The sequence below is a fragment of the Archocentrus centrarchus genome, unplaced genomic scaffold (assembly GCF_007364275.1).
Source record: "Archocentrus centrarchus isolate MPI-CPG fArcCen1 unplaced genomic scaffold, fArcCen1 scaffold_41_ctg1, whole genome shotgun sequence".
Classification (NCBI taxonomy): Eukaryota; Metazoa; Chordata; class Actinopteri; order Cichliformes; family Cichlidae; genus Archocentrus; species Archocentrus centrarchus.
Window position 1 is genome coordinate 1,592,946 of NW_022060267.1, and position 71,276 is coordinate 1,664,221.

At 43.0% G+C, this 71,276-nt stretch overlaps 3 protein-coding genes and 3 long non-coding RNA genes across 10 annotated transcripts; 2 read left to right on the forward strand and 4 right to left on the reverse strand.

Annotated features, from left to right (window-relative positions):
* Positions 1 to 7,976: 7,976 nt before the first annotated feature.
* LOC115776985 (uncharacterized) lies at positions 7,977 to 13,811 on the reverse strand. Its single transcript, XR_004019546.1, has 4 exons — positions 13,528 to 13,811; positions 12,086 to 12,211; positions 9,546 to 9,647; positions 7,977 to 7,996 (listed from the first exon to the last, which is right to left on the reverse strand). It is a non-coding gene; the product is annotated as an uncharacterized LOC115776985 (long non-coding RNA).
* A 6,170-nt stretch (positions 13,812 to 19,981) lies between these two features.
* On the forward strand, positions 19,982 to 21,476 carry LOC115776958 (uncharacterized). The gene is made up of 3 exons (XM_030724767.1): positions 19,982 to 20,751; positions 20,844 to 21,062; positions 21,139 to 21,476. The coding sequence occupies exons 1-3, from the start codon at positions 20,033 to 20,035 to the stop codon at positions 21,344 to 21,346; spliced, it is 1,146 nt and encodes a 381-aa protein (XP_030580627.1). The 5' UTR covers positions 19,982 to 20,032; the 3' UTR covers positions 21,347 to 21,476.
* LOC115776964 (G2/M phase-specific E3 ubiquitin-protein ligase-like) lies at positions 21,344 to 24,293 on the reverse strand. 5 transcript variants are annotated; one of them, XR_004019537.1, is made up of 8 exons: positions 23,951 to 24,293; positions 23,717 to 23,841; positions 23,548 to 23,584; positions 23,364 to 23,403; positions 22,825 to 23,003; positions 22,438 to 22,610; positions 22,059 to 22,273; positions 21,344 to 21,983 (listed from the first exon to the last, which is right to left on the reverse strand). XR_004019537.1 is itself a non-coding variant. In XM_030724774.1 (8 exons), the coding sequence occupies exons 4-8, from the start codon at positions 23,358 to 23,360 to the stop codon at positions 21,748 to 21,750; spliced, it is 1,005 nt and encodes a 334-aa protein (XP_030580634.1). In that variant the 5' UTR covers positions 23,361 to 23,403; positions 23,548 to 23,584; positions 23,717 to 23,838; positions 23,951 to 24,293; the 3' UTR covers positions 21,344 to 21,747. The 5 variants fall into 5 exon arrangements, 2 of the variants coding, with proteins under 2 accessions (XP_030580634.1, XP_030580633.1); XR_004019538.1 differs by having other exon boundaries at positions 22,059 to 22,289; positions 23,159 to 23,403; XM_030724774.1 differs by having other exon boundaries at positions 23,159 to 23,403; positions 23,717 to 23,838.
* A 20,408-nt stretch (positions 24,294 to 44,701) lies between these two features.
* LOC115776983 (uncharacterized) lies at positions 44,702 to 47,781 on the forward strand. The gene is made up of 5 exons (XR_004019544.1): positions 44,702 to 44,829; positions 46,145 to 46,241; positions 46,466 to 46,631; positions 46,770 to 46,933; positions 47,386 to 47,781. It is a non-coding gene; the product is annotated as an uncharacterized LOC115776983 (long non-coding RNA).
* Positions 47,782 to 49,526: 1,745 nt separating this feature from the next.
* On the reverse strand, positions 49,527 to 51,684 carry LOC115776954 (protein NLRC3-like; the record flags this gene model as incomplete). The annotated part of the gene is made up of 2 exons (XM_030724762.1): positions 49,527 to 51,316; positions 51,492 to 51,684. Coding segments are annotated over 2 exons (1,983 nt in total), but the record flags the coding sequence as incomplete, so codon positions are not given.
* A 186-nt stretch (positions 51,685 to 51,870) lies between these two features.
* Positions 51,871 to 61,608, reverse strand: LOC115776995 (uncharacterized). Its single transcript, XR_004019557.1, has 3 exons — positions 61,557 to 61,608; positions 61,353 to 61,472; positions 51,871 to 51,931 (listed from the first exon to the last, which is right to left on the reverse strand). It is a non-coding gene; the product is annotated as an uncharacterized LOC115776995 (long non-coding RNA).
* Positions 61,609 to 71,276: the final 9,668 nt, after the last annotated feature.

The following is a 71,276-nucleotide window of genomic DNA, read 5'->3' on the forward strand; positions in this document are numbered from 1 at the left end:
GGTCTGAGAGCTACTTTAGGAACTCAGGAAGCACAAGTCAGCCTGCAGGCTGAGAGAGAAGAGCTCTGTGAGGAGAAGAAGGTGCTCTGAGCTCTGGAAGGTAACACCACACCTGATCATTCAGGTAACAGCATTAAACGCCAAACTGCAAGCTCAGTGGGACTCACTGAGCTGTCTGCTTAAAGAGTGGAAGATGGTGGAGCAGCTACTAAACACCTTTCCAGCCTCACATCTGTAACACACCTGAACTGCTGCCACACAAACACTGGAATCTAAAGTCAGCAGTGAGCATATGAGGAACCATCGAGGTCCACAGAAACAGAACTGTGCCGGTCCCAGTTACACCATCACAGACTTGATGCTCACCACTTTCTTTCAGTGCCAAACCTCACATTTCCACACAGATCCCTGGTTGTGTTTAATATGAAGGGAAGCCCTCACTCAGCAGGATGTGGCACTTTATCCAAGGATGCAGCAACACCTTTAGGATGCTCAGAGACTTTCTCCTGCCTGTCTAATCTAATGCTAATCCTGAGGAAGGCTGGCTACAGCAGGGCAAAGGTCAGCCCTCTCTCCTTGAGCTGTTGTTTCTCTGCTTCCTGTCACTTCCTTCCAGCTGCTGAGGAACAATCTTGGAATATCCTGTAGAGCAGAAACCAGCTGCAGGATCCAGATGTTCTCCTGGAAACTGTGGAGCTTCATGGCCTGTTGATGGTCCTGCCACGTACCAACAGCCACAGCTGCTCACTGTTTCTACCAGCACTCGAAGCCTGCAGACTGGCAGCAGCTGCTCCTCCTCCTCCTCCTTTGAAGCTGATCTTCAGCAGCTCCATCAACCAAGTTTGGAAGAAAGAAGCAGGACCATCACCCTCACTGCCTTCAGGAAGCTCAGCTGCACTGCCGCCTCCTTCTCTCTAGATCCTCCATCTTACCCAGGCCTGCCTCCACCCTCCTATCAGCTTCAGAGAGCTTTGTAATGTGACCTGCTTCGGTGTCCTCTGAGTCACAGATCAGCTTCCAGCTTCTGGAGCTTGTGTGTTCAGAGGAGCAAACTTCAAGTGTTTTTAGGACCACCTTCATCTTTTTAATCAGAGGAAACTTCTCCACCTTTGAGCCTTCAGAGCTTCTTCTTTCCACCGAGCTGTTGGCGTCCACGTGACCCAGAGGTGGCAGCGTGCTGTCAGCCATTCTGCGGTGCAACAATTCCTCATGTAACTCAAATAATTTATTCAGTCAATTTAATCAATAAATTTAAACTGGAAGGCGACAGAAACACTGGAGCTGAGCTGTGATATCATCAAGTCTGCAGGTGTTCCAATGGAAAAATACTCGAGTACTCGAGAAGTTCAACCTTCCCAAGTACTCAAGTATTGAGAAACAGTCCTGATTAATGTGCTGGCAGAGCAGGGGGAGGGGCCAGGGGCAGAGACCAGCCAATGAGAAAGCAGAAGCAGAACATTGTTACATTTTTCTACAAGTTCTCACATTTTGCTGCATATTTACCTTCATAATAAGAACGAGGCTGTTACTGTAGCAACGCTGTTTTTGTGTGTGTCTCAGATTTGTAAATGTGTAAATAAAGATTTTAATGTTTGAAGCACTGAAAATACACACAAGTCATCAGTTACACTTAGACACACACACCACACACACACACACACACACACACACACACACACACACACACACAAAATGACTTTAATAAAATGATGTTTTCAGTGAGAAACTCAAACTAATGAGGGTCATTTATTCCTGTGAATCTGTGAAGAACTGAAGTACTAATCTACTCTGATTAATAGGGGTGCGGGAAATTTTCGATTCTTAGATGCATCTCGATGCTCAACGTGGACGATTCAGAATCGATTCACAAATGACAACAATCGATTGTCTAGACGTTAGCGCTAACTGAGAACGTAATGAGCGGAACTTAAAAAGCGGAACTCAGAAGAGCGGAGGTGTTGCACCCGGACAGTCTGTGCTGTGCACATAACAAAGACGCAAGATGGAAGAGCGGCAAATCCAGCCGGCACCTTCTGCACTAAAAGCTAGTGTGTGGAAGCACTTCGGCTTCTACGAAGTCGAAGGGAAAACATCCATTGACAAGAGCTTAGTGTTGTAGTATTCGAGACCGCTTTTTGATGGTCTCGGTCTTGTCATGGACTCGGACATTTGCGGACTTTATTTCAAGACCAGTCAAGACCACAGCTGTGGAAATATCACTAAATTGCCAGAATACTGTCCAATTTATTTGTTAACATCTTTGCTTTTATTGGATGCAAAACGTACTGATTCAAATCCAACAAAGATTGGGCTCCTCTGCCTCTCAAAGGCACCTCTCAGACTCCGCCCCGGCTAGGTCGCTGCTATTATCGCTGCTTACGCCTGTATCATTTCACCAGTTTGCAATCTACCACAGAGCACGGACAGTTTCATTCACAATGTGCACGTTTGATCTCACTATGGTCACGCGTGTGCTGCATAAATCGAAATAACAACCGGCATGAACACGAAGAGAAGTAAGAGGGAAAATGAAGATCAAAGGAAAATTTCAGGCTTCCGATTCAACAAAAAAATCCCAGCATGAAAGGTAAATACCAACCTTCATGTATTTGATACACAAACTGAAAATTTAATGCAAGTTTTAGGGCTGCAACGATTCTTGGAGTAACGCAATTCGATTATTAAAAATCCTCGACACAAATTTTTGCTTTGATGTTTTGTTTCAGCTCTGCAGCTCAGGTGTCTCCGTGTAAGCGGAGCATTTCCAAAAAAAACAAAAACGAGCCTTTAACACGAGTGGATCGCTGAGATGTTTTTTCACGCCCCCACTTCTCTGTGCTGTGAGTGCGCATGTTTGAATGTGCGCGTGTTTTGCAGAGGATGTCAGCTGTTATTTTTTTCTTTACGTCAGCTGTAGCCACCAGAACAGATCAATAACCACAGTGTACTGGGGAAAGGGGGGCTGCCATTAGCACTAGAAATCGTTCGGTGCCCCCTCCACCCCCTTCAGTACAGAGGGGCTCCGTCAAAATGTTTTTATCAACCACCTGATCAGCAACATGAAGAACAGAGAACTTTGTAGCTGCTCCATCCACCCTGTTTTTTCACCCAGGAAACATCTGCAGTACGGAAGTTAAAATATGCTGATGAATTGTTAAAATGAAAAATTATTTCTTATCCAATTACTTGATTAATTGATGGAGTAATCAACTGAATACTTGATTACTAAAATAATTGATAGTTGCAGCCCTACTTGTATTCAGAAAGCCATAGTCAAACATTAGTTTTCAGCACCAGTAGAGCTATGAGAGGCCTTCAAGAATAAAATAACTACAGTTCCCAGCAAGATGATGTCACTTCCTATTGTTGCATTAAAAACGTGATAGTTTATGCTCACAATATGGTGGCTGATATTCAAATGTAGGAAATGCTATTAGCAGCCGAGGAATCTGGATTATGTTTTTGTTGTGTATTTTTTTATGTGATTTCTGCAAACACAGTGGAAGGAAACGGCACTCTGGGACACATTAAATGCTTGATGTATAAATGTAACTTTTCTGGATTATATGCAAAAATGATCATTCTATCGATCTAATAAGGCCTGATTTAGAGTTCTGCATTGATCCTTTGTGTATAACTGAAAATCCTCTCTGAAGCAAACCTGACATGCACCTCGAGAAATGTAACTACACGTCCAAAAAACTGATTACTCCTTTCTGGTTATGTCTTAGGCCCCATCACTCAATTAACAAGTGGGAGCGGCATTTGGTGGTTAGTATTAGCTTACTAATTAGCATTAGCATTAGTGCTGGGGTGAGAAATATTTCTTGCTAGAACCCTGAAGTTACCATGGCCACCACCAATGGTAACAGCAGAGAAGTAAGTAAGTTGTTTCTCCGCCATTAGTATATTGAGCTAGTGGTGGGCAGATTGATCCTGATATCGATAATATGGATGCCAACGTTGGTATTGGTATTGATCAATATCAGTGTGATGAGATCGATACTTTGGCTTCAGTTTCTCTCCTGTATGCAGTGCTGCGGTTTCATCAAAGATGCGAGCTGACTGTCTAAGTGTGGCTCCTGTCACAGCACAGAGCACTTTGCTCCTCCCCTCCCCACAGTGTTTTGTTATACTGTCATGTGACGCATAACATATTTTATTTGGGAAAAAAAAGGATTTTGCTATGAAACATTTAAATCAAATTTAAATTAAAATTTGTAGAAAATTAGTGAATGAAGGGACATTTTTTATTAAATTTTTTATTATACTTTCTGAAAAATCTACCTGGAAAAAAGTTTGCTTTTGTTCTTGAGTGATGATTTTGTACACTTCATTTATAAAAAAAAAATCCAGACATCAATTTATGGGAAAATTGTTTTATTCTATTGTTTCAGAACAATAACTTTTATTTTGATAAAGTATTTTCTACTTACATATAAACTTTGCCCAATTCTATTCTGGGTTTTAACTAATTAATGATCCAAAGGAAAAAAATCTCAAACCAGTTAAACTTCATGGAAATTCTTCATAATTATTAAAAAGTATTGGTATCAGTATTGGTGATAATGGCCCTGTGTTTACTTGGCATAGGATCGATACCAAATCTTGAAGTGTCGCACACAACTACATTGAGCAGCATACACCAGGAGTGATTGACAGTGCTAAGACCCTCCTCCTGGCTCTGACTGGTTGTTTTTGACTGGGAGCGGTTCAGGGAGGAGGTGGAGGAGCTCCATTTTTTTCGCAGATTATCGGTCTCATACTGTCTGACATGGTGACAGTTTTAACAAATATGTAAAAACCAGATTTTTATAAAAGTTACATCCTGCAGCTTTAATCTGTATAAGATTAAAGGCTTTAGTTCTTACTGTTGATGAGTGTTTGCCATTTTTTCAGTTTTACACATTTAGCTATGTGGTTTTGAAAAAGCACCCATTTTTACAAAGGTTGTTGGTTTAAAAACAACACAACTTTATGCATAGTTTATGAAAGGCAGAGAAAAGTTAAGACTATTGTGATGAACTATGAATAATTGTTTTACATTCTGTGATAAATGATGGAAGTCACCCAGGAGTATTAAATAAAGATGGTTATATTTATTTGAGCTGTGAGTTTTAATATCAGGGTAATTTTATGGGAATGTGGATCTTTCAGATCAATTTGAGAAGTGATTTTGATCATTTTTCACATTTTATTGTGTCATGTAGTGTCAGGCACTGGTCTTGGTCTTGTCTCGGTCTCGCCCCCCTTCGGTCTTGGTCTCGACTGGTCTCGGACCCTAAAAGTCTTGGTCTTGTCTCGGTCTCGATACCCTCTGGTCTTGGTCTTGTCTCGGTCTCGGGTTAGGTGGTCTTGACTACAACACTACAAGAGCTACACCATATGCAAGTTGTGTCAAACAAAGCTCAAATATTTTGGAAACACGACAAACATGAGGAACCATGTTATTCAAAAAGCTGAAGTCAACAAGCATTTTTGTATGAGAGCTACTAGCACATAATTCTACTCTTGTGTGGAAGTTGTGGTTTTGATACCACATATTTGTTTGTTGTTTGCACATAATGTTGGTTAAGAGTTGGCATTTGCTGAAATCTGTTAATTTACTACAAACATGCTGCTACAGGTGCACTTTTTCAGTTTGTATTTCTTTGTTCAGTTCTCTGGAATGTGTGGCCTTGTACTTGCCATACTGCTTTCATTTGATTTAATATAAATATAAAATAAAATGGGAGTTTTAAAATGGAAATAAAATTGATTCATCATGGATTGCTACTACCAAGATGCATCGATAATCGTTTTATAATCGAATCGCAGTCCTCTGAATCGTAATCGAATCGAATCGTAGAGTGCTTGGAGATTCCCACCCCTACTGATTAATGATCTTAATGAGCACATCTTGACTCACCGAGCCTTTCTGCAGTTCCTCACAGCTGGAATCAGTCTCAGTTGTCCCTGATCTGATGTGTTGTACTTGTTCAGGTCCAGCTCATCCAGAACCTCCTCTGACATCTGCAGCATGAAGGCCAGAGCTGAGCACTGGATCTCAGAGAGTTCCTTCTTTGATCTGTTCTCTGACTTCAGGAACTCCTGGATATCCTGAAATAATGAGAGGTCGTTCATCTCCATCAGACAGTGGAAGATGTTGATGCCTCTGTCAGGAGAGATTTTATCACTGTTCATCTTCTTCAGGTTCTTGATGACTCTCTGGATGGTTTCTGGACTGTTCTCTGTCTGACCCAGCAGACCTCCTAAGAGTCTCTGGTTGGACTCCAGAGAGAGGCCATGAAGGAAGCGAACAAACAGGTCCAGGTGGCCATTTTCACTCTGGAGGGATTTCTGCATGACTCTCTTCAGGAAACCATCCAGACATGAGATGTTCCCATAATAATAAGAATAAAGGAACTTCTCCAGCTCCTCTGTCTTCCTGCTGGTGAAACAGTGGAACATGTAGACTGCAGCCAGAAACTCCTGAATGCTCAGATGAACAAAGCAGTAGACTGGTTTCTGGAAGATCACACACTCTCTCTTGAAGATCTCTGTACAAACTCCTGAGTACACCGAGGCCTCTGTCACATCCAGACCACACTGCTCCAGGTCTTCTTGGTAGAACATGATGTCTCCTTTCTCCAGATGTTCAAACGCCAGCCTCCCCAGCTTCAGAAGAACTTCCCTGTCAGCCTCCGTCAGCTCCTGTGGACTTGTCTCATGTCCCTCATGGTACTTGTTCTTCTTCCTCTTTGTCTGAAGCAGCAGGAAGTGTGAGTAATGTCAGTCAGGGTCTTGGGCAGCTCTCCTCTCTGCTCTGTGGTCAACATGTGCTCCAGAACTGTAGCAGTGATCCAGCAGAAGACTGGGATGCTGCACATGATGTGGAGGCTCCTGGATGTCTTCATGTGGGAGATGATTCTGCTGGACAGCTCTTCATCACTGAATCTCCTCCTGAAGTACTCCTCCTTCTGGGCGTCAGTGAAGCCTCGTACTTCTGTCAGCCTGTCCACACATCTAGGAGGGATCTGATTGGCTGCTGCAGGTCGGGACGTTATCCAGACGAGAGCCGAGGGAAGCAGCTTCCCCTTGATGAGGTTTGTCAGCAGCTCGCTGACTGATGACTTCTGTGTGACATCAGACACGAGCTTCCTGTTGGTGAAATCCAATGAAAGTCTGCTTTCATCCAGGCCGTCAAAGATGAACAGAAGCTTCCAGACAGCGAGCTTCTCTGCTGGGACCTTCTGTAATGTTGGATGGAAAACATGGAGCAGCTCCAGAAGACTGTACTGCTGATCTCTGATCAGGTTCAGCTCCCTGAATGAAAGCAGCATCACCACACTGACATGTTGGTTCTCCAAGCCCTCTGCCCAGGCCAGACTGAACTTCTGCACTGAGAAGGTTTTTCCAACGCCAGCGACGCCGTTGGTCAGAACCACTCTGATGGGTCTCTGTTGGTCAGGGAAGGCTTTAAAGATGTCGTGGCACCTGATTGGTCTGTCATAGAGGGTTCTTGGAAGCTGTCTCCAGCTGCCTCACCTCATGTTGGGTATGAACCTCTTCACTCTGTCCCTCTGTGATGTAGAGCTCAGTGTAGATCCTGTTCAGGAGGGTTCCACTTCCTGTTTCATCACTTCCTTCAGTCACACGTTCACATCTCCTCCTCAGACTGATCTTATGTTCCTCTAAAACCTCCTGCAGACCAGCATCTGCTGAAAGACAGAAAAACACTGAGACTAAAGAGAAGAAACTCTGAAATGTGTCAACAACACAACAAGAAGTCCAGTTTTCAAATGAGTCCATCAGCAGACAGATGTTCAGTCTTACTTTGTCCACACTGGGGACAGGAGGAGTCTCCTGATGAAGCAGACTGGTCCCAGTATGAGGAGATGCACTGTCTGCAGAACCAGTGTCCACAGCTGGTAGAGACCGGATCCTTCAGGACGTCCTGACAGGAAGCACAGCAGGACGGCCGCTCCTCACACAGACCCCGCTCCTCTTCTTCTCTCTGTGAACACATTTCTTTATGACTAAAATCATTTGGTGACTGTTGCTGACAAAGATCCAGATGTGAGGACACTGTGCAGAAGCTCTGATGGTCACAGAGAACAGGAAACGTGGAGCTACTTCCTGTTTGAATCCAGCATTCAGGCTGGAACCAAAGTGATGCTTCCTTTGATCTCAGCAGCACTAATGAACTGCTTTTCCTGTCTGATTGAACACTGAGTGATCTGCCTGCAGTTTGCTATCAATACAAACTCAGCACTTCCTGCAGAGACTTCACAGTAAAAGCCTTCCATCACAGAGAGCTGATTCTGTCCTTCACTGTGTTACAGTCACTGTCTGCAGCTCAGTTTGGGTTAGTTCACATTGAACTGAGCTTAGAAGGCCTCTAAAAACTGGGAGAGCAGCAGACTCACACACACAGCTTTCAGCTTTCATTGGAAGCTTCAGTCATCAGGAAGGTGACCTTTGACCTCTGAGTCTAATATTCTGCATTCATTCTTCTTAAAATGTTTTTAGTATTGAAAGTTGATGAAAAAGAACTTCCTTAAATATTCTCAGTATTTATATATACAGTATACAGTACAGTATTAAATCATCTTCTTCCAGCTGCTCCTTTAGGGGCGCCACAGCAGATCTTCTGCCTCCATCTCCCCCTATCCCAGCACCCTCCTCTGTCCCTCCAATTCTCTGCATGTCCTCCTTCACTACATCCATGAAGCTCCTCTGAGGTCTTCCTCTCCTCCTCCTGCCTGCAGCTCCATCTTCAGTATCTTCACCCTCCCTCCTCTGCACATGTCCAAACCATCTCAGCCTCTCTGACTCTGAGCTGTCCCTCTGATGGACTCATTTCTGATCCATCCTGCTCACTCCAAGTGAAGATCTGAGTATCTCCAGCTCTGCCTCCTGTCATTGTGTCAGAGCCTCCATCTCCAAACCATCACAGCAGGTCTCACCACCATCCTGGAAACCTTCCCTTTCACTCTGGCTGCTCTCCTTCTGTCACAGATCACCTCTGACACTCATCTCCACCCACTCCACAGAGGATACCTCCACCTCTCCAGGCTCTCCTCCACCTGCTCCCTGTTCTCACTACAGATCAGTGTCATCTGCAAACATCATCATCCACAGAGACTCCTGCTGACCTCATCCATCAGCCTGTCCATCACCACTGTGAACAAGAAGGAGCTCAGAGCAGATCCCACCCCCACCTTCAACCCATCTGTTGCTCCTACCACACACCTGATCCATGTCCTGCTCCACCCTCACATCCTTCTCTGCCTCTCCTGCCTTTCTCATGCAGGACCACAGCTCCTTGTTGACTGTTTGATCCAGACTGAGCGAATATGAACAAACTGCAGCTCAAATCATCCATAAATATTTCAGCAGAGTTTAGCTTCAAATCCCAAAATCCCACATGGAAATCCAGCCAGGCTTCACAGACAGACACCTGGTTACTAGAGATTATGACCTTTGACCTCTACAAACACAAACATATTTCTATATCTCAGAATGAGTTAGATTGTCTTAATAAATGACTTCAGATCTCTTACATTGTTGCTCTGGGTCCATGACTGAAGTTTGGTGGTATTCCTTTGGACCTGTCACTCCTCATAGACAGACAGCTGGAGGACCCAGACTCTGACCTTTGACCTCTGCAAACAGGAGAACATTTCTCTTTAATTTACAGAGATTACTGATACGTTCTGAGACTAAAGCTTAATGCTGGACAGTATAACACATGTTTCAGAGTAATGGTTATGATTTCATGTGTGATCCAAACCTGTGAACAAACTCAGTGTTTTTATGTTATTGGCCGCGCTATGCTGAGTGTACTGAGAGGGTAACTGTGCAAACTGCTGGAAGAGGCTCTGTGCTGCATTCAGGGACACAAAGAGAAATGAGAGCAGAGATGCTCCCAGAGAGGAGCTGTGATTTGATGGAGTGGCTGACATGGGATCTGTTCCAGGCACGTGATTGGTTTACACCGACTACAAAAAGCTGTGGAGATTAAAATAACCTTACCATAAATATGAGAAAAGTTTAATTCAATTTTATTATAAGCACAAATCACAACAAACAGTCACCTCAATGTGCTTCATACTGTAAGGTAAAGACCCTAAAATACAGAGAAAACCCAACAGTCAAAATGACCCCTTATGAGCAGCACTTGGTGACAGTGGGAAGGGAAGGGAAGGGAAGGGGGGGGGGCAGTCATCTGCTGAGAGGAGAGACAGGAAAAGACACACTGTGGAAGAGAGACAGAGATGAATAATAACTAATGATTAAATACAGATCAGATATTTATTGAAGCACTGTAGTCGGGGCAAAGCAGGAAACTCAGTCATATTAAAATCCCTGCATTAGTTGCTAGGTAAGCTCTACTAAATGTGAAGAGAGAGAAGGAAGCAGGAAGTGCTGCCTGGCCAGAACAACGTTCCTTCCTCAGGACAAAACAGATGAAGTAGAGACTCGGTCCACGGTGCCCTGGCTCCCCCATGGTTTTAACTCCAACACGGTAAAAAGGAGCAGAGGAGAAAGGATTGGTAAATCCAGTGTTTAGATCACAGCTGTTTGGCCATGGTTAATCCTCCAGGACTTCTCCTTTTAAAATCCAACCTTGTTCTCATCAGTCTGCTCACAGCAGCAGGTCTTTACCACAGAAACATCTTTTTATTCCTTTAACAGACTCTATCCCCCCTTTCTCCACTCCTGCTGAGGCCACACTGGATGGAGTCCAGCTGCACCTGCTTACTTCCTGTTTTCTAACCAGTAACTTCCTCGAGTACAGGTTTATTCAGAGTCATTACAGAACCATTACTCTCACTCATTTTATTACCTTTGCTCATTTCAGGTGTGTGTACATCTGTGAATGTTAGCAGCTATCATAAGGCTGATATGAAGTCCCTTATTTAGACAGTCCCAGGTGGATGAGGCCTTGGGGACGTCAAAGAATCAATGCAAATGCAGTTTGTTTGAAAGCTTCAGCTTGGCTGTGGAAACCATCGAGCCAAATGCAGAGTTTAAAAAACATTATAATAATATGTGGTGCTGTCCTACAGAGCACTGCAGTCACTGATGCACCTGTGTGACTTCTATTACCTGCAGACTTCTCTCTGGTCACATGATCCTCTGACCATGTTGGGACAAAATGAGCTCCTATGAAAGGATCCAAAACAGGGCTGAGAAATGAGAACATCACTTCCTAACTTTACATCTGATCTGAGATCTGATTACTCAGCTGTGAGCTGACCAGGAGCCATAAACTGCAAACAGAAGCAGCTCACACACTTTATGAGCACTTCATTTTTCAGTATTGTTTAGTGAAGCTTTAAGGTGCTGATAGGCTGGAACAACCTGCATCATTTCTACCATCACTGGATACAAATGCTTCCTGAGATTTACAGCTGGAATGTTTCTAATCTGATCTCAGATCAGCCTCAGTGATAGAGGACGGCTCTCTGAGCACAGGTGTTTCACTGAGTTAACAGTTCAGGTTAGAAATGCAGCTCTGACACATTCTGGATATTTGAGTACAGTTTGGGATGATGAGTCATTTTAAAGATCCCGTTCTAAATGGATCCAGAACTGGGAAATGGATCCGGGCCTGATCTGATCTTTCATGGCTCTGATAATCTGTGCACAGACTCAGGTTCTCTCCTTTCTGCTGCCCTTAACTCACTTAAAGGAACTGATGTTCAACATTTAGGAGCTCAGACTCCAACATGAGCCGCTCAGCTCCTTCTGCACTGCTGCAGCTTTACAACACATTCAACACAGGAGCACCAGCGCCACCTGGTGTTTGTGGCTGTAATTACAGAGTGACACACATGCTGGATAAACAGAGTTACTGCAGCTGCATCTGATTTGCACAAACAGCAGGAAGCTGAAGCTCTTTGTTTGAGTGAGAAGGATCAGAGGTCCTTCAGGGTTCGATTAGGAACACAAACCAAAGTTTCCATTAAACAGCCTTTATGCTCTTATATGTGTTTATTACAGAGAAAATCAGATCATGAACCACAGCATCAAGATGAGAACATCAATGACAGAAAGCATTTTATAAATGCACTAAAGAAATGAATGGTTCTCTCACAGTGTGGCTGCAGGTTCCTTGCTTAAGCCTGGAGGATCTGCTTTGGACCTGCTCTGACAAACTGATCCTGCAGGCTCTGCTCTGCCCTCCTCTTCCTCCATCATCATCTTCTGGACTTCAGTGGGTCTGAGAGGGAAACCACAAACAGTGATGTTGGAGTGGAAGCACAAACCTCAGGGTCCCACTATAACTCCTCTCAGTCCCATCAAGCTACAAAACACCTGTTCTATGAGAAATATGGTTCCTGTGTCAGACGTCTGCTATAAAGTTTTCATTTACTGGAATAAATGAGACAATAGCTGTGTCCAAATTCAGGGGCCGCATCCTTCGAAGGACCCGTCCTCCATAGACCAGGTCCTTCGCGGCCCACGAAGACTGCAAAGGCCGGAGGTGCGCGGCTGTGAAATTGGACGGTCTAACCTTCGTATCTGCGTCACCTGTCCTCACATCTGCGTAGCTCATGTCGCCTACCAAGTATGACAGTGGAAGCACAGCTGTGTAAAAGCAGCTGGTTAAACAGAGAACAAACCTTTGCTCCTTTTTGTGGTTTAATTTTAAATCCTTAATTCAAAATAATTGGTTAAAACAAGCATAACACATTTCAACATCAAGGAATACAGCTGAGTGAATGATTAATTTCCAACTATATTAAGTGAGACATTAATGTTGAATAAAACTATCCAGTTATGATGCTTAACTTAATTTCAGGCAAACTGATTTGCTGAGGAACAAATGAAACACTGAAACAAACCAAACATCAGCCGTTAGAGATCATCTGACTGAATTATAACTGTGCTTAACTTCCACTCAGCGGAGAAAGCCAGCGGGGGTTTGAAAAGGATGTGCTGGCAGCGAGCCTCGATGGCCCGGTCAGCTGACAGCTAGCGAGGCGAGCTGCTGGTAGAGCAGCAGCAACGGACAGCTCCGAAAACAGCGGAGCACTTTTTGTAATTAAGCGATATCTTGATAAAACGAGCTGATATTTGAGGTTTACACGTTTACATTCTCACCTGAAAACATTTTAAAAGTTCATTTTGTGTCACAGAAACAGTCATTTTTCAAACTTTTTGTCCGCTATTCTCCACCGTTTTTGTGTTTGCGTATTGATGCGCAATGAATCATGGGATATGGTAGGCCACGAAGGATACACCGGACCCATCCTTCAAATTCAAGAAAAGAAGGACGCATTTGGAGGATCCTTCGAATTTGGACACCTTTCGTCGCCTCGTTGTGACGTAATCGGCCTACAAATGCGGCCTTCGAAGGATGCGGCCCCTGAATTTGGACACAGCAAATAAAAGAGTGATGCTACACTGTTATAGAAGGAAGCAGCAGCAGCTGTAAAGTCAAAGAAGAGACTCACACTGCTGAGCTGGGACTCTTCTTCTTCCTCTACAGTCACACACTCAGAGACAACAACAACAATGTTGTGTTACACTCACCCCGCCTCAGCTCCTCTTTCCTCCTCCTGCTCTCTGAAGGAAAGTGGAGGCTCAGCTAACGGCCTGCTGCAACCTTTCTGTCACAGACTCGCTGTGGGCTCTCTGCGGTCTAAAGGGGGTCCCCCTCGGTGCCGGACCTGCGGAGAGCTGCGTGGACACACAACACGGGGACGGCTTTCCGGGAGAACTCCACAAAACTCCACAAACTCTACAAACTCTACGGAGAAAGGCGCTAAGTTTCCAACACCGACTAACAGACTCACTTTCACTTTCACTTCTCCTCCCTCCGTTTACAGGAAACCAGCTGACAGGAATGAGGAAGCTGGGATTGTAGTTTTTACCCTCAGTTTCCCCCTTCTTGCTTGTACAGCAGGGATCCTCAAATCCAGGCCTCGAGGTCTGGTGTCCTGCAGGTTTTAGATGTGTCTCTGCTTCAACACACCTGAGTCAATATAGAATCATCAGCAGGACTCTGAAGAACCTGACTGCATACTGAGGAGGTAATTCAGCCATTTGATTCAGGTGTGGTGGATCAGGGACACATCTAAAACCTGCAGGACACCAGACCTCGAGGCCTGGAATTGAAGATCCCTGGTAGAGGCTTGAATCCATCCAGGACGCGCAGTGCATGCTGGAACAGCAACAGCGTCTTTGTGAACATGGATCCACTCTGTGAGCTGGAAACAGCTTCTTTCTAACGGGAGGAGGCGCTAGCATGGCTGATAAAGCATCTGTAGCTGCTGATGCTGTGAAAAGCACCTGTACAGGTAACACTGTGCTCTGTGATGCTGATGTGGAAGGTGACTGATCTGTCAGTCAGTGAATAACGAGCTCACTGTGAGCATCTCTGATATCTGTGGCTGTAACACTGAATCAGAGCATGAAGACTTCCTGTTCTCAGACTTCAGCCCATCAGTCTGTGACTCTGATCATTGTTCAGGTCTTCATTGTTTCCAGGAGGAGAAGCACCTCTGAGCTTCTGCTGAGGAGGAGCTCCAGGAGAGCCTCGCTCTCTGAAAGACCTCCATGAACAGCTGGCAGCTCTGCACTTTTACAGCCACTTCTGTTCATCCCAAAGCTGTGAAGAGAGCACAGCTTCTTCCTCAGAGTCAGCTCAGCTTCATCACATTAATACTACAGACCAGGGACGCCCAAAGGGGGGCCCGTGGCCCCTGCTGGGCCTTGGAGGTGGTGCAGGTGGGCCACAAGAACTGGGTTTAAAGAGGACTCGTAACTTTATGAGATCAGAAACACTAAAATGTAACAATGATGCTCATTAACATGAGGAATGAGCACAGGTGAGTTGTGTCCAGGTAAACAGTCCCTCTGAGAGGAAACAGTGCTGATGGGAATCAAACAGGAAACAGGAACTGATCTGAGTTTGGAGAACTTTGATTGTTTCAGCTGCTCTAAACCAGAGGTGGCAAAAGTACTGAATTCTATAGTTAAGTAGAAGTACAATACTTGTGTTAAAAATACTTTGGTAAAAGTCAAAGTACTGGTTCAACTTCTTACTGCAGTAAAAGTAAAAAAAGTACAGGCTCTGAAATGTACTCAGAGTAAGAAAGTAAAAGTAGTTCTTTGGAGGCCGTTTTCTACCTGATATTGTTGTGTAAAGCTGACTGAAGCTCATTATATATTAAGATAAGATAAGATAAGATAAGATAGTGTTTATTTGTCACATGCACAGTTATACACAGTACAATGCACAGTGAAATGTATTTTGTACCTGCACCATATATACACACACATATAATAAGAAGAATAAAATAAAAAAAAAGTATTCACACTATACACTATACTCTAAATACTATCACTATACACAACTTTTTAAATTATAATATTTACATTGTGCAATAATGTCCAGTTAGGGCTCAGAGTTGAGGCAGACAGATGGCTTGTGGGTAAAAACTCTTCTTCAACCTTCAGTCTTAGCCCTCAGGCAGCGGTAACGCCGGCCTGATGGGAGCAGGGAGAAGAGAGAGTGTCCGGGGTGGCTGGGCTGTTTTAGGATCTTCATGGCCCTCAGCCTGCACTGCTTGGTGTAAATGTCCGCAGGTTGGGGAGGGTGGTTCTGATGGTCCGTTCAGCTGAACGAACCACCCTTTTAGGGCCATGAAGTCCTGCTTGGTGCAGTTTCCCATCCAGGTGGTGATGCTCCCACGCATGATGCTCTCGATGGTGCAGGTGTAAAAGTTCCTGAGCACCTTGAGTGGGAGCTTGAAGTCTCTCAGCCGCCTGAGGAGGTAGAGACGCTGTCTGGCCTTCTTCACAGTGATGTTTATGTGATGAGTCCAGGACAGGTCCTGTGAGATGGTCACTCCCAGGTATTTGAAAGTGTCCACTCTTTCCACCTCAGCACCACTGATGACAAGTGGATGGTAGTCCCTCTGCTGCTTCCTGCTGAAGTCCACGATCAGTTCCTTTGTTTTGCTGACGTTGAGCAGGAGGGTGGTTCTCCTGGCACCAGTTCTCCAGGCGGGAGACCTCTCTCCTGTAGGCTGTCTCCTCATTGTGAGAGATTAGTCCCACAACAGCAGTGTCGTCAGCAACTTGATGATGACGTTGGACTCTGACGTGGCCTCGCAGTCATGGTGTACAGTGAGTACAGCAGAGGGCTGAGCACACAGCCTGGGGGGGATCCAGTGTTGAGGGTGAGGGAGGATGAGGTGAGGTGACCCACTCGTACCACCTGTGGTCTGCTGGTCAGGAAGCTGTGAACCCACCTGCACAGGGATGGGCCCAGGCCCAGGTCCAGCAGCTTAGAGACCAGCCTGGAGGGAACTATGGTGTTGAATGCTGAGCTGTAATCTACAAACAGCACTCTCACATAGTTCCCCTTACCAGTGTCTATGTGTGAAAGGGTCTTGTGGAGGAGGAAGGATATGGCGTCATCTGTGGATCTGTCTGGCCGGTATGCAAACTGTAGTGGGTCGAGGGTGGTGGGCAGTGAGGAGGTGATGAATGTCTTGATGAGTCTCTCAAAACACTTCATCACCACAGAGGTGAGCGCTATGGGCCTGAAGTCATTGGGGCTGCTGGGGTGTGGTTTCTTTGGGACAGGGACTATGATGGACTTTTTAAAGCAGGTGGGAATCACACACAGTTTCAGTGAGAGGTTGAATATCAGTGTAAACACAGGTGCCAGCTGGTCAGCGCAGGTCTTAAGGACACGTCCACTAATACCGTCTGGTCCAGCCGCTTTCCTGGTGTTTACACGTCTAAACGCCCTCCTCACGTCGCGCTCCGTCACAGTGAGTGTCTCCGCCCCTCCGGCGGGAGCGCAGCGGGCTGTCGGCTTCCCGACTCAAAGCGCGCAAAGAAGTTGTTGAGTTCATCAGCCAGAGAAGCGTCGGCACTCACCGGGTGTGTGTGTGGTGCTTTGTAGTCCGTGATGGTGCGTAGTCCCTGCCACAGTCCCCTGGAGTCAGACTGTTGTAGTTGCTGTTCCAGTCTGCGGCCGTAGCGATGTTTAGCCTCTTTCACCGCTCTGCGGACGTTGTATGATGCAACCTTGTAGTCCTCCATGTTCCCAGAGGCGAGGCCGGAGTTGTAGGCAACGGTGCGGGACCTCAGGGCGTCGCGGACAGATTTATCCACCCACGGCTTCTGGTTGGGAAAAGTCCTGATGGTCCTCCTAAGTGAAGTGTCTTCAACAACTTTCCCAATAAATCCCACAACAGTTTCCGTAAACTCCTCGATGTCTCCGCCCGCGCTGCTGCGAAACATGTCCCAGTCGGTTGAATCCAACGCACCCTGCAGAGCGGCCTCTGTTTGATCAGACCACCGTGTCACTTCTCTCACAGCAGGGGGTTCCTGCCTGAGCCGTTGTTTGTATTTCGGCATGAGAAGGACAGAGGTGTGGTCAGACTTCCCAAAAGGCGGAAGAGGCTTGCTTATTGTAATAATATAAAGATGAGCATAGAACATTATTCAATCTAAATTTGAATCCTAATGAATGCACTCAGCTTGAATCTGTTCTGTAGGACACAAACTGTGAAAGGGAATTTAAACCCAGCTCTGTTCTCTGTGTCCTCCATAGTAGAGGGTGACTGTGCCTCCACCTAAACACCAACATGAGGATCCTCAGGGGTTCCAGTGGGATTCAGAAGGTGGAGGAACCCTAAGATCAGCTGTAGTGGCTCTGCATGGGGAGAAGAATCACAACTTTCTATTGTAGCTGCAATAAATGATGTGGTGTGCAGGCTGTGATCAGCTGACCTGCTGCTCTCTGCTTCCTCTTTCTTCCATCTTTCTCCATCTGAGTGAAGTTATCGCTCATTCTTTGCTCTCCCTGAAATACAGCAGCTCTTCTTTAGCTCGCAGACACACTGTGTGACAAACTGCACACACTTTGTGTGTTTGCTGATATTTGTTGAGCATTTAGAAATGTTGCATTTACCTGACACACGTTACTGTCTTTATTTTTGCTCCTCTGTAGCACAACTATGAACATCTGCCCTCAGTGCGGCCGCTATAACCCCTCATTATAGCTATAAATGATACATTAATTATACGGTTTGGCCTCTTAATGTCTTTGTATGTGATGAGCCCGGTGATGGAGGACACGCCTGTACGACTGTCTCTTATATGTTATTGTTCCTCCGTTTAGGCTCAGATCGTTGATGTTTGAGGCGCACTGACTGGAAATGCTAACGAGTTAAAGCTAAAGTAACGAGCTCCTTTTAACCATGGAAGAAGTAGAAAGTACAGATACTTGTGTAAAAATGTAGCAGTAAAAGTAAACTGTGGTCAGAAAATCAATAAGTACAGATACCTGAAAAATCTCCTTAAGTACAGTAATGAAGTATTTGTACTTTGTTACTTCTGCTCTAAACACATATCAGGATCTTTGCTGCCCCGTCTAGGAGGAAGTTCCCGCTCAGCTCCTCCTGAAGTGGCCTGACTCCACGCAGCCCTCCGTCCTCCCGCTCTGTGATCAGTGATTATTGAAAGGACGCTGAGACCAGACTGAACTCCATCCTCACTTTTACATTTGGACATTTCTCAGAGCAGTTTCAGTTAAATCTATCATACAGCAGATGAACTCAGTGATATTTGAGAAGTGAAATGAAGTTTATAGGATTTACAGAAAGTGTGCAATAATTATTTAAACTAAATTAGGCAGGTGCATAATTTTGGGCACCCTTTGTTGTTTTATTGATTTGAATACCTTTAGCACTAATTATTGGAACACTAAATTTGTTCTGTAAGCTCATTGACCTTTGACCTACATACACAGGTGAGTCCAATTATGAGAAAGGGTTAAGGTGGCCAACTGCAAGTGTTTCTCCTCTTTGCATCTTCTCTGAAGAGCAGCAACATGGAGCCTCAAATAACTCTCAGATGAGCTGAAGACAAAGATTGTTCAACATCCTGGTTTAGAGGAAGGATCCAAAAAGCTCTCAGAGATTTCAGCTGTCAGTTTCCACTGTGAGGAACATAGTGAGGAAATGGAAGACCACAGGCACAGTTCTAGTTAAGGCCCGAAGTGGCAGGCCAAGAAAAACCTCAGATAGGCAGAGGCAAGACAACGACCCCAAACACTGCTCAGAATCTACTGAGACCTTCATGCAGAGGAACAAGAACAACGTTCTGGAACGGCCATCTCAGTCCCAGACCTGAATATTACTGAACATCTGTGGTGGGATTTAAAGCGGGCTGACCATGAAACCATCAAACCTGACTGAACTGGAGATGTTCTGGAGAGAAGAAGAATGGTCCAAAATACCTTCATCCAGAATCCAGACTCTCACTGAAGCTACAGGAAGCGTTTAGAGCAGAGCAAATAACATTTAAAGAGGTCCAGTCAGACAAAATTTTATGAGGCCTAGGTCCAGAAGTCCAACTATTTAATGTGATTGAGACTTTATATATATTGGGGTGGGAGTTTAACACGTTAATTACGATTAATTAATTACAGGGAAAATAACGAATTAAAAAATTCAACACATTTTAATCTCACTTTGCACCGTGGAACATTTCTCACTGCAGGAGTTCCAGGCATACAGATTATATCGACACACAATGTGATGAGCGTGATGAGCTGCGTCCAAATTCATGTCGCTTATTTGCAAAAAGTACGGTGGCCGGGAGGTGCAAATCAAAATTACAAAATCTGAAACACTTTTACAAGTGGCAAAACAAATTTACATTTTAGAAACAAAATCACATTTTAGAAAACAAATTAACAATACGAGAAACACTTTTACAAGTTCAGAAGAAATTAACATTTCAGAAAACAAATTAACATTTCAGAAAACAAATTAACATCACTCGAAACACTTTTACAAGTGGCAAAATCAACCGGAAAGGGTAGGTACTAACTCCAAGGCTGACCCGGAAGTGATAACGGAAGCGGGCATTTCAACCCAAGATGGACAGCAGTCGAGTGGCGTTTTGCCCGTTTTGCGGGGCACATATGAGTAGATTACCGCGGTTTTGTTTTTCTTGTGGACGGTCCTTAGAGTTTTTAAACGGCACAGAACAGACAGAACGACCAGATATGCTGCAGCAGTGCATACGATATTTTAATGAGGGTCACTCATACGCTGTAATCGTAGACATGATGGCATGTTTACACGGTGTACACATCAGCTTAAGGTCGCTGAAAAGCAAACTGAATGATGCCGGGTTATATCGCAGAAAGGATTTGTCCTCTACCGACGTCATAACTAGGGCAATACGAGTGGAACTTCGTGGACCTGGACAGCTGTTTGGCTACCGCATGATGTGGCAGGTACTCAGACAAAAGTACAATCTGCAAGTGAGGAGGGATCATGTAATGAATTTGCTCCGGGAGCTTAATCCTCAAGGGTGCGAGAGGAGAGCACGCAGAAGGTTTATAAGAAGAACCTACCACTCCATGGGACCGAACTATATGTGGCACGTGGATGGTTATGATAAACTCAAGCCATTCGGTCTGGCACTTTCAGGGTGCATCGATGGATTTTCCCGTAAAGTACTGTGGCTTATATGTGGCGCAACAAATAATGACCCATCTGTGATCGCTCACTATTTCCTGTCATGTGTGCGAAACCTCGGTGTCATCCCCATGAGACTGAGAACCGATTGCGGCACGGAGAACGGGACCATGGCCGCAATTCAGTGCACGCTACGCCACCACCACAATGACTACTACTCTGGAGCGTCCAGCCACATGTATGGCTCATCCACAACCAACCAGAGGATTGAGTTCTGGTGGTCCATATTCAGAAAGGGAAGGTAAGTGGTATTCATACTTTAAATTCATTTTGAGTGACCATCGTTTAAACATGGATATGAAAATTATAACACTATATTACTGATTTTTATAGGTGTCAGTTCTGGATGGAGCTATTTGCAGACCTTAGAGAAGCTGGATACTTAAATGGGAGTCACGAGCATCAGTGTCTGCTGAGATATTGCTTTGGTGATGTTATTCAGAGGGACTTGGATGAGTGTATGAGACTGTGGAACAGTCACAGGATCCGCCCCTCCAGAACAGCATCATGTCCAGGAGGAGTGCCAAATGAGCTCTACTACTTACCACACAGGTAATACTTTGGTGATAGATGGTATTTTCCATTTTATCATAAATTTAAATGTAATCATATCTTCTCTGTAATATAGGTTTGGCTCCAGAGACTGTGGATTTAAAATCCAAATGACTGAACTGGATGCCTTTCCTGACGTTCATCTGACAAGAGCTCCATGTGGGGACCCAAACATGCAAGAATACTTGGACTTTGCAGTGGAGCACAATCATTTACAGAAGCCAGAACAGTGGCAGTCTTCAACTGAACTATATCTGAAACTAAAAGAAATTGCTCAGCTATGAATTGAAGGGAAGTTTATTGTAATGATGGTGGAACATGTACACAACTTGTCACCCACAGTTTCAGTATTTAAAATTTGGAAATAAATGAATGAAAAACAATTGTCCAAATGCTGTCTGAGGGGAAAAAAAGACATGCTTGCTTACCGCAATTTTAAAGTATTTTAACAAAAGTAACTGCACCTTTAAATGCACATAATACCAACAAAGAACAAAAAACATTTTGAGTCCAAGTTTTCCTGCTTTAACATACCTGATTCAGATGATTGCAGTTTAAAAAAAAAAAAAAAAGCCTGTTAATCAGTTATTCAGGATTAGGATCTCTGATCTAAAACGTGCAGGGCATTGTGCCTGGATGACCAGGTTTGAAAAACACTACTCTAATGGTTATCTAGCTATATAGTTTATAGACAACCAAATCCTGGACTATTTTGAATTCCAAAGTCCATTTGTGACTTAAACACACTATATGAATCCAGAAATGGTAATTTCAACAAGTTTGAACATGTATTTGCCATTGGGAGTGGAACGTCATCCAGGAACTCTATTTGTGGCAGTGGTTCCAAGCCAGATGGGGGAAGTGATGTCAGCCCAGTTGCAAACATCAAAATGTCTTCCACAGACACAGCAGCCTCGCCTTCTGCAAAGAAATAAATGTTCAAATATACCAGGCTAACGTGGTTTTCCAAGTAGGTACAAATAAAACCTTACAAACCTTCACAATCAAGGAGATAGTCTGCCCAGCAGGCCAAGGTTTGGCTTTCTTTCAGTCTCCTATTACTCCCTGAAGGGCTGAGTTGAGGTTTGAAGAGTCTCTCAAGCTCAAAGGCAGTCAGTCGCTTTTCACAGTGGCACAGGACAGGGGTCAGCAAAGTAGGGTGTTGCTGTAGTGCAGTCAGGAACTGAAGAGCTGAAAGACCATCTTTGAATCTACAAAGTGAACACACTGTTACACAGATATGTAGATGTTGCACACTAAGGCAAAATTGTTTGTCACAGTGACTGATAACAGATACACGTGCCATGGAGCATTACAAACTAAACATTCCTACATTAAAAAAAAAAAGAAAATTACATCATTAAAAATATCTTACCTGTCAATTACAGATGAGTTGCGGTCAAAAATATACCACTGGAGGTAGTTGGCCACAATTTCTGTCTTTTCGTCCACAGCAGCCACATGTCTAAGACAGCCTGCTGTCTGCAACATTGTGCTGTGTCTCATGATACATTCTTGTAGAGCATCCAATGTAGCAGCATTCTCAATCTGAAAGACAAAGAGACATACCCAACACATTAAATAACTATGTGTTAATCTTGACCATTTTTATTTAGTGACATATATAGCATGCTGTAACCCTACAATATCATAAATTCATAATTCTGCAAATGTATATGTGTGGGAACTAAACATCATCATTGAACAGTGCAGGAACTATGTTAAACTCTGTCCTACCACACTGGATTTATGTTATCCCCACCTCTCGCAAAGCTTTCCCTATTTCTTCATCAGTTATTAAATTAACTGTTGGTTTGAATGAAGGCTGGCCAGCAAGATACTGTACAAGATCTTCTGACAGGAAATGGGGTCCCGGACCTCCATGTACAACTGAAACTGCAATCATCTGTCCTGCCAGGAAGTATTCATCCTCCCTAACAGCTGTGAATGAATTCATATTGTAAAATGAAAACATACATTATTTACTTTAAGATATTGGGGGGAAAAAAAACAAAAAAAAAAAACATATTCTGTGTCACATATCTGTTTACTAATAACCATCCATTAGTATAGCACATATCTAACCCTATGCATACCATTTGCATTATAGACCAAGAACCGATGTCCCTCTGGTCCATCAAAAATTGGCCGGTCTTTCAGGTGCTTCATTAGCAGAGTTAAAAAATTCTCATCTTGGACCACCTGTGTCAATCCCTTCCTCATAAACACCTGCATCATCGGTAAATCTGACCAGCATGTCACAGTTTTCAGAATATGATGAACGTCTGAAAATGACATTACCTGTCCTGGCTGAATTGTAGCTTGATGTCCCAGTGCATCTCTTAAACACAATGAAAATAATAAAATGATTACCACAATAGTCATATAAGAATGTAAACAAGTACATGACAGATTCCTCTTGGTTGATAAATCATTAGAAAGGTTCTCTCTCTGTGAAAAAGGCTAGATGCAAAAATCTACTTACCTTTCATTTTCAGACTTATCTTTGGGAGTTCAAAAACCTGTGAGGAAAGTGCATAAATTTATCAGCAGTTTCTAATAGCTTCAATAGCTAATTTGTGCCACCACAGTTTCACAGTGAGCCGAATCAGACAGTCCAGTACTGATTACACGATCAGTACTATACAACTTACCTGGACGTGTTTTTGTTCTTTAGCCCGGTGTCTTCCTCTAGGCCCGTAGTTAAAAGACTGACGCTCTTTGGACTTCGAGCTTCGGTATTCCAGGAACTGTTTATATGACGGGCAAGGTTTTTCTGCTGAAATTAACAAAGCTCTGTCTCAAAAAACAAAATGAGCTAACCAATGACACTAATAGCTTTCATTCGTATTGGCTACTTCAGATAGCGAGCGCTATGCTGCACTTACTTTGTTTAGCATTATCCGGCTGTTGACATATCCCCTGTGCCTCTGGACCTTCCGTCTGTTCTGTCCCATTTAAAAACTCTAAGGACCGTCCACAAGAAAAACAAAACCGCGTTAATCTACTCATATGTGCCCCGCAAAACGGGCAAAACGCCACTGAACTGCTGTCCATCTTGGGTTGAAATGCCCGCTTCCGTTATCACTTCCGGGTCAGCCTTGGAATTAGTACCTACCCTTTCCGGTTGATTTTGCCACTTGTAAAAGTGTTTCGAGTGATGTTAATTTGTTTTCTGAAATGTTAATTTGTTTTCTGAAATGTTAATTTCTTCTGAACTTGTAAAAGTGTTTCTCGTATTGTTAATTTGTTTTCTAAAATGTGATTTTGTTTCTAAAATGTAAATTTGTTTTGCCACTTGTAAAAGTGTTTCAGATTTTGTAATTTTGGTTTGCACCTCCCGGCCACCGTAAAAAAGTGCTCCACTGTTTTCGGAGGTGTCCGTTGCCGCTGTTCTACCAGCAGCTCGCCTCGCTAGCTGTCAGCTGACCGGGCTATCGAGGTTCGCTTTACCCGGACAGAACGTCCGACTGCGGTCACATCATTTTCAGCCTCCCGCTGGTTTTCGCCGCTGAGTGGAAGTTAAACACAGATATAACTCATTCAGACAGGGGCGTGGTGGCCATCGGGAGGTTTCCCGAACGGCCAGTGATCAGATTTTTTTTTTTTTTACCCAATTAAGCACAGCAGCTGCAGCTCTCGTGGCCAACAGGTGCAGTCCACACCTGCAAATAAAGTTCTCTTGTCTTAAAATTATGGTTTGTCGGTTTGCCTCTCCAAACCAAGCTCCCGGGCTGAACTTTAACCCCAGCCAGCCCCTGGTTGCTTATGTATATTAATTCATTCATCAACCAAACTTAAATCAGTATTTCTCATGTTAAATACTGAAATGCGATTAAAATGCGATTAATTTCGATTAATTAATTACAAAGCCCCTAATTAATTAGATTTATTTTTTAATCAAGTCCCAGCCCTAATATATATATATATATATATATATATATATATATATTAGGGCTGGGACTTTAACGCGTTAATTTCGATTAATTAATTACGGGGAAATTAACGCGTTAAAAATTTTAACGCATTTTAATCGCACTTTGCACCGTGGAACGTTTCTCAGTGCACGAGTTCCCGACATACAGATTATATCGATGCACAATGTCCAAATTAGGGGCTGCATCCTGCGAAGGACCCGGCCCACGTCTTTCGCAGCCCACGAACACCACAAAGGCCGGAAGTGAGCGGCTAGCCTTCATATCAGCTGCCGTCACCTCTGCGTAGCTCATGTCGCCTAGCAACGTGAGTGTGAAGCACAGCTGTGTAAAAGCAGCTGTTAAACGGAGAACAAACTTTTTCTCCTTTTTGTGGTTTAATTTTAAGTCTTTAATTCAAAATAAGCTGTTAAAACAAGCATAACACATTTCAACATCAAGGAATACAGCTGAGAGAATGATTCATTTCCAACTATAACAAGTGAGACATTAATGTTGAATAAAACTATCCAGTTATGATGCTTAACTTTAACTTCAGGAGTTTATCACAGGAGCACTTCCACCCTTCGTTGGTCTGTGTAGTAGACTGGTGGGAAAATAATCAACATTTTGAAGTTTAAGCTTATGTATATTGATTCATTCATCAACCAAACTTAAATCAATATTTATCATGTTAAATATTGAAATGCAATTAAAATGTGATTAATTTCGATTAATTAATTACAAAGCTTGTAATTAATTCGATTAATTTTTTTAATCAAGTCCCACCCCTAATATAAATATATATATATATATATATATATATATATATATATATATATATATATATATATATATATATATATATATATATATATATATATATATATATATATATATATATCTCCTTTAGAGAGGCACTACTTTTTCAAGTATTATGATCACCTATCAAAAAGATTTTGGAATGGACATTTTATCCCTATATTGATGCAAATTCTCCATTTGGAAGGTTTCACCCCGGACACACACAGGCTTATGGGGGCAACGGAGGCTTATCTCCACGAGTTAAGAGAGGTCAAAGATATTGAACGTGCGCTTTTTGAATTTGAGGACAGCGTTATCGGAGTCAAACGATCATCTGTTGACCAGGTGATAAACCAGAAGCATCATCTGTGGATTTAACTTCATTGTGTGCATTTAAATCAAAACTGCAGACTTTCTGGCTGATTCCATTGTTTGTACTTGATTTACTTAATTTATGTTATAAAATTGTAATTATTTTATGTCTATAAACATGTAACTATGTGACGTTTGTATTTCTGTTTTACATGATTATATTCTGCTGCTGATTATCTTAGTCTGAACACCCATGAAAATAAGAGATTTTTAATCTCCTTAGTTTGATATCACTATAGTGGACTTAAGTATTTTTCATAGTATCATATCACTGTTTGTTGATGCACAAAGTCTGCAACAAGATGTTTGAAATAAAAGTTTGTAATGCAGTACTGATGAGACACAGCAGCGTTTTTATACACAAATCTGCACACTGTCTCCTGTCTGAGTATTGATCAGACACTCGATGGATCGTATAGTTATGATCCATGCTACAAAGACCAAAACATAATGTATTTATATGTTTTTGTGTTTCAAGCGTGTGTTACAGTCGGGTCATTGAGCTTCAAAGGAAAAAAAAAAGTCCACACAACTCTGCTCATAAACCCTAAAGGTGTTAAAGCATCTTTGTACTTCAGCACAGCTGTTATCAACATTATTCTTAAGATAATTACCCACCTATTCAACTGCTGATTGATCCATAAAGACTTTATATGTTCATATATCACACCAAGCATTTCACAAACTCCATGTTGGACACGCAGGACTAGTGAACGTGTAGACACACAAAGTATTTTGTTTATCTCCACAGTTTGTATATCACTCCTATTGTGGTTTCAGTTTAAAGCAGCTGTATAAGAGAGAGAAAAGCAGCAACTATATTCTAGCAGCACACTTTAAAGAAAAGCTCAAAGTTTACTCACCGTGCACAGCTACTATGAAACGGGTGAATATCAGTTAGGATTAACTACCAGGCTTTGTTTTATGAGTAAAATCATTTGTACTGAATTATATTACTTAAAACTATGAGGTGAAAGTAATACCATCACACAAGGTTGTGATGTTTATGTATCCAATAAAACATTCAGCGCTCTGAAAACATTATTGGTTCAGTGTCCTTTATACACACTTTACAAGCTTTGTACCAATAAAGTTTACAGATTAAGCAAAAATGGATTCTAAGCAGTGCAAAATCCCACAGACTGAAGGAGATAACTCAGAAAACCTCATCCACACAGATCAGCAGCTACCCCACATCCACAAGTCCCCCATCACACCCCCCCCCCCCCATGCCTGCAGTCTTGCGTGTGATTTAAAGTTACAGTCTGATGTTTAATTTTGTAGGGGCTAAACTAAGTTTTTAACTCATGTAATGAAAATTGTAACATTAATTATGTAATTTCCTCTAGTCAGAAGAGGCGTAGCAGCAATTTTATCACAGCTATTAAAGATCTTACAGGTAAAATATTTTATGAAGAAAATGATAAAAGTATCAGGGAGAGCTGTGTGTCCATGTTTTCAGAACTACCCTCGGATAAAAAAACCTTTGAATCCTTGCTTGAAGTGGTCACCCCCTTTGATGATACAATCTTTTCTCCATTGATAGGAGAAATTAAGAAGGATGAAGTTATAGCGGCCATTAATCAATTAAATATCAATAAATCTCCAGGCCCTGATGGCCTCCCTGCTGAATTTTATAAACTACATCTGGAAGACGTAATTAACCTTTTAACCTCAGCACTAAACGATGGTTTGCAAAAGAAAAATTAAGTGATTCCTTTTATCAAGGAATTATGTGTTTATTATATAAGAAAGGGGATAAATGTGATTTAAATAATTATAGACAACTAACTTTAATGAAGGTCGATTATAAAATATTGGCAAAAATTATAATGAATAGATTCAATGATATATTAGATAAAATAATTGATAAAGAGCAAACTTGTGGCATTAGAGGTCGTCAAATGTGGGATAACTTGTGCACCTTGAGAGAGGTTGTATACGCCAGTAAAGACACAGACTTTTACATCCTCGGTCTGGACCAAAGGAAAGCCTTTGACTTTGTCTCACACACATATCTGTGGGCAGTGATGAGGAAATATGGGATCCCTGAAGGTTTTGTTAAAATGCTCCAACTGTTATATAAAAGGTCTATAGTGCAAATAAAGGTTAACGGGACCTTGAGTGAACCTTTGAGATTTCCCGTGGAGTGAAGCAAGGGTGTCCTTTAGTGCAGCATTATATGTATTAGCCATCAGTCCTTTACTAAAAATAATTCATAAAGATCCTCATTTTAAAGGTTGTATGCTTGATGAGACACATAAAGTGATTGCCATGGCTTATGCAGATGATGTCACTGTAATTATAAAAAATCAAGAAGAACTAGAGAGATTAAATGGATTCCTCAAACTGTACGAATCAGCATCTGGAGCCATGCTGAACAAGGACAAAACTGCAGGTGTGTGGATAGGACGAAGCTTAAACAGGCCCACCATAGACATCCAGGTTAGGAATGAAATCAAAGGTTTAGGAATATGGATTACCGGTAATGATAGTTGCCACACAAATTGGTCAAAGAAGGAGTGCGAGGTTAAAGAAGAAGTCTTAAAATGGGAAAATAAAAACACTAATTATAAAGCACGCATTAAAATTGTTAAAACCCACATCATTTCTAAACTTCTTTTTCTTCCCACTGTGTTTCCTCCCCCACAGAAAGTCATCATGACACTCAATAAATTGTGTTTAAAACTGATATGGGGAACAAACCGTGAGGTAACACAAAGAATGACGATATATAAAAATAAAAGAAATGGTGGTTTGGGAGCAACAGATCTGAGTATTGTACTTAAAATCCCTTTTATTAAAAACATCTGTAATGCAATGAACAGAAGAGCATTTTGGATTAAAGGAACTGAAAATCAGTGGAATAAATTGAGAGGAAGAGCAAAGATCTGGTGTTCCCTTCTATAAACTCATGTTTGGAGATTTTATGGCAAACTGTTTAAATATAAACTGGAATACTTCAAGTACAAAGCAAATCTATAATATAATTAATGAAAAGAACAATGGGGGACCAATAAAATATAAATATGCAAATAATGATGAAATCTCTCAAATGATTAAAAATGTAAATGAAAAAGTAATTTCAGAAGATCCTGTGTGGCTCATTTCTGCTGGCAGACTTCCTGTTAGAGCGATTGTACAGTGGAGCTGTTATGTGACCACAAAGAAATGTCCTAATAATTGTGATGAAGATGAAACCCTGCAGCATTTCCTCCTGGATGTTAGCGAACAACAGAAATAAGAAGCAGAATGGTTGATGTCGGGTTTGATGTAGATATTAATGAGAGATCTGTAATTTATGGATTATTTAAGGAAAAAATGCTCGACAGCAAAAGAAAGTTGTTCTGGTTAATTATGTGCATTATCAACACCCACATTTGGAAAACAAGGGCCAAGTCAGTCATTGAACAAAAAATGATTAACAGTGATGTTGTTTTTAGAAATATTATCGTGGATCTGAGGAGGAGGAAAGCTATTGGACAGATGAATAACACCCCCCTTCCCTGGAATATTTTAAAGATATAAAAAACAAATGTACAACAAATGTAACGATGATTATGTAATATGAATTTATGCTGTTTGTGTTTTGTAGTGATGTGGCTGTTTGTTTGCCAAATAATTTTGAATAAAGGCTTTAATAAAAAAAAAAAAGAGACAATGAGCTCCATTGTTTTGATCGGACACGTGTACGTCATTATCACACGTCAGCGCAAACACACACGGACACACACGCACCTCACATGCACGCGCAATGCTTTTTTCACACCTAGGTGTGAACTGCCGGCGTCTTATACTACTTACTGATGAAACCTGATGGTGTGACGGTAATGAATGAATGAATACCTTTATTGATCCCACAATGGGGAAATTACAGTTAACAGAACACATCCAAGAAGACAAACACACAAACATGGGGAGATAGCTGAACTGTGGCCATACTGCCCCCCCCCCCCCCCCCCCCCCCCCCTTCTGGAGGCGCTGCCATTAAAAAGACAGAAACAATAGTGAACACATAAAAAATCATCTCATACTTTGTATACATGCTGGAGGAAGTTAAATAAGTGTGTGTGTCTCTGCTGTTTAAGCCTTTAGGTTTCTGCGTGTTCGTTTATCAAACAGCAATGACACAAACAGGAATAAGGATCCAATTATTAAATTTAATAAAACCATTTCAAACAGTTTACAGATTAATCTGGTTCAGAATTGTTGGAGCTGCCTGATGCAGTCAGTGCAGCTTCACACAAGTCTGACCCTGCTCTCTACCTTAGTTCAACTTTGATACACAGACTTAGACACAGTTACTGAAATATGCAAGCATGTAGCAGCTTATCAGTTCCTTCTTCTGTGCCCTTCACTGTCGCCTGTTAACGGACTCATCTGGATCCTGTAGACACAAAACATCAGACCAAAACACACATTCTTTTCCAGGAAATCATCAGCATGTGATTTTGTTGTTTCTCTGCTATGCAGTCTGATTTCTGTCTGCTGTGCAGTTATTCCAACACCTTCACCTTGTTGTGAAGATTAATGCTGTGATTTGCTACTTGATGCTGTATTTCTATTTAGATTGTTATATTAATGGTGTGTCTACGTTGCAGCATATTTACACCCCTTCCTTCACACGGCTGCAAGTCTTTTGTTATGGAGGAAAAAAGCATGAATTTATTTGAGGAGCATTATTTAAATATGCCAGTGGTTTATTTTTGAGCAGTTTCTCCTGTACATCTACAGCTGAATGTTAATAAAAGTGTGTGTGAGACATCTGGGACATGTAGCTTTGACTCAGAAGAAGCCACAGGTAACAGGAAGCTTTCACGTCTCTGAGTTCTTCCAAATGATTTGTGCAGCTCAAATATCCTGTGTTCCTAACATCCATCCAGCTGAAGTGACAAACAGGAAAACGAAGCTCATTTTATCCACAGTTTGACTTGAACTTAGTTTGTAAACCAACTATAGAGTTTTAGTTAGTTCCACTTTTTTCCTTTGCTCATTTTGATTGATTTCAGTGAAGCAAAATGTTTTGGACTCTTTGTTATTTGCTTGGTTTTGGTTCACTAGAATAACCTGCAGAGAGCTCCAACAGTCAGAGTGGCCTCATCTCTGTTCACTCCAATGGAGCTTTGTTTGTGAAATATCAGCTAAATCTAATCTAGAAATAATTGTGTGTGTGAGCTCAGGAGGATTGAGCCTGAAGACTCTGCAGTGAGACAGCACCCTGACCCTGAGACTCCCCCTGACAGCTTCAAGCTTCTGATTTGGAAGAAAGCCAACATGACGCTTCCCAGTGCTCTGACCTTTGGAAGGAAAAGAAAAGGTCAAAGGTGGAGCCTGAATAGGATTCATTTGCATATTTGCTGCTGTTTGAATCCATAGCTGAGATTGTTGTTTGTAAATGAAGCCAAACATTTGTCTCCTCCTGGTGTCGCTGGGATAACTGTACATGTACTCTGATCTGTGAGTGAGTGCAGCACAGCACACAGCAGCAGAGACTGGATACAAGGAGAAGAGCACAAAGGACACACAAACACTGGGAGACATGCTGTTCATTTGATGAGTTTATTAGAGATTTCCATCATGGAGTCATTGTGGGAACGAACTGCAGGGAAAAGAGCAAAGATCCAGAAATCCAATCCAGAGTTTCTCTGTGACAAACACAAACATGTTAAAGACACAAATAGACATTAATAGTCTTTAGTGACTGTTCATCCACATCAGTGTTTGTGTTGAAGACATCGGTGTTGGTCTCAGTGTGGTTAACAGCAGTCAGCAGTCCAATTAGAAAAAGCTCATTTCAAACACTTCATGCAGTTCATCTTCTCACCAGCAGAGGGCCACAAATCACCATCAATGAAGACTTCAAGGAGATGTTAGTGACATCAGAGCTGCACATCAACATCTGATCAATATGGAAGTTCATGTTTCTGTCATTGGATCAGTTCAAAAGCACAAAGCATGCAAATGTGCTCTTATTGTGAAAAGGTGCTCCTGCTGACAGCTTCCTTCCTGTCCTGCTTCCATCACAGCTTCCAAAAATGAGTCCAACAGTAAGAGCATGTGGAGAGGTTGGAAAAATGGCATTAAGAAAGAGAAATCAAAGATTTGGATGGATTTGAATGAGCTCAGACTTGTTGAAAATGCAGAGGAGCTGGTTGTGAAGTGAGCTTCAGAGAAACACAACATCCTGATATTCACTGTGAAGCTTTGAGTGGAAAAAGACAGAAAAACAACATGTGGATCCTGGAATAATGGCAGCTTCCATCTTTGAAGGACTGAAGAGGAAGAAGTTCACAAGGAATCATTGAGAACAGTTTCAAACATCAACTGATTGAATCCATGAATGTGAAAACGTGTTTGTGAGTGAAAGAGACAGACATGTACAGACTGAACTATCTGTTCAACAGTCAGAGTGTTTCTCTAACAGGAGGACGCTCTTTACACTCAGCTCAGCACACACACACTGAGGAACCAGGAGACCAGAACATAAACCCAGGATAAAGAGGTTCAGTGAATGTGGTGTTGAAGGTGTGGAGGTGGATCAGAGTGTCAGAGGAGACTCTGTAGAAGGACAGAGTGCCAGCAGGACAGTCCACATACACTGCTACTCTGTTAGAGACAGAGGAGGAGGAGGAGGAGGAGGAGGAGGAGGAGGAGGAGATGGATGTGTGTCTCTTATTGTGAATGACATACTGAGGACGACCATCATAGCACCTCAGACTCCAGGACTGATCATTCCCTCCAAACAAACAGTCATTACTGCCTCCTTTCCTTCTGATTCTTCTGTAACTCACTGATATAAAAACGTTTCCTCTCCACTCGACCTCCCAGTAACAGCGACCAGTCAGACCATTTCTACACAGCAGCTGAGGATAAACATCAAACCTGTCTGGATGATCAGGATATGACTGAACCTCCTCCACATGTGTCACCTTCCTGTTGTTGTCAGACAGTTGTAGCTCTGTGTTCACTGTGTTTGTGTCGATTGTGAGTTGACAGGAATCTGATGGAGAGAACAAACACAATCCAGCTGCAGTTATTGATCCATCATCTGTTCATTGATTGACACTTTGATGATGACTCCTGACATCAGAGATGTGAATGAGTGATGTGACAGTTTGAAGATGGTTGAATGTGTGCTGCTTTGTTTTCATCAATCACATTAAAAACACACTTACACTTCCTCAGACCTGGGCTCAGCCATCGCACTCCAGCAGGCTCCGCCCTGAAAGGAGGAGGGGGGTCAGAGGTTATTTCCTGTCTTCCTCTGAGCGTCTGCGTCTCTGTTTTCTACATGTTTTTGTTCTGGCTCGGCCGCACGGCTAATTTCCCTTTAGGGCCGATGAAAGTGAAGCTGCGAGCACCACGAGGGATGACCGCATCATTGAACTGTTCTCAGATCAGCATCAAAACCCTGCAGCTGCAGGTCTGACCCGGCTACAGGCAGAGGCAGTGATGGCCAGTGGGAGCCTGTTTGAACACTTTGGAGTTCATTCTTTGAAGCTTTCAGTCTGGATGTTGTTGATGAGAAAGAAAGCATTCAAATGCAGCACTGGTCTCATCAAACTTCTTCTCCATCATTAAGTAGAGGAAAAGAAGTGACAGAGTCACAGCTGTGCTTCAGAGGCACACACACACTTGAAGATGTCTGACCTTTGAATATGACAAGTATAGGAAAATGATTTACGGATCAAGGAGATCAGATCCTGTGGATTAGTCTGCAGCACCATCAGATTGTTTTCCTGTTTTTGTCTCAAAGTGTCCTTTATACAGTCAGAAAGGCACAAAAGTCAAGAGGATTTAACCCAACAGCTGAAATGATGTTAGAACAGAGGATGTCCACGTGTTGGGCTCTTTGTCTTTCAGCAGTGCTTCACAGGATCTTCCAGTTACACATTGTTTTCACACTGGAACAACATTTGAATCTTCATTTGAACATCAATTCAAAATGACTCATTGAAGGGAATTTGCAGCTTTTGTCTTCCAGCTGAGAACTTAGAAGATCTGCAAACTGCACAAGGTTGTTAAAAGACTTGAAGCTGGAAATGAGCTCAAAATGGAAAACTGGCTCTGAAATCTGAGACTACATCACGCAGAATAATCACAGCAAGAAGAACAACTTCCTCTGTGGAGCTCAGGGGCGGAGCTCAGGGGCGGATAGCAAAAGCTTTTAGGCTCCGCCCCCAATGTTTCAGAGCCTAGCAGCGGCCCTGGTCAGAAGCTTCCAGAAACAGGTAAGGGTACCAGAGCGGGCCTATCCAGGCTGTGGGTCAGGACCCCTCCCACTGTTCCTTCACAGTCCCAAGTGTGTAATCCTTAATCCAAGAACAAGCAACAGCAGCAACAGCATCCAGGAAGAATTCCAAAAGCCCACCAATCCTGACACGGACACACCGTCCAATCAGCTCGTCTCTCAGCGTCTGCACCTGTGCTTTGCTCCCACCTGTCTCTGGTTTGCAGGTAGCTCTCAGTGGATATCCTGTCCTCTTTTCCTGCCTGCTTTGGATTTCTCTTTGATGGACTTTGTGTTTCCTCATTTTGGACTTTTGCATTTGGCCCAATAAACGCTCCTTTTTCTCACTTCCTTCCTGCCTCTGGATCTGCACCTGGCTCCTCTCTAAATGCACTGATTTATTGCATTGTTGTCACTTCCATTATTTTAAAGTGTGTTGGCTTTTCAAAGCACACTGTGACCTTTGTCTCTGAAAGAAATGCAGAAATGCATTTGTGCAGGGCTGCTGCCTTTAAATGAAAACATCTCCCTGTAGCTGTCAGCTTCTACCACAGCTCTGATTAGAAAACTGTGATCAGTTTGTTCTTCTTTGGATCAAGCTAGGCTAACAGTTTCCTGCTTCCAGTGTTTGTAGGAAGCTAGGATCAATATGTCCTCGGCCTCTCTGTGCACACATTCATCTGATCTGAATCAGGCTCAGAGGGAAAAATGAGTTTTCCCAAAATCCTGCACTGTTAAATATCCTGAGATATCTACAACTTGTTCCTGGAGACGTTCTCCTTGGAGACCCCCTACATTAATATCCCTTATTGTTCACTTCCAAGAGTGTTTTTGTTGTGAGCAAAGGAAAAATGTTCCTGCATGTGTGATTGTTGATGTCACATGTGCATGAAACAAACAGGAAGTGAGTGAAGGACACAGGAAATGCTTCCAGCTCTTCCTCCTCTATCAGGCATCCTCTCCATACCTGAGAGTGTCCAGTCTCCAGCGTGGATCCTTCAGTGCGGCCGACAGCAGCTTCATTCCTGAGTCTCCTGGATGATTGTAGCTCAGGTCCAGCTCTCTCAGATGGGAGGGGTTGGAGCTCAGAGCTGAGGCCAGAGAAGTACAGCCTTCCTCTGTGATCAGACAGCCTGACAGACTGCAGACACACAAAACAACAATCCATCTGTGAGCAATCATTTCCTGTTTGTCACATACAATAACATCTATCCATTTCCATCCATTCAATTTAATTGAGCTTTATTTATAAGTGACAATTGCCAACAGACAACAGCATCATCTCAGGTTGTGTAACAGTGTAAGGTAACAGCCTCCAATCTTAGAGAGAAAGCCCCAACCATCAGACAATCCACTGTGAGCAGCACTTGGTGATGGTGGGAAGGAAGAACTCCCTCTGACAGAAAGATGCTTCCAATGAAAACAGGCTCCAGGAGGAGCTCGGACCATGACTGGTTTCAGTGTGAGGGCAAAGAGAAGAGAGCACAGATGAGCTCAGAGAGACAAGAACCAAACACAAACTAAGGAGAGAGAAGAGCAAAGTTAAGGAGCTGCAGTAGTGGCAGATCAAAGCATCAGGAGGGAAAAGAGGGGAGTGCAGAAGAAATGCATCATGGGAAGTCCAGCAGCAGCCTGAGCCTATAGCAGCAGAACTAAGGGAGGGTTCAGGGTCACCTGATCCAGCTCCAACTAGAAGCTTGATCCAAAAGGAAAGTTTGAAGCTGATCTTAAAGCAGAGAGGGTCTGTCTCCTGGACTCAAACTGGGAGCTGCTTCCACAGCAAGTTCAACATTTGGAAAAAGCTTTGAAAAAGTGTTTGTGCTGCACAAGAACATCTGGCCTTGGTATCCTGTCATGTCCTGGAGTGTTGAGGAGGAGAGGAGCCAAATCCAGATGCAGAAGCAGACTGACTGAACCTTTGATTAGTTTGATGGAAACAAAGTGCAGAAGAAAAAGCCATGAAAAACTAGAAGGAGGATCCAGAGAGGCAGGCAGCACCTGAGGAGGACAAACTGAGCCTGAGACAAAGTGGACATCCTAAAAGTATCTCCTATCTCCTTTTCCTAAGCTGGGAGGTGGCAGGAGAATTAATAAGGACTCAGGAAAAGAGAAGAGCGCTGAGAATCTGAACCGCTTCACACTCGTCTCTCCTTAACAACGTGATGCTGGATGTGTTGGAACTACAATGTGCAGAAGATGGACTACAAAACCCACATCTTCCTTCAGCACAGTGTGTTCTTCCCCTGCTGTTTGATGCAGCTCATTTAAAGGAGAGCAGCCTGTGAAAAGCTTCATTCCAAAGGTGGAATCTGAAAGAAAAAGGAACATTTGGGCTCAGATTTCCTGACGTCTGCAGCTCAAAGACTTCTTTGGAAGTTCAAAAGCTGCTGGATTCACTAAAGAGGCTCAGAGTCAGTTTGGGACTCAAAGTTGTGGACACCAGGATTTTTGCTGCTGTCCTGATGGCATCTGGATTTGGAGGAGTTTGACTTTGAGGAGGAGAAGATTTCAATGAATCCCACAAACATCAGTGAGAGAAACAAAGGCCATCTTCTACCTGCTGTGGTTGTGATGGATGCTCAGAGGAGTGTTTTTAGGAGGGGACATGTTATCAGAATGAGCACTCTGCATGGACGGCTCAAAGCTGTGAGCGCAGCTCCAAAACTCTGTCCTCAAACTCTTCACTCAGTCCTCACGCTGAGTGTTTAGAGCTGAGCTCCACTTCCTGCTCCTCAGTAATGCTGATCTGACTGAAACAGAGCACAAATGAACTGAGCTGCTTTTTCTCAGCAGTGCGCACACAGAGAGCCACTTCTCTCTGCTCAATCTGTGACCAATCAAAGCTGTGACAATGCAGCTCTCCATCAATCTGTGTGAGTGTGTTAGATTCATGCCTGAATGCTGCAATGTGCTATTGAAAAATCCCATGTTCTCTGTTCCTGCTGATCCACTCAAACTCCTTTCCTGCTCCTTCTTTAGGATTTCTAGGACTGACATTAAATTCCCTCCATCCATCTCTGATCCCAGCTGAGCTGAAGTCCAAACCAATGAGAATCCTGCAACACAACAACAAAGCTCACTAAGTCAATGATACCTGCAGCCCACCTGTGCTCACTGTGGCAGGTAAGGGCCCTGGGTTCTTTAAAGCAAACAGCCTTCATGAAACACGAGGACTTCCAAGAAGATTTAGTGTCCTGAGTCTTGTTCTTCCCTTCAGATGAACTAGAAGAACACTAGAATAGCTGCACTGCAAACTGTGCAGTGTGGGCAGCAAAGTTAGCCCACTCACAAATGCTCAGTGTAACACGGAGTCACCAAATCCTCTGAACTTATTAGCAGGAAATAAGAGGAAGAAGCAAACAGCACTCAAAGCAGCTGCAGAACACAATGAACTGAAATGATTTGGAAATGTTTAACAATGAAATGAAAGATTAGAATTTCTCTGAAATGTCCCTTTAAGTTTGCTCAATGACAAAAGTCTCAATGAGGCTCCATGAAGCAAAGGTGGGCCCACACTCTCTCTGCACACACACTCCAGCCAGCAGATATTCTTCCAATAAACCAACTGGAACACCAATGAAAGCTGCTGCAGGCCTGAAGTGATGCTCGGGAGCTCTGTGGCACAAACTGGTCGGCCGTTTCACTCCAGGAGCAAAAAGAAAATCTGCTCCTTATAATGCTGAAGCTGCACATTTACAGTCTGGGAGGAGCAGGAGGAGGAGGAGAGCAGGCTGATGAAGATCTCTGCTGATGCACAAGTCTCTGCACCTCCAGCTCATCTCTGCTGGAGTCTCTCAGTCAGCCGAGGAATGATCCCGAGATGGTGCCGTCTCCGTGGTAACTCTGTAGCTCCAGCTGATGGAGCTTCACAGTCTTCCTCATCAGTAACATCAACTACAGCCTATAATGTCAGCTGAGGGAGCTAAACAGTGGCTATGAGTCCATTCACTCTGCTAATGAATGCTAACATGGACTCAGCAAGCTAATGAGCTCACACACACACACACACACACACACACACACCCACACACACACACACACACACACACACACACACACACACACACACACTTCCTTCTTCTCCAACCAATAGCAGAGCAGCATCACTCTGATCATGAAAACTACTTCCTGTTACAATCATGAGCCCTTCACAATAAAACAGGAAGCTTGTAAACATGAACCATATATAATGTAAAGACTCTTTTAAACTGATTTAACACACTGAACCATTTCAAAGGGATTCCATTTAAATCTTTACAAATAATTTAAGCATAATTATTTTCTCCTCTCCTTTCATAAAGCACTGGTTCTCAAGCTTTTCCCATCATGCCCCACTTCACCGGGTCAAATGTTTTCATGCCCCAAGCGAAGTGACGTCGGAGGGTGGGGGTGTCCCCATCGTGGTGAAGTGGGGGTACAGCTGCTCTATGTACCCAGCAGACGGTGATGGTGGAGAGTTTGGCTAGTCGCTGTGTGCTCACGTATGTGCAAACATTTCCTTGTTCCACCGTCAGAATTACAGTGGTGTGCGGATCGATCTAAATATCGATCATATCAGATCAATGCTAGCGCGATAAGATCGATGCTTCAGTTTGTTTGTCTCCTGGAAGTTCAGAGCGTTTCTCCCCTTCATCAGAAAGCAGGCATGTCTGTGCAAACACTGGCCTTCTTTGCTCCGCCCCCTCCTCCCTGCTCTGCTCTGATTAGCTGTCTGCAGTCACATGACTCAGCGGCACTGACCCCAGACCCCAGCACAGAGGTCAGAGGTCACAGTCAGTGCTGCCCTTTAAAGTTTCACAGCTCTGATGTTCAGCAGCACTCAGAGTGCACTCACTAATACAATCATTAAGAGCAATAAAAATGTTGATGTTAGCCTCTGTGCACTGAATCAGCACATTAATGATTTGCTCTGCATTAATCTGGGTCCTTTTTCACAGCAGTGTTCCACTTTACTGGGATATTTTTATCTCATTTATGTGATAATGTCTCAGGAGCAGGCGGCACTCATAGGGATCATTGTCTGTGGAAGAAGAGTCATGTGACCTGTGAAACGCCTCTGTTAGATTGGTTAGATGCTGCCAGCCCCGCCCCTTTCATGTGACCCTGCAGCAGAAACCCTGGGTTAACTTAACCTGATAACCATGGTTTATCCTGATCACCAGTGTTAGGCTCAGTGAACCCAGATCCCCCAAAGAGACCCTGGGTATGCTGAGCTGGCTTCGTAGTGCAGGGCCCTGGTCTCCAAAAAAGTCCAGTTTCAGAGTCCATAAAAAGCTCAAAGATGTGTTTTATTGTGTTAACTAATTATTGTGGAGAGGAAACATTACAGTGAGCCAGTGCTCATTAAAATGTGTTTGTCAAAGTGTTTCATCTCATAAATCCTGACACACGGCTCTCCCCAACATAAGCTGCCTGTATCAGTATCACCAATACTGGCCCTGGATTTACTTGGTATCAGACCAAAACCAACATCTGCAATAACAGAGAATCAATCTGAGGTTCAACATTTGTTCTTCATCACTTTTCTCCCAGGTCCTTCATCCCCCACCTGTCATGACCCCGCCCCCCAGTTTGAGAAACACTGTTATAAAGGATGGTCCCAGTGTCTCCTATGCTAAAGGAGGCAATAAAGGAAGCATGGAAGCTCCTTTCCTTACTATCAGGAGAATTCAAACTGCTCTTATTATGGCCTCCATGCAGAGATTTCTGGGCCACTTCTCTCAGTGAGGAACCTTCCTCAGCAAAATGGATCATTGGGAAGCACTCACAGACTGAGAGGAAGGACAGGGATATTTATACACCTGAGGTCATCAGGAAACTGAACACAGCAGGTAACGAGACACAGCTGAAAATAAGTAGACAACTACAGGAGAGGAAGTCAAACTAAACCTAAGACACCAGAGAGGATACCTACCAAAATAAAAGAGGAAGCATGACTAAAACACAGAAACCTGAGTGACCTTAGCAAAGAGAGGAAGAGGAGCAGTGAGGAAACTAAATAAACATCACAAACACAAACAGGAAGTAAAACCTATCATCAGTGCTAACCAGTCTAACCAGTTCACCACTGTGCTGCCAGTTTTTACGGATGGTTAAAATGTTATTTTTGAAGGTGTTCATGAAGTTATTACTACTTAAAGCTAAAGGAATACAGGGCTCAACAGAGCTGTGACTCTTTGCGAGCCCGGCTACAGAGCTGACAGAAACCTGGGGTGATCCTGTGTTCCTCTATCAGTGCCCAGCAGTGAACAGCTTTAGCTTTTTTCAAACAATAGTAAATACACAGTAAAAATATGCTTCATAAAGGTCTTCTAAATGATGATGCCACAATATTGATGCAGCAACACTTTAACAAGATGATCGACCTCTGAGGGTCAATTTTAGGTTGTTTTTGGTGTTCTGGCAGCTGGAACAGTGATTTCCCAACTTTGGGATAAATGAAAGTTCTTCAGTTATTTTTGTATTATTAATATGATGCTGTTAAACATTCACATTATTATCCTTCTCTGCATTTTTCAGTCTAACTCCTTCCTCATGCTTTGAGCAATAGAAACCTTTTTGGTATCAAAACGTTCAGCTTTTTCTGGAGAATTATGCCATTACTTTTATTTTTGTAACTTTGATCATTTTTAAATTTTTAGCTTTTTATGATCTTTTTTGTTGCCATTTGAAATAAATGCAGAAAGTTGGAAATCCTCTTCAAACCCACCCCAGCCTGAGAGTGTCAGGAGGAGCCTCCACATTCACTTCAATGGTAACTTTTCTCCTCTCTTTGGGGCCACAGCCACATACAGAGGCACTTTTTAAACTGCCATTTCTCCCTCAGTTTTAGTGGTACAGAGATAAAAACACACGTCCTGCCTCAGGAACGTCTCCTGGTGCTCACAGTGGGAAAACCTTCTGAGTGGGATCCACAGTGTTTGTGTGGCAGGCTGTTGTTTATGGGCAGGTCAGGAGGATTTTCTGCTAATTCACCCATTCACCCAGTTGTGAATGTACATGGCACAGCCTACCAGCAGTGTTGGTTCTATTACTAACACTTCAGTCTGCTAATGTGTGGTCGCAGGTTCAATTCCCAGCCTTCCTCAAATATCTGATTATTTTAATTTGCCACACAAGACACACACTTTCACCCAGTCTGTGTGTATGTGTGTGGGTGTGTGGGTGGGGGAGGGGGTTGATGGTAAAAACAGCGACCAATCAGAAATGAGCTGCTTTTCATTTGTGGATTCAAACTGACTTTTTCAGGTCTGTTTCTCTCGTACTGCATTTATTTCAACACCGCTAATACGACTCTGACCAGGGCTCAGAGACACACAACAACACACTCACACGTCATTTTATTAGGTACACCTGTGTGCCCAAACTGTAGTTGGCCCCTTCACTGAGTCATGTGTCTACACCTGCTTCAGGCTCTGCAGCCTCTCCAGCTGTTTACTGTGAGCTCAGTTTTTCAATGTAGGTTTAAAATTAGTTTGGAAATACCTTCAAAATTTCTTTAAAACTTTTCACCTTTTTCTACATTTTATACTTTTAGTGAAGCATCTTTGAATTTAGTTTGTTCATCTATTTAGACTATTATATATTTTATCCTACCAGTATGAAAGGAAGCTATATGTTATGGATGCAAACTGTAAGTAATTCAGATTCTAATAATCCATCAAAAGGAAAATTAAAAATATCCCCTTGATAATTCCTTAAAGGTTAGCCATTTGTACAATAATATGAATCAGTGGAAAAGTCTGAATGCTGACCTGAGAGTTTCCAGTTTCCAGTGTGGATTCTTCACTGCAGCAGACAGAAGCTTCACTCCTGAATCCTGCAGGTCATTGTTACTCAGGTCCAGCTCTCTCAGACTAGAGGACTGGGAGCTGAGAACTGAGGACAGAGCTTCACAGTTTCTCTCTGAGAGGTTACAGTGACTCAGTCTGAAAATAAAAGATGAACACCAAAACAAACACTGCTGTTTAAGTCCAATTAGGGTGCAGTGAGGTGAGGAGTTAGTTGATTTATCAATATTTAATCATGTCTGTTTAAAGGACTAATTAATTCCTCAGAAGATTACAACAACATTAAACTTTAATGGCTAAAATCTGGTTAACTGGTTAATTTTGAGAGAAAAGAAAAAACAAATATCACTTGATCTGACCTCAGAGTATTCAGTTTATAAGTGAGACTCTGCAGTCCTGCAGACAGAAGCTTCAGTGCTGAATCCTGCAGGTTGTTGATACTCAGGTCCAGCTCTCTCAGGCTAGAGGACTGGGAGCTGAGGACTGAGGACAGAGCTTCACAGCCTCTCTCTGAGAGTTCATCGACATTCAATCTGAAAATTAAAACAACAACAAAACAAACAATGTTGTTAAAGTGTAAAGTTTATGTATCACTTTCTTTTGATTGGCTACTTTCATGAAGCCTGCTGAAGAGCAGCAGTCATTGTGAGCTCCACCTCCTCCACCTTCTGGTTTAGGAATTCTGAAAACAAACTGTAAACCTACCAAAAACCTGATTTCTGTCTCATGATTGGGAATCAAATCCTCTCAGATCCATCTGTACATTTTAGAGCCTGATTCTGGAATATGACAGTGGAAACAGGAACATCCACAGCAACAAAGATTACAGCAGGACGTCTCTGTTTGGGAAGTATTCCCCTCATTACCTGTTCCAACAGGGAAACAAGCAGCCTGTTCCAAAACAACATCTGCATTATCAGGAATTCGGCTCCCTAGCCGGCCTTGGGCTGGCAATCATATCTCTCCAGGCCTATGTGTGACGGTCGCTCTCCCCCCTCAGCCCTCTCTGTGATTTGTGAAGCTGGATCTGGTGTACCACAGCCGCTGATGAACTTCCACCACTATCAGTGAACTGTTTTGGCTAGGAGCTGGCATCTGGGCTCCACAATGCCCCCACCCTCTCGTCTCTGTCTGCATCCCCTCCTGACCCTGACCTTACCCACCATATTGCTATCCTGGCTTTAAATGTGCAAATATGCTTTTGCTGAGGTGTTTTTTGGAACCTCGTACGGTGTTTATAATGAATACAGTACGAGATGATTTTTTTGAACCTACCTATCCCAGTGTATCTCTTTCTGTTCTGCTAAAGGTAGCGCTGCAAGTCGGCTGCATGACCTCGGACACCTGTCCCCCCGTGTTTGTGTTTGTTGTATTTGTCACGGCCCCTCCTCTGATCTGCAGGGGCGGTGCTTCCTGCAGGCAGAGGTGGGCCTTGAGTAATTGGAGCCACCTGGGCTCACTAATATAAGCAGGGCTCCACTAATTATTCTGCCCTCTCTGCTCCTCCAAGTAATATTGGTTTGTCTTTTGTTCTGGTTTTTCAGTTGCAATATTCACTCAGGTTTCCACATACATGTCCACGCACTCATACATTGCATACACTGGACATAATGACATACTCACATCTCATATTTATCTTTCTTTTTGTTTTGCTTAAGTTTCAATAAAACTAATTTATTGGCCTACACCTTTGCCTCCCCTCATTCTTTGTTACGGGCCGTGAGCCAGCCTGTGACATATTCTTGGATGGGTGCTCTGTTAACTGCAATTTCCAATGTGTGAACCTGTTCACCCACATGGCAATAGAACCTTCATTCATTCATTAATGTGAGGTGGGGTGGCTGTAGCTCAGTAGGTAGAGCAGGTCACCTACAGGTAAATGTGTTGTGTAAGTGCTTTGAGTGCTCAGACTGAGTGGAAAAGTGCTTGATAAATTATTACTTGAATCAAATAATGTATAATCAGTAGTTTAATTAAAATGATCAAAATAGTGTTTGAATAAAAAATAACTAAATAGTGGCTGAAGCAAATAATAGAAATTAAATAAATAGATTAGACAGAGAGCAGACAGACAGATAGAGCCAGACTAACTTTAGGAGATATGTTTATCTTATTCATGGCTTTCCCAATCTCAGAGGAAAATATGTTTATCTTATCTTTGAAGGTTTTGCCATATGTACATTAGGTGCACAGGAGTAAATGTCACTGTGTCCTGTTAGTAAGCTGGATCAAACTGCTCTGTCATGATTAGGGACATATCAGGGCAGGGAGATGTGTTTCTTTTACAGGGCCTTTATCACTGATGGAAGAAATCTGAGCAGTGAGAGCCAGCCACTGACGAACCAATCTGAGAAGGCCAAGTCTAAACCACGGCTCTCTCCATCTGTTTTTGAATTGATAGTGCTTGTAGTACACTGTAACGAAAGGCTGTAAAAACTGCAGCATGATCATACAGTAAGGCGGCTGTAGTTTGGAAATACAGCTCTTTGCTGTGAACTGAAATGCCTCTGAAAAGAATATCGAATTTAATTGGACCGCTGGATCACGTGCATAGCTGTGCTGTAAAGTTTAAATGTACAGTTGCATTGTGGGATATTTACCGGCTGGAGGCGAATGTTCGCGGGCTAGAGAGCGGGACCAAGGAGGATTTTCACCGGGTAAGTACTTTTTTAACATTTTTATTGCAGTTTTGTGTCTGTTAGTGGGCAAACAAATATTGGATGTGGTGAGCTACTCTCGCTTCTGTCACAGTCTTCTAGCTAGCAGTTGGTCGCCGGGCGCTGCGCCTTGCTGAGGCTGCTATTATTTCACCACAGTTTACAATCTAGCACAGAGCAGTTTGATTAACAATGTGCACATTTGTTCTCACTGTGGTCCTGCTGCTCTTGATTTCACGGCTACAGAAATGGAAATGACAGCCGGCATGAACGGAGGAGAAGTAAGAGGAAAAATGAAGATCAAATGGAAATTTCAGGCTTCTAATTTAACAAAAAGAGTCCCAACATGAAAGGTAGATAACAACCTTCATGTATTTTGAGACACAAATTGAAAATTGAATACAAATTTTAGGGCTGCAACGAATAACTCAAATAGTTCTTCTATTAAAAATCCTCGACACAAATTTGTTGCTTCGATGTTTTTAACTCTGCAGCTCAGGTGTCTCCATGCGAGCATTTCATCCACGTTAGCGACATTAAAGGACTGTCGCTGTGGCGGATTTCCATCATTTGGAAAAAACCACGCTTTACACGAGTGGATCATCCTGACAAGTTTTTCCACGCCCCCACTGCTCTGTGCTGTGTGTGTGTGTGTGTGTGTGTGTGTGTGTGTGTGTGTGTGTGTGTGTGTGTGTGTGTGCGTGTGTGTGTGTGTGTGTGTGTGCGTGCGTGTGTGTGTGTGTGTGTGTGCGTGTGTGTGTGTGAGTGTGAGTGTGTGTGTGTGTGTGTGTGTGTGTGTGTGTGTGTGTGTGTGTGTGTGTGTGCAGAGAATGTCAGTCTTTACTTCAGCTGCAGCCACCAGGACGGCTGCTATAACCACAGTTAGCTATTAGCATTAGCATCGTTTGGTGCTGAACACCCCCCCCTTCAGTACGAGGGGCTCGTCTAAAGGTTTTTATACTTTAAACCCTGATTAGCGACTAAAAATAGAGCTGCAGTAGAAACGTAATTTGGAGGATGCTTGTGAATAAAAAGCATTACAGCATTAAACTCATGCAGCCCCCAGTTTTTCAACTAAAACACAGCAGCAGCTGTTTTACTGCAGTCTGTCTGCACATGCGCAGCAAGCAGAAAAAGGCGGAGCCGCTACTGAGACCTGAGCTCAGGTGGAGAGAAAGGAGACGTTATTCTAGTGTCCAAAGCAGCAGCAGCTTTTACCTGTAACCAGCTTAAAACCTTTACTGGGAAACAGCTGGAGGTCCTTCAGCAACCAAATGAGGAAGAATGAAAAATCAAATCCAACGTTTTTTCTTAGGTAATCTTATGTTGTGATGTGCTACAGAGGTGTGCTACAGCTGCAGGTCTTAAAGGGACACACAACCTGCCGCCAAGTCCACAACTCATTGCCCTCAGTAAGTACAACATATGCACAATGTAGTCTTCAGGGTGTCTCACTGTATCTCCCATCCCCCTGTCTATAGACAAATGGGTGGAAGATACAGTGGGATATTGCCATCTTACTGTCTCTGCATCCCTAGGTCTACAGACAGAGGGGAGGCAGATACATCCCTCTGTCACTGAGACAGGGATGTATCTGCCTCCCCTCTAATATCAGTTAATATTGTTATCTTTTCAGGAGACAACATTACCCTTCATCATGGATGATCAGCATCGAGGGTGAAATTGTTTGAGGGCGTTCAACCTACGTTCCAGGCTGGTCTCGCAGCACTTTTTGCCACCTTCTACGTTTTTAACCTTGAGTATCCAGAGGAGGCAGCATGCACACTGGAGGTTTTTCAAAGGTGAGATCTAATTCAGTGATGCCTTTGTTAAACATATTTGGTAGTTCACAAGCATCTAATCTAAAAGGTCAATATGTAACTTACAGTAAAGAAAAGGGTGGTTTTGAACACTGAGCTATATGTCTCCATCTGTTTTAGGTGATTCACAGGCCTCAACCCTGAAAGGGGAACAAAGGCTGCAAAAGGAAAAGTAACATCAAAAATGACAGGACGACTCGTGCAAAAGAAAAAGACAGCAGTGAACAAACATGTCTCCACTGTCCTCTGCAAGTTCATGGACTACCAGAGGAACTTCTAAAATGGTAAGATTACACATTTACTGCTCTCTGTATGTGCTCTTTGCTTTTTTTCTTTATCTGTCCTCCTGTCCATGGACGTGTCTGTCTCTCCCTCTCTTTCTCTGTCTCTGTCTCTCTTTCTCTGTCTCTCCCTCTCTTTCTCTGTCTCTCCCTCTCTTTCTCTGTCTCTCTCCCTGTCTCTCTGTCTCTGTCTCTCCCTCTCTTTCTCTGTCTCTCCCTCTCTTTCTCTGTCTCTCCCTCTCTGTCTCTCTCCCTGTCTCTCTGTATCTGTCCTGTCCATTTCTAGCAGACAGACAGGAGGACAGCTACAATGAGGGAAGGTCAGAGAAAGAGTGTCTGTCCACCAAATCTGTCCTCGTCTTCCTGTCTGTCTTTAACTGACATAAATGTAGTTTAATGTGAAATGTGTATATTTCATGTGTTAAATGAAACATTTTCCTTTCTTTCTCTTCCAGCCACCCTTTGATGAGGCGTTCAGGACTAAGCCCCACTCAGCACTCATTCATGTTGGTTTGGTTTGGCTGTTCACGAAGTTTTAAACTAGCTCAAATGTTAAAGATGTTACTGTTAGAGTTCCTATAAAGTGTTCAAAAATATGTAACTTCAATATTTGACAGTGCTGGATTCCTTCCTTCAAAAGGAAGGGATCCAGTTGTTTGACAGTTTGTTTGTTTTTTAGAGATTTTGACCCTTTGGAACTTTTATTTTAAAGGTTATTTAACTTGTATGTGATGTAATATTACCATGGGGGGTTATGCATTTAAAAATGTAGCAGTTCATAATGTTTTTTGGTCAGTTCATGTCAGTGTATTTTTACACTTTGGTTTCTATACTTTTTGACTTGTATGTAAAATGTTGCCTTTGCAAAGCGTCATGTTTTGTTATGTTTCAGTTTGTTGGTTTTAAATTGACAATGAAATAAAATAATTTTAAAATATATTGTTTTTTATTTGCTTGAAATTAGAAACATTGCTAACATTTATTGAGAGTTTGGTGAATTGCAAACTGCAAGTTGACATTTTAACTTTTAACAGCTAGCAATAGCCAAAGTATGCAGAGTTTAATTCCTGTTGAAATTAATATTTAGGGTGCCTCTTACACTACTGTAAAATGAAATAACTTTTACTTTAATTCTATCACAGGAAAAAAATGAAGTAACAGTAACCATGTAATATAATTACTGTAAAATTGTGATAAAAATCACAGTAACATTGTAATGAAATTACAGTAAAATTGTAAAACAAAATTACAGTAAAACTGTAAGAGAATTACAGTAAAATTGTAAATTACAGCCAAATTGTAATTAAATTACAGTAAAACTGTAATTAAATTACAGTAAGGTTACTGTAAAAATTACAGTAACTGGCTGGCAACCCTGCTGCCAGTAGATTACTGTAAATTCTACAGTCACTTTTTAACAGTGTATAAAATAGTTATGTTTAGCCGAGAGACTTTGCTCTGTGGGGAGGGGAGCCACAGCCAGACTGCTGGGATGGTCTGTGTCTGCCTGAACCAGTGGCCCATGTACATGCTGATAACTTCTGATTCTTTAATATATTAAATGTTTTCATTTTAAATTAAAGTGTTTGACGTGTCTTCCTTCACAAATAAAAACACGAAACACTGTTAAAGGTGTCTGTGAAGGAGATGAGCTGAAATGGTGACTTAAGTGGAAAATCTTTGCTGTGAGGAAATCCCAAAGATAAAGCTGTGAGTCAAATGTAATTCTGTGGGAACTCTGGTTATGGCAGCCTTAGAGTCAGACATGCTTTCTGACAACTAACAGGAACCTTAGTGGAGCCAGTTTGTCCTCCATGCTGGATGCAATTAGAGCAGCCATAGCAGAGATTACAGAGGAAATAAGGGACTGCACTGAAGGTGGGATACAAGCCAGAGCTTGGATTAGCAACATCAGAAGAAGATGTAGTTACAGTCTGCTGTGAACAACCTGAGGCCAGTAAAGCTGCCAGAGGGCCTGAAGGATCAGACCTTTGTTCTAATTTTGGTCAAATGGATGCTGGAGGTGCTGAATTATTCTGGACAGAGGGCACCAGGTCAGGTGCAGAGAGACAATAATGCTCCACCCAGAACTCTGATTATGAAATTTCTCCTCCACAGGGACAAACTGAAGATCATCTGTACTGAGTGGGTGGACAAGGACATTTTTATGAACCAGTGACTGAGATTTGAGAACATGAAGCTACAAGCAACGTAAGGAATAAGATTGAGTTCAGCAGCAGCTGCAGAGCCTGGGTATATGATACAGAGTTACTGAGAACTGAAGAGAGAACAGTACAGAAAGAACATTGATTGGATCCTTTGGGATGAACAGAACATGCCACAGATTTTTCTTATTATGGGTTTTTGTTTTTGAGACATTAATGATGGGAGTTAATGACCTATGGGTCTGGATGGTACTTTGATAAGAGTTAGACACACAAATGTCTCAGAAACACTTTCTGCTGCTTTGGGACATTAAAAGTATCATAAGCTTGATTATAGCTGATGATCATTGAATTCATATTCTTAAGTTTTTAAAAGAACAGCACCCATCACACTGTTTATGATAGAAATAAAGGGATGATGACATATTTACTCACAGAGCTTTGTTGGAGGCTTTGACCACTGGCAGCAGCCTCAGCAGAGCCTCCTCTGAAGCAGAGTATTTCTGCAGGTCAAACACATCCAGATCTTCTTCTGATGACAGTAAGATGAAGACCAGAGCTGACCACTGAGCAGGAGACAGTTTATCTGTGGAGAGACTTCCTGATCTCAGGGACTGTTGGATCTCCTCCACTAGAGAACCATCATTCAGTTCATTCAGACAGTGGAACAGATTGATGCTTTTCTCTGCAGACAGATTCTCACTGAGCTTCTTCTTGATGTACTGGACTGTTTCCTGATTGGTCTGTGAGCTACTTCCTGTCTGTGTCAGCAGGCCTCGTAGGAGACTCTGATTGGTCTGCAGTGAAAGACCCAGGAAGAAGCGGAGGAACAAGTCCAGGTGTCCATTTGGACTCTGTAAGGCCTTGTTCACAGCACTCTGATGGAGAGCTTGGAGCTTTGGTTTATTAAATAATTGAGACCACATGGATGTTGTTTGTTGATCTTCCAGCAGATTGAGTCCAGAGTTGATGAAGGTCAGATGGACATGAAGAGCAGCCAGAAACTCCTGAACACTCAGATGGATGAAGCAGAACACCTTGTCCTGGTACAGCCCTCTCTCCTCTTTAAAGATCTGTGTGAACACTCCTGAGTACACTGAGGCTGCTCTCATATCGATGCCACACTCTGTCAGGTCTGATTCATAGAAGATCAGGTTTCCTTTCTGCAGCTGATCCAAAGCCAGTTTTCCCAGAGACTCAATCATCTTCCTGCTCTCTGGACTCCAGTGTGGATCTGTCTCAGCTCCTCCATCATACTTGACCTTCTTCACTTTGGCCTGAACCACCAGGAAGTGGATGTACATCTGAGTCAGGGTCTTGGGCAGCTCTCCTCTCACTCTGGTTTTCAGCTCATCCTCCAGAACTGTAGCAGTGATCCAGCAGAAGACTGGGATGTGGCACATGATGTGGAGGCTTCGTGATGTCTTTATGTGGGAGATGATCCTGCTGGCCTGTTCCTCATCTCTGAATCTCTTCCTGAAGTACTCCTCCTTCTGTGGGTCAGTGAACCCTCTGACCTCTGTCACCCTGCTAACACACTGAGGAGGGATCTGATTGGCTGCTGCAGGTCGTGTGGTTATCCAGAGGTGAGCAGAGGGAAGCAGGTTCCCCCTGATGAGGTTTGTCAGCAGCACATCCACTGAGGTGGACTTTCTAGGGTCAGTCAGGATTGTAGTTTTGTGGAAGTCCAGAGGAAGTCGACACTCATCCAGACCATCAAAGATGAACACAACCTGGAAGTGTTCAAAGCTGCAGATTCCTGCTTCTTTGGTTTCAGTGAAGAAGTGATGAACAAGTTCCACCAAGCTGAACTTTTCCTCTTTCAGCACATTCAGCTCTCTGAAAGTCAATGGAAACATGAACTGGATGTCCTGGTTGGCTTTGTCTTCAGCCCAGTCGAGGGTGTATTTCTGTGTTAGGACTGTTTTCCCAATGCCAGCCACTCCCTTTGTCAGCACTGTTCTGATTGGTCCATCTCTTCCAGGTGAGCCTTTAAAGATGTCTTCTTGTCTGATTGGTGTTTCTGCTCTGTCTGGTTTCCTGGATGCTGTTTCAATCTGTCTGACCTCATGTTCCTCATTGACCTCTGCAGCCCCTCCCTCTGTGATGTAGAGCTCTGTGTAGATCTGATTCAGGAGGGTTGGGTTTCCTGCTTTAGCGATGCCCTCAAACACACACTGGAACTTCTTCTTCAGAGCAGATTTAAGTTCACGTCCACAAACTGCAGCAGGACGTTCTGAATGAATAAAGAACATCGGTTAATGTTTTACCAAATAGATGTGACTATTTCATCTCCATAAAGAATGCCTGTTTGAATCCATGCTGTTTAATCTCTTTAAACTTCAGTAAATGTCTCATTCATCCAGCAGCTTCAATCTTTAGAGAAATCCTCTTACTGCTCTGCAGACGCTCAGCCAGCTCCTCCTGCTTCATTCTCCTCAGGAAGTCCACTGTGATCTTCACTAATGCCTCTCTGCTGCTCCTCCTCTGCTCTTCATCCTCCCTCTCTAAGCATTCTGGGTAATCTGGACTCAGGATCTTCTGGATCTTCTTCAGCTCGTCCTTCACAAAAGTGATGATGTTGTCCTCCAGCAGCTGGAACAGAAGACTTTATGAATGAGCCAATCAGACTGAAATCATGGAGCCAAACATCAGATCCATGTTGGACACACTGACAGTCCACTGGTCTCCAAAGAGCAGCATGGAGATGACTGTGAGCAGAATAGATGGAACAGTAGTTGTTGTACATGTACAGACCTGAAATATGGAGTCCAGCTGTGTTTGATGCTGCTGGGCAGACTGACCACTGGGACCCTCTGAGCTCTGCTGGTCCACTCTGTGGAGGAACCATCAAGAATGAGTTCAAGCACAGGGTAAAGATGCAGTCAGTGATATTTGGACAGAAACAGTGACTCAGTGACTCCCTGTAGCTGTAAATGTTCTTCATCCAGCTGATCCCACTGAGAACCAACAGCTCAGCTTAGTGTGCTGCTTTGAGTCTCAGAGCTCTGCTGAGCATCAACAACTTCTGAGCCAAAAGCTTCAAAATCTCATGTTGGAAACCTGATGTTTTACAGACAGAACCTCGAGCACTTGATGGAATACCTTTGACATAAAGCTGAATTCCAATCAGGATCATTGGGAGCAAAAGCCCAGTTATGAATGAGGAAAAGCCCAAATGAAGTGCTAACAGGTCCTCTTTAGGATCAACAGCTAGAAATCATTTAGCTCAGGAAGACTCAGCCCTCTGAGATGTGATTAGTTCCTCCCTCAGCTCAACATCCTCAGATCAATGAGATGATTTTAGCTCCCAAACTTCATCATCTGCCCTTCAGGACTCGACTACAGAGCTGCTAACTAGCTCTGATTCAGCTGTTTCCTGATAGTAAACCATGCATGTATGTGAGAGCTTCAAGTCTCAGCTGTTTGTCATGACAGAGGCAGCTACACTACAGAGGCTGAATCCATATGATTACCTGGTTCAGACCCCACAGAGCTGTCTGATGCTCTGGGTGTAGGAACACCTTTTTACCATCAAGGTCACTGCCAGGATCAGACTTCTCCACTCCTGTGACCAAACCAACCAATCAGGAGATTTCACATCCCTGTATTAAAGCATTACCACTCACAAAGGTTTCATTGGATAAGAGCAACACAAACTGTGACCTGGATCAGACTGTGAGCTGCTACAAAGCCACTGAGGGTCAATAGTTTAAACTGTGAGTCAGGACTCTCAGAGGAGCGTGGCATCTCCTCTTCATCAGCAGTAGGAGTTGGTACTGTACACAATCAGGTCCACAGGTCAGGCTTCCTGCTTTTTACCTAAACTGGCTCAGTCAGCTACAACGTGGCTTCTTCCAATAACAACAATTCATTTGGTTTTCCAGCTCTTCCAGAAGGATCAGCTCCTGGAGCTGCTCTTTAGTCTACACTTTCTGGGAACTACAGCTGCACCATTATGGCCAAAATGATAACCACCATTATTTTGTTCAGTACTGAGATCAGGATTATTTGCTATAATATACATGATCGGACCAAAACCTAACACACAATTGATCCCACAGGGCGCTGCTTTCACTTTTATAGATACAGTCACTAATTACAGCAGCTGGTCCATGACAGGACCCTGGGGGATCCTCGCCTGGTCCATGACTATAATCAGGACCCCCTTCAATGACGTCCTCAGTGCAGCCACAGGTGGTAACGCCCCCAAGGAGTGTGCAGGAAAACCGGGCATAATGTCTTGTGTTTCCACCAGGGGGCGCTGCCACAGTGAAAGCTCATTTATTTCCTGCCTGCCTTCATGCCTTTAAATTTGCCCTGACCTTCAATAATGATCATGAATCAGTGGTTAGCACTGTCACCTCCAAAGAACAATGATTTCCAGAGAGGAGAACATATCTTTGGTCTGGAGGGTTTTTCCTGGAGCCTTTGTTTCTCTCTGTGTTTAGTGGACACACGTCTTCCACAGAAGATTGATGGTCACTTTTAGAGACACCATGAAAATGCTGCCTGTACTTTTCTGCCACAAACTCATAAAGTGGTGAGACAGCAGCTTCAACAACACTGTGAGAGTCTGAGCTCTGCTCTAAGCTCAGTGATCAATGAGCCTCCAGAGCTTTACCATCTAGAGCTCAGAGTAAGAGTGAGGTGCAGCTCTTTGGATCCTCCAGCTCTGTCCTTTCACTCTGCTGCAGCTCTCTCTCCTCCTTCAGTGGCTGAGTCACCTGATCCACAGAGCCAATCAGACTCTTCAGCCAGTATCTCCTGTTCAACCAGAGCATTCATGATTTGAACTCTCAGTTCTTCTTTCCTCCAATGAGCCTGAACACCAGCACCATACTGGTGTCAGCATCTGTCACAGACCTGTCCAAATCAGACACCATGACCACAACTCAAAGAAACACTCACCTTATTCAGTCACAGTCGCACACAGACACACTAGCCTACCAAACAAGGCAATGCAGCGTGCTAACAAGAGATGCTACCAAGCTACAAGAAGATGAGAACCTGTTGGCCTGCTCCCCTGGGGGGTTATGATCCGGAGCTGCTTACGCTTCAGGGTTCTAGTCCGAAATTTTTTTCAACCCAGCACTAATTAGCAAGGTAATGCTAAACGCTAAAACCTGGTCCCACTTGTTAAGTGAGTGACGGGGCCTACATCTGTAACCAGAAAGCACCTCTGAACCTAATCACAGTCTTGGTGAACGTGTAGTTACATTTCTCGAGGTGCAGGTCAGGTTAGGTTCAGAGAGGATTTTCGGTTATATACGTAGGAGTGACGCAGAACTCTAAGTCAGGCCTTATTAGATCGATGGAGTGATAATTTTTGCATATAATCTATAAGAGTTACATTTATATATCAAGCATTTAATGTGTCCCAGAGTGACGTTTCCTTCCACTAATGTGTTTGCAGAAATCATGTATCAAGCATACACAACAAAAACACAATCCAGATGTTTTATCAATCAGCTGCTAAAAGCATTTCCCACATTCAAATATCAGCCACCATGTTGTGAGCATAAATTATCACGATTTTAATGTAACAACAGGAAATGACATCATCTTGCTGGGAACTGTAGTTTTTTCTTGAAAACCTTTCATAGCTCCACTGGTGCTGAAAATAATGTTTGACTATGGCTTTCTGAATACAAGTAGGGCTGCAGCTATTGATTATTTTAGTAATTGAGTATTCTATCGATTGCTCCATCAATTGATCAAGTAATCAGATAAAAAATAATTTTTTGTATTAACAATTCATCAGCATATTTTAACTTCCGTACTGCAGATGTTTCTCTGTGTGAAACAAACAGGGTGGATGGAGCAGCTACAAAGTTCTCTGTTCTTCATGTTGCTGATCAGGTGGTTGATGAAGGACCTCCAGCTGTTTCCCAGTAAAGGTTTTATCCTCCTGAGATCCTGCGTCCACATATGGGGACATTATTTGGCTTTGCTGCACCTTATACTTCAATCTGCTCAATAGTATTTCATACTTTGTTAAGTCGTGTTGTTTTTGTTGTGTTATGCTATAAAATAATCCCAGTGTCCACATCTGAGGACATTTTTTTTCATGAAAGTATGTAACAACCGTGTAACAAAATACGTCCTTTTCAAAGAGGAAGCTTAGTTAGATATATATATATATATTAGGGGTGGGACTCGATTAAAAAAATTAATCGAATTAATTACAAGCTTTGTAATTAATTAATCAAAATTAATCGCATTTTAATCGCATTTCAATATTTAACATGATAAATATTAATTTAAGTTTAGTTGATGAATAAATCAATATACATAAGCTTAAACTTCAAAATCTTGTTTATTTTCCCACCAGTCTGCTACACAGACCAACGAAGGGTGGAAGTGCTCCTGTGATAAACTCCTGAAATTAAAGTTAAGCATCATAACTGGATAGTTTTATTCAACATTAATGTCTCACTTAATATAGTTGGAAATTAATCATTCTCTCAGCTGTATTCCTTGATGTTGAAATGTGTTATGCTTGTTTTAACAGCTTATTTTGAATTAAAGAATTAAAATTAAACCACAAAAAGGAGAAAAAGTTCGTTCTCCGTTTAACAGCTGCTCTTCCACAGCTGTGCTTCACACTCACGGTTGCTAGGCGACATGAGCTACACAGAGGTGACGGCAGCTGATATGAAGGCTAGCCGCTCACTTCCGGCCTGTGTGGGCTGCGAAAGACGTGGGCCGGGTCCTTCGCAGGATGCGGCCCCTAATTTGGACATTGTGCGTCGATATAATCTGTATGCCGGGAACTCGTGCACTGAGAAACGTTCCACGGTGCAAAGTGCGATTAAAATGCGTTAAAATTTTTAACGCGTTAATTTCCCCGTAATTAATTAATCGAAATTAACGCGTTAAAGTCCCACCCCTAATATATATATATATATATATATGTATACATACAGTCCTACCCCTAATAAATACCCCTAATAAATAAATATATATATTTATTTATTGGGGTGGGACTTTAACGCGTTAATTTCAATTAATTAATTACGGGAAAATAACGAATTAAAATTTTTAATGCATTTTAATTGCACTTAGCACCGTGGAACATTTCTCAGTGCACGAGTTCCCGGCATACAGATTATATCGATGCACAATGTCCAAATTCAGCGGCCGCATCCTGCGAAGGACCCGGCCCACGTCCTTCGCAGCCCGCGAAGACCGCAAAGGGAGGAAGTGAGCGGCTAGCCTTCATATCAGCATCACCTGCCCTCACCTCTGCGTAGCTCATGTCGCCTAGCAGCGTGAGTGTGAAGCACAGCTGTGTAAAAACAGCTGGTTAAACGGAGAACAAACTTTTTCTCCTTTTTGTGGTTTAATTTTAAGTCTTTAAATCAAAATAAGCTGTTAAAACAAGCATAACACATTTCAACATCAAGGAATACAGCTGAGAGAATGATTAATTTCCAACTATATTAAGTAGTTGTATTTAGCACTGCTGCCTCACAGTTAGATTACCATCTGAAAGGCCGGGGTTCAATTCCACCTTGGCCCAGGCCTCTCCCTCTCTCTGGCCTCTTTCCCACCTACAGGGTTCCGGAGCCCGTGCTGTAATTTGAACCATTAGGCGGGTTTTCCACCACCGAAGCACTCGGTGCTCGGCCGAAAAACAGAAACGCGGTGGGAACGCGGGCCCGTTCTTAAGCGTTTCGTCGGTTCCTTGGGATCGGCACGGGAAAGTAGTCGGGTGGGAAAGTAGCATGGAGTTTGCATGTTCTCTCCGTGCTTGTGCGGGTTTCCTCCCACATTCCAAAGACATGCACTTACTGGGGTTAGAGGTTAATTGGCTACTCTAAGTTGCCCATAGGTGTGAATGAGAGTGTGAAAGGTTGTCTGTCTCTCTGTGTTGGCCCTGTGACAGGCTGACAGGTGTACTCTGCCTCTCGCCCTGTGTCAGCTGGGATAGGCTCCAGCCCCCCCGCGACCCTGAACAGGATGAGCAGAAGCAAATGGATGGATGGATTAAGTGAGACAATAATGTTGAATAAAACTATCCAGTTATGATGCTTAACTTTAATTTCAGGAGTTTGCTTATCACAGGAGCACTTCCACCCTTCATTGGTCTGTGTAGCAGACTGGTGGGAAAATACACAAAATTTTGAAGTTTAAGCTTATGTATATTGATTCATTCATCAACCAAACTTAAATTAATCATGTTAAATATTTAAATGTGATTAAAATGAGATTATTTTCAATTAATTACAAAGCTTCTAATAAATTCGATTAATTTTTTAATTGAGTCCCACCCCTATATATATATATATATATATATATATATATATATATATATATATATATATATATATATATATATATATATATATATACACACACACACACACACACACACACACACACACACACACACACACATCTATCTATCTATCTCAGTAATGGCTCCGCCTCTGTGGCTGACACCCAATCATGTTGGAATGGCCTCCAGGGGGCAGCGTGTCTGCTGGGGTTAGGTGAGGGCTATGAAGAAGAAGAAATCTGGTCTTATATCCTCACCTGCCTTCAGTCAGTAGCTCTGCCTCATTTGTTTGCCTGGTGTGGTGTCGGGTTTGTCGCAGGCTTCTGCCTTTAGTCATTTGGGTAAGTCTGCCTGCTGGGATTTGTTTTTTTATTAGTTGAAAGATTCTCATTGTCACCATTTGCATTAAGCAGACGCACAGTTCCAGCAGCTGATATGGTTCATCTTAAATAGCACCCGTCCAGTAGTGGAACAAAGTGCGTTCACTTTCTGACAGTATGTGGGGTTTTTAATAACACTGAACACTTTGGGTTCAATGTTATTGATGTGTATTTTGTCATATTTTGGTTTGTGGGAACTGTTATGGTTTTTGTTTATTTGAGTGTTTTCCTTTTTTTGGGGGGGAGTTTAATTCTTTGTATTGTAATTGTAACCAATTCCCTTTTCCCTTTGTATCTTTATCTAAAAGTTTACACAACAAAGATGTTGGAGCAAAATAAAGAATTAAGCACCTGACAAGACTCTCCATTTTCATTGGTCCAAGGGCAGCTGCAGCCTCTTTGCTGAGCTTGTGCAGACAGACTGCAGTAAAACAGCTGCTGCTGTGTTTTTGTTGAAAAACTGGGGGCTGCATGAGCTTAATGCTGTAATGTTTTTATTCACAAGCATCCTCCAAATTACGTTTCTACTGCAGGCCTAGGCCTGCAGTAGGCCGCTGGCCTGTGCAGAGGGCTGGCCTCCTCGGCCCTTGCTCCTCAGCTATGGGGGGGGCTCCATCTGGGACCTCCCTCTCCCGTCTGCTGGGGTGGGCGTGTGGTCGTCTCTGGAATGAGTGGCCGCAGGTCTTCGTGGCTCTTGATGGGCTGCTGGTGGCCCAGGTTTCCTGGGGCTTTCTCTCCCCCCTCTAGCTTCTGATGGGCGGAGCTGCGGCATTCTGCCCTCATTAGTAAGTACATTTCATGACACAGATACACACCCACACAATCACAACACAACAAAATTGTTTTGTATTTTGTATGTTTTCTCTTTTTTCTTCTCTTACAGGTTCAGCAGCTGATGAACTATTTTGGTTTATTTACTGGTGCTCTGTCCCCTTTTTTCTATTTTCTTCCCTTTCTCCTTTTTTGTCTCTCTCTCCCTTTTTCTTTGCTTTCTTTTCTTTACAAGAGGAGACAATAGAGAACCTTTGGAGCTCATCTTGAAAGAGCAAATATTTTTAGCACAACACCAACCAGGACTCACAACTGCACACAAACCAGAACACAATCAGTACAACTTAACCCTTCAAGAAGCACACAACATGCAGGCTGCACAGTTACAGACTCACACAGACAGCAGTGAGCATGAGCTACATTAGCTGTTGGCTAGCCTCACTCAGAGGTCATCACGTCCTCCCACATGTTCCCTCTGACAGATGATTGACATGTCTGCCCTCCTCCTCTACAACCTTCACAGTTTCCTGCTCTGCTTCCTCCTGAGACTCAGTTCACATCCAGCTGCTCTGAGTTGCTGCTATAACTAAGATCAGTGCGGCCACCTGCATCCTTCTTTAGTGTTGCAGCCTCAGCAGGTAAACTCACAGGTGCTTTGTGTGCCAACAACAACACAACAGCAGACTGCTGTGTGCTGTTAGAGAACAACAACAAAGAAATGATTTTACAGAGCAAATATTCAGCTCAGTCTTTACTTCCTGTTTGTTGGGAACGCCTCCTGAAGTCCAGCACAGCCGTCCCTGATTTCATATGAATCCTTTGAAATCATCATCACAGTTTATTGGAGGAAAACTGGCACCAAAAACTCCTCGTAGCTTCATAAATGAACAGGCAGGTACGAAGCTGAACTCTCAATCACATTCATTCATTCATGTTCACTCACGCTGCTGTTTACACACATTTAAACCAGATTCACATCTGTTTCTACTATTGTAATGTTCACATTTGAAGGTTAATGTCTCCATTTAATGAGCGGCTCAATCTCACATGTTTCTGTTCTCAGATCTGTGGATTTTCTGCACCATTAATATTTGTGATGTGAAGTGTTTCCTTACCAAGCAAAGCCCCTCAGAGGCGTCTCACACACTTCCTGTTAGAGTCCAACACTTCCTGCACAGAGTGTTTGGACTCTGAGCCTTAAACTGACTGATGTTCCTGTGCAGAGCTACGCTCGCATGCTCTTTGTGGATTACAGCTCAGCGTTCAACACAATCATCCCGGACATTCTCACCACCAAACTGCACACCCTGGGCCTCCCCCCTCTCACATGTTCCTGGATCAAGAACTTCTTAACCAACAGGCCCCAGACTGTGAGACTTGGCCCCCATCTCTCCTCCACCCGCACACTGAGCACTGGCTCCCCACAGGGCTGTGTGCTGAGCCCCCTCCTGTACTGCCTCTACACCCATGACTGCAGTCCGGCCCACAATAACAACCTCATCGTCAAATTTGCTGACGACACCACAGTGGTCGGACTCATCTCAAAGGGAGATGAGGCAGATTACAGAGAGGAGGTCCTGAAGTTGACAGCCTGGTGTTCAGAGAACAACCTGGTACTGAACACCATGAAAACCAAAGAGATCATCATGGACTTCAGGAAGCACAGGACTGACCCAGCTCCCCTCTACATCAACGGCGAGCATGTGGAGAGGGTCCACACCTTCAGGTTTCTCGGTGTCCTCATCTCTGCTGATCTCTCTTGGTCAGATATCATCACAGCTGTTATCAAGAAGGCTCAGCAGCGACTTCACTTCCTGAGGGTCCTCAGGAAGAACAACTTGGACTCAAACCTGCTGCTGACCTTCTACCGCTCATCCATTGAGAGCCTGCTGACGTACTGTATCACAATATGGTATGGCAGCTGCACTGAGGCAGACAGGGTCAGGCTTCAGAGGGTAGTCAAGACAGCACAAAGAATCGTTGGCTGCCCTCTCCCCTCCCTGATGGACATCTACACCTCCCGCTGCATCAGCAGAGCAGGAACATCATCAGGGACAGGTCACACCCTGGCTTTGACCTGTTTGACCTGCTGCCCTCTGGCAGGAGCTACAGGTGCATCAAAGCCAGAACAAACAGACTCAGGAACAGTTTCTTCGCCAGAGCAATCACCACCCTGAACTCACACACTCACCCACTGTAACTGTGCAATATTAGATTATTCATACTGAACAATATCTGACATTCCTATATTGTGTAATATCCAGTATTCATTCACTAGTGCAATATTCATTCACCAAGTGCAATATTCATCATCTTCATTATTATATGTATACACGCATTTACTTTCTTACAATGTACAGATGCACCAATGTAGGTATGTATGTATATATTTTTATACATTCTATTTTTTGTATATTTTACACATTGTTTATTTTCTGTATATCTCTTGATCATATTGATTATACTAGATTATAATATTTTTATAATATTTTTATTTTCATTTTAGAAAGTTTGATTTTCTGTTACATGGCACTGAACAGGAGTGGCCCTCCAATCTCATTGTACATCCTGTATAATGACAATAAAGGCATTCTATTCTATTCTATTCTATGTCTGCTGAGACTGACAGGTGGTGGGACCGCCCACCTGGAACAGGTTTCACTTCCTGTTTGCTGAAGTGGATTTTCAGCTCTTTAGAAACCAAAGGCTTGTTTTTCAGAGACAGTTTCAATGGGATTGAGGGAACGACGTGTTTGCACTGCAGTTACTATCCAACAACATCAAGCAGTTAAATCAAAGAGTTCATGTTACTGACAGCTCACCTCTCTGCAGCAGACGCACGCTGACCTTTAAAATCAATGATGTGATCATTAGACCGGTCACTCTTTAAGGACACACAGCTGGGTCCAGGTCCAGATCCAGGTCCAGGTCCAGGTGGGTTCCTGTGAATAATGATGCAGCAGTGATGTGAGTGCTGAGCTGTGACATGGAGAAGAGTCATGGACAGTTAGAGATGGTCATCTCACCTCTGAGCTTTGGTCTGGCTCTCATGTTCCCCACACAGAGTGGTTTTAGAGGGAGGGACTCCCTCCTCTCTGTCCTCACACTGATCCATGCTGCTCAATTCACATCAGCTCACACACACTTTCTACCTTCACCTGCAGAGGAAACACACATCATTGATGCTCACATCAACTGACAGCTGCAGAGCTCATGTCTGATGTGTTGGACTAACATCCACTCCATGTGAGACACAGCTTTCATCAGTTCACTACAAAAAGTGTCCCAGAGAGCAGATTTCAGCCTCCAAATGCCTCCATTCCTGGAGCAGTGATGTTACGTCTTGTACCAAAGCCCTGAGGCCTGTACCGAGCCAAAGGGTCCAAATGAAGCCTGTGTCGAGGCCCGTATGGTATCGTTAGCAGCACAATCAGAAGCCCCTGGACCAATCAGAGCTTCACTTTCTGCTTCTTCACTCTTTTCTAGGGCTCTGAAAGTTATACCAGAAAGAAAGAATCACCTCCACCCAAGCACTTCCACACCACACACTGTCTCTATACTGTACTGTATATAGTTATGATGTATATGTGTGTAATTTTGTATATAGTGTTTTCTATCTTATTTTACTTCATCCTTCTCTGTACTTTAGCTGCTGTAATATCCAAATGTCCCCGTTGTGGAATCATTAAAGTTGATCTTGTATTTTATTAATACACCACGATCATCATAGATTTATTTAATCTGGCTTTAAACTGCCTCCAATGGAGATTTTTTTTAGAGCCTGTCATGTCTGTCAGTTTTACATATTTGCTTTTACAAGAAGAGCTCTATAAGTTTTCTATAGGCTCTTCCTGTTAATTGTATTATTTTTATTTATTTATTCCAATGGAAGTTAAAATGTGCAGATGAAGTGTTAATATGAAAAATTATCTGATCCAATTGATTAATTGATGGAGAAATTGATAGAAAACTGATCGATAAAAGAGCTCGATTATATCTATATCTTTGTGTGTGTGTGCTTTTTACGTGATTTCTGCAAACCCATTAGTGGAAGGAAACGGCACTCTGGGACACATTAAATGATGATATATAAGTGTAACTCTTCTGGATTATATGCAGAAATTATCATCCATCAATCTAATAAAGCCTGATTTAGAGTTCTGCGTCGGTCCTACGGACATAACCGACACGCACCTCGAGAAATGGAACTACACGTCCACAAAGACTGTGATTACTGCCTTCAGAGGTGCTTTCAGTTACATACGTAGGCCCCATCACTCAGTTAACAAGCAGGAGCAGCATTTAGAGGTTAGCATTAGCATCCCTCTCTGATTCAGCACTGAAGCAAACAGATTTCAATTTATATGTTGAAACACTCAGATCTGAAAAACTGCACTAAGAACCTGATTGAACCTGTTGATCTCTGCAACAAATACAAACTTAGATCTCATGAAGCTTTGACTGTGACTGCGGGAAAATGAGGACCGCGGTTAGTAAGATGGCGGCAGAGCCACCGGAGTCACGCCATCCACGCTTGAAAAAAAATTGCTCATTTACTTCAGTATATGTGGTTCAACCCGTGGTGCCTTTAAGTGCACCTCGTAAATTTAGCTATCTACACTTTAACAGACTTAAATAATATAATTTAGTGCATTTGTGTAATAGTTTGCATATTCTATACAAACTAAAGTGATACACAACATAAACAACACTATACAGGCATATTTACATATCTCCAAGAATATCATAACCAGGTTGTTACAAGCATATAGCACCATGGACCTACAACACAACACAGACTGTCAAGAAAGCTCAGCAGAGACTCTTCTTCTTAAGGAAACTGAGGAAATTTGGATTATCCCCTAAGCTCCTCAGCAACTTTTACAGATGCACTGTGGAGAGCATCCTGACAAACTCCATCACGGTGTGGTATGGAAACTGCACCAGTCAGGACAGGAAGGCTCTCCAGCGTGTCATCAAAACAGCACAATTCATCTGTGGAGCTGCCTTCCCATCACTACAGGACAGTTATAATACCCGGGTAATAAAGAGGGCACACAACATCATCAAGGACCGTACCCACCCACAGCACACACTGTTCACACTCCTGCCGTCTGGCAGACGTTACAGGAGTGTAAAAGCAAGAACAACCAGACTAAAAAACAGTTTCTATCCACAGGCCATCAGGCTACTGAACCACTGACTGATTACCAAACTGTGATTACCTGCCTTTCTTTCATCTGTATATATCTGTATATATTGCACTTGCTTTATTATTTATTTATTTTTATTTTCTACTTTTACTTTCCTAATATACTAGTTCTTAAATTTTATTTTAACTTAGTTGCTTATTTCAATTGTTTGTAAAGCAGTCGCAAGTAAGAATTTCATTGCTCAGCATAACCACAGTGTTTTGCGGTGTACATGACAATAAACTTCTTGAATCTTGAATCTTGAATCTTGAATGTTCATACTCATAGTTTATTTGTGAAAAGACAAGTTTCAAATGGTTAATGCAACATTTGGCTACTATTAGATAGTTATCAGATAAGTCAAATGCATTATGATACCTAGCTACAATAATATGTAGGTACATGGTTGTAACTGTGTGAAAAAGATCTAATCAAACTGTTATCAACAATTAACCTAAAATTCCTGTTCAGCCAATCCTCAAGTACATCCTTAGTCAATCTCAAGTGAAATGGCTGCAGACATTTAAACATTTTGCAGTGTAGAAATAGAAATATGGACACAATCACTGCTGCATCAGCAGATATTCAAAAAAGCACAGAAATTAGAAATCAAATTGTTTTCTGAAAACTCCACCTTATCCTCATTAAATATGACCTCCACTACTCCTGACACCATTTTTAAGTCATATACCTGTAGGAATGATATCTTGAAATCACAAGATTACCCTCATACACTGCTGCATCAGCAGATATTCAAAAATACGTAAAAAGTTGAAATCAAATTGTTTTCTGTAAGCACCATCATATCCTCATTAAACATGTTCTCAGGTGCCTCTGAGAGTATTTTCAAGTTGTTTGACTGCAGTACTTTGAAGTTATTACTTTCCAAAGTCACCACATTATATCACCCACTTTTGTATAAGAAGCTATTTAAAAATCCATGAAAAATATAAATCAGCGTGTTTCTTTACAAACTCCCCAATATTCTTGTTCAGCATGTCACTGGGTACTATTTTTGATTAACTTACATCTTTTCTAACAGCTGCATCAAGGGGCAGGTTAAAGGTCAAAGGTCTCTCTCTGTTTGTCCCATCAGTGTCATCAGCCTTCCTGCCAGCTCACCCTTAATACCACCAATAAGTCTCTTTTTGGGTGTCAGGTTGGTCAACAATGTTCTTATATTGTTCCAAGTTTTAGAATCTGCCATTTCTACTGACTTCTGCAGCTAATATGACAATAATAAAATGATAGTAAAAGATCTGTGTAATATTTGATATTTTAGCCTCTTTAATTGTCTGTAACTTGGTTGTACAAAAGCACAATAATAAAAACAAATAAATGGAACACAGAACTCCTTGGAATTGCGTATGTATATGTGTATATATATTATTATACTAATTATTATGCGTTATGTGCCATAAATTGCCTCTCGAGGATGAATAAAGTTTTTTGAATTGAATTTTTGATGCAGTCTTCCTCCTTGTAGAGGTTTTAATCCACGTTTCAAACTCAATGGGCCAGATGCGACCGCGAGATCATTTAATATGGCTACGATTATTATTGATTATCGGCGAGGAGCCTATTGCTTTGTGACTGCGGGAACATGAGGACCGCGGTTAGTAAGATGGCGGCAGAGCCTGAGAACAGGAAGTGCGCAGTTTGAAAAAGCAGCGAGTTTCTTGAAGCTTTGTTGACACAGACACGTTGTTCAGAACTAAATCTTCTTCCTCTACAGTCACACACTCAGAGACAGGACAACAACAACAATGTTGTGTTACACTCACCCCGCCTCAGCTCCTCTTTCCTCCTCCTGCTCTCTGAAGGAAAGTGGAGGCTCAGCTAACGGCCTGCTGCAACCTTTCTGTCACAGACTCGCTGTGGGCTCTCTGCGGTCTAAAGGGGGTCCCCCTCGGTGCCGAAGCTGCGGAGAGCTGCGTGGACACAACACGGGGACGGCTTTCCGGGAGAACTCCACAAACTCTACAAACTCTACAAAAGTCTACAAACTCTACGGAGAAAGGCGCTAAGTTTCCAACACCGACTAACAGACTGACTTTCACTTTCACTGCTGCTCCCTCCGTTTACAGGAAACCAGCTGACAGGAATGAGGAAGCTGGGACTTGTAGTTTTTACCCTCGGACTTGTAGTTTTTACCCTCGGACTTGTAGTTTTCTTCCTCCTTGTAGAGGCTTGAATCCATCCAGGACGCGCAGTGCATGCTGGGACAGCTGCGGCTCGGTCCAAAAACAGCGTCTCTGTGAACATGGATCCACTCTGTGAGCTGGAAACAGCTTCTTTCTAACCGGGAGGAGGCGCTAGCATGGCTGATAAAGCATCTGTAGCTGCTGATGCTGTGAAAAACACCTGTACAGGTAACACTGTGCTCTGTGATGCTGATGTGGAAGGTGACTGATCTGTCAGTCAGTGAATATAACGAGCTCACTGTGAGCATCTCTGATATCTGTGGCTGTAACACTGAATCAGAGCATGAAGACTTCCTGTTCTCAGACTTCAGCCCATCAGTCTGTGACTCTGATCATTGTTCAGGTCTTCATTGTTTCCAGGAGGAGAAGCACCTCTGAGCTTCTGCTGAGGAGGAGCTCCAGGAGAGCCTCGCTCTCTGAAAGACCTCCATGAACAGCTGCAGCAGCTCTGCACTTTTACAGCCACTTCTGTTCATCCCAAAGCTGTGAAGAGAGCACAGCTTCTTCCTCAGAGTCAGCTCAGCTTCATCACATTAATACTACAGACCAGGGACGCCCAAAGGGTGGCCCGCGGCCCCTGCTGGGGCTTGGAGGTGGTGCAGGTGGGCCACAAGAACTGGGTTTAAAGAGGACTCGTAACTTTATGAGATCAGAAACACTAAAATGTGACAAATGATGCTCATTAAACATGAGGAATGAGCACAGGTGAGTTGTGTCCAGGTAAACAGTCCCTCTGAGAGGAAACAGTGCTGATGGGAATCAAACAGGAAACAGGAACTGATCTGAGTTTGGAGAACTTTGATTGTTTCAGCTGCTCTAAACCAGAGGTGGTAAAAGTACTGACATTCTATAGTTAAGTAGAAGTACAAGTACTTGTGTTAAAAATACTTTGGTAAAAGTCAAAGTACTGGTTCCACTTCTTTACTGCAGTAAAAGTAAAAAAGTACAGGCTCTGAAATGTACTCAGAGTAAGAAAGTAAAAGTAGTTCTTTGGAGGACGTTTCTACCTGATATTGTTGTGTAAAGCTGACTGAAGCTCATTATATATTATTGTAATAATATAAAGATGAGAATAGAAACATTATTCAGTCTAAATTTGAATCCTAATGAATGCACTCAGCTTGAATCTGTTCTGTAGGACACAAACTGTGAAAGGGAATTTAAACCCAGCTCTGTTCTCTGTGTCCTCCATAGTAGAGGGTGACTGTGCCTCCACCTAAACACCAACATGAGGATCCTCAGGGGTTCCAGTGGGATTCAGAAGGTGGAGGAACCCTAAGATCAGCTGTAGTGGCTCTGCATGGGGAGAAGAACCACAGCTTTCTATTGTAGCTGCAGTAAATGATGTTGGTGTGCAGGCTGTGATCAGCTGACCTGCTGCTCTCTGCTTCCTCTTTCTTCCATCTTTCTCCATCTGAGTGAAGTTATCGCTCATTCTTTGCTCTCCCTGAAATACAGCAGCTCTTCTTTTAGCTCGCAGACACACTGTGTGACAAACTGCACACACTTTGTGTGTTTGCTGATATTTGTTGAGCATTTAGAAATGTTGCATTTACCTGACACACGTTACTGTCTTTATTTTTGCTCCTCTGTAGCACAACTATGAACATCTGCCCTCAGTGCGGCCGCTGTAACCCCTCATTATAGCTATAAATGATACATTCATTATACGGTTTGGCCTCTTTAATGTCTTTGTATGTGATGAGCCCGGTGATGGAGGACACGCCTGTACGATTGTCTCTTATATGTTATTGTTCCTCCGTTTAGGCTCAGATCGTTGATGTTTGAGGGGCACTGACTGGAAATGCTAACGAGTTAAAGCTAAAGTAACGAGCTCCTTTTAACCATGGAAGAAGTAGAAAGTACAGATACTTGTGTAAAAATGTAGCAGTAAAAGTAAACTGTGGTCAGAAAAATCAATAAGTACAGATACCTGAAAAATCTCCTTAAGTACAGTAATGAAGTATTTGTACTTTGTTACTTCTGCTCTAAACACATATCAGGATCTTTGCTGCCCCGTCTAGGAGGAAGTTCCCGCTCAGCTCCTCCTGAAGTGGCCTGACTCCACGCAGCCCTCCGTCCTCCCGCTCTGTGATCAGTGATTATTGAAAGGACGCTGAGACCAGACTGAACTCCATCCTCACTTTTACATTTGGACATTTCTCAGAGCAAAGCTGCCATTGAAATGGATTTGGGGAAACTCGGCAGCTGAGGGCAGTTCATCGACTTTCAGCTGCAGCCGTGGAGGAAAGATGGCAACACGAACATGCTCACACACATTTGTGTTAACATGCAAAGTTGTTGTAGCCCTGCAGAACTCACTGTGAGCCAGGTAATCTTCCAGGCTGTGTGAGGGTTTGTGTAGTTTGTGTTACAGACACACTGTGACGGTGGCAGTGATACAGGACTCTGTAAACTCAGTTCTACAGCACAGAAACAGGTGAAAGTGTTTAAAGGATGTTAAACTTCAGAAACATCCAGCAGATAAACCAAAGCAGAAGCATCAGAGTGGTGGAGCATGGAGACGCTCTGCCTGCCAGACGCAGCTCAGGGCAAAGAAACAGGCCTCTCCTCCACAGCATCCAGGCCTGTTTCATTTAGTTTTTCATTTCAATGTCCAAATGATGGAGTTTCCATCTGAAAATGGCATTAAAGGACATCACTCTGCACACACTCATTGATTTCTAGCATCAGATAATAACTGTCCATTATCATTGCTGACAGAATCGTATCGAGGCTTCAGAACAACCTGAAACCAGCTCCACAGTGACACCTGCTGGCCAATGTGACTGTTGGCACATGGTGATGATATTTGGTGAAACATGGATCCAAACTGAGGAAAGACTGACATGTTTATTGTGATGAGCACACAGGTTTGAGCTGTTTCTTCCTGTTTCTGCCTTCCAAACACAAACCAAACCCTCAAAGTTTGGATGTGTTTGCTTCACTTTAAGCTTTCTGGGAGTTTGTGTCATCAGGTTTGTTCCACACACTGTCAAACAAGCTGGTGTTGCTTTTATTTTCAGTTCATTAGAAAATTCAGTTAAAAAGTGTGTTTTCCTTTTTAAAGGGTCACATTAAGTTTTAAAGAGCTAATTCTCATCAGCAGCATCATCACTGACCAATACTTTTTAAATGTGAGGAAACACGTCATCGTCTGCTGAGCGACCTCTGACCTCTGAAACTTTCCTGACCTTTATCTGCAGCCCGCACTGCTGTGGGTGTCACATCTTGGAACGTGGGCTCGATGCTGGACTCTGAGCTTGTGATTGCACTGAACCTGCCTTTGTCCCTTCACTTCACTCTGATTTCTATAGATCACAGCAAACAGCTGCCTCAGCGGCTTCATGTACCCTACAGTAATACAGAGGAAACCCAACAGCCTATGAGCAGCACTTGGTGACAGTGGGAAGGAAAAACTCCCTTTAACAGGAAGAAACCTCCAGCAGAACCAGGCTCAGGGAGGGGGGGGTCATCTGCTGAGGGGGGAGAGACAGAGATTAATAATAACTAATGATTAAGTGCATCATGGGAACCCCCCAGCAGCCTAGGCCTATAGCAGCATAACTCAGGGAGGGTTCAGGGTCACCTGATCCAGCCTAACTATAAGCTTGATCATAAAGGAAAGCTTGAAGCTGATCTTAAAAACAGAGGGGGGGGGGGGTCTGTCTCCTGAATCCAAACCTCCCCTCCTTTGATTTCATAGGTAATGATGTCTGTGGAATTATCTTTCAGTAAGTAATGTCAGGCCTGTGTGTTTATTGACAGCTGGATATGAAACTGTATCTGTTGCCTAAACCTGATGTTAAAATGGTATTTTTCTCTAACCTTTCCAGCGCACTGAGCTGCAGGTATAACAGCTTTATCTGCGATGCTGAAATCAACAAACTCTCCATCATGAACATAACTCATGTTAAATTTTAATAGCACGTTAGCTTTCACACGGTCATACACATTCCTCCCACTGCATACACTCAGGTACACCTAACACATCACCACAACCACTTTGAGTGGGAGGAGGGGGTGGGTGGGTCTTCCCACACCCCAGTTTCGTGCACCCTGGCTGGGTGTCATGAAACAGCTGTGTGGCAGGCAGGAAGGAGGACCCCAATGCAGGACACACCAGGCAAAGGTCAAAGGTAATTCCACTTCATTACAAGTGCTGAACAAAAGGCCGGACTAGGAAGAGCTGGTGGCAAAACTCAGTACGAAAAAGTACCAGAATTAATTCACAGGCAGAAGAGAACACACAGCAGGAGACGTAGACAACGACACGACAACAAGCACTGAAAACACTGGACTTAAATACACAGGAGGACTGATGAGGGAAGAGGAAACAGGTGGGAAAACAGGTGACGCTGATTACCAAGACGAGACCAGGGGAACAAAACTGAATACAACAGACAGGGACCGGACGACTATCAAAATAAAACAGGAAGTACGACGAGGGAACAGAGACGCAGACCTGACACAGAATGCTGGGAGACACAAGGAACTAGAAATAACTAAATAAACCCCACAACCAAAAGAAACCCAGAACAGACAAGATAAAGCAAAAACAAAACACACGGGCTCCTTTGGACCCCGGACCATGACACTGGGGTAGGGACTGGCTAGTGGTTTGGGGCCGGGTTGGCTGCTTCCCTGGGTTTCTGCTGGCTTAGGGTGGGGGGTGGTCTGCTCATGGCCTCTGGGTCTCTGGGCTCTTGCCCATCGACTGTGGGGGCTCTGTCTGGGGTCTCTCTCCTTCCTCCTCTGGGTTGTGCACACGGTTGCCATCGGGATGTGTGTCCTTGGGTCTTCTGAGCTCCTTGTGGGCCATGGATGGCCCGGGTCCCCTGGGTCTTTCCCTGCTTGCCTCTGGATCTGTATGAGGGTGGTTGCAGCTTCTTGCCCTCATTATTGAGTACGTTCCATGACAGAGGTGCACACACACATTACTACAAACCACAACAAGAGTGTATGTATGTGTGTGTATATATATATACATATATATATGTGAATGTTTATGCATCTATCTATCTTCTATTATTTTTTCTGTTCTCTCCCTTTTTTTGGTTTCTCTTTATCTTCCTAAGAAAGGAAAAAAAAAACATCCACTGCTTTAGTGCAGTGAAGGCCACTCACTGTCCTTCAGTCCCAGATCAGTGTGTCTGTTTCACTCAGACCATCCACTCACTGTCCTTCAGTCCCAGATCAGTGTGTCTGTTTCAGTCAGACCATCCACTCACTGTCCTTCAGTCCCAGATCAGTGTGTCTGTTTCACTCAGACCATCCACTCACTGTCCTTCAGTCCCAGATCAGTGTGTCTGTTTCAGTCAGACCATCCACTCACTGTCCTTCAGTCCCA

Excerpts from the sequence above, each read along its gene's own strand:
- LOC115776958 (XM_030724767.1), top strand. The coding sequence starts at position 20,033 with ATGCTGCAGCAGTGCATACGATATTTTAATGAGGGTCACTCATACGCT. Across the intron at positions 20,752-20,843 it reads TCCATATTCAGAAAGGGAAG|GTGTCAGTTCTGGATGGAGC; the intron begins GTAAGTGGTATT and ends TGATTTTTATAG. Across the intron at positions 21,063-21,138 it reads CTCTACTACTTACCACACAG|GTTTGGCTCCAGAGACTGTG; the intron begins GTAATACTTTGG and ends TCTGTAATATAG.
- LOC115776964 (XM_030724774.1), bottom strand. The coding sequence starts at position 23,360 with ATGTCATTTTCAGACGTTCATCATATTCTGAAAACTGTGACATGCTGG. Across the intron at positions 23,004-23,158 it reads CTTGGTCTATAATGCAAATG|CTGTTAGGGAGGATGAATAC; the intron begins GTATGCATAGGG and ends ATTCATTCACAG. Across the intron at positions 22,274-22,437 it reads AACTCATCTGTAATTGACAG|ATTCAAAGATGGTCTTTCAG; the intron begins GTAAGATATTTT and ends TTCACTTTGTAG.